The following is a 60,948-nucleotide window of genomic DNA, read 5'->3' on the forward strand; positions in this document are numbered from 1 at the left end:
TTGTTTGAGTGGGAAATGAGCTATTATCCCACTACCGAAGCACACTTATCAATGACGTAAAGTAGCAAAAGGAAAATCTCAATCTCAATTTCCATCATATCATATCATGAACTTTCTTTGACTTATTGTAACATTTAAGGTGAATATAGTTTTGGAGTGAGTTCATTGTAATATGAATTCACCTTGAGATGGTTCTTATTGATAGTCTTTATTTAGAGGAATTTGTGCTTGTCCGAAATATTTGTTATTATAAAAATCTGCTCATTTTTTTTTCTTTTTTGCACTCATACCTCTTTTTTTTTCTAAAATACCCTCACTTGGGCTTTGAAAGTCTAAAGTGACAACAAAGACATATGAGGTCAACAAAATACTTGCATTTTGGACTTTCAAGTGAGAGAACTTTAAACATTCAAAGTCTGAAGTCAATGTTTTCTTACGGACCTTGAAGGTCCAAAGGAAAACAATAAAAATTGACTTGTTTCAATGTTATTGAATTCTAACTCCTAAATGCACTTTTGGACATTCAAGGTCCAAAGTGCAAGTATTTTGTCGTCTTGCGATCTTGAATGTCCAAAATCAAGAACTATGTTGTCATTCCGGACCGTCAAAGTCCAAAGAAGGGGCATTGTGGGGGAAAACATTGAAAAATACGAAAAAGAACAAAAAGGAATGACCGTAAATTAAAAAAATTAGAGGGGATTTTTATAAGAACAGATATTACATGGGCATTAATTTCTTGTATTTACTTTTGTTATAATTAGCATCGAGGCAAACTTTGGATCCCAAGCAATTCATATAATTTTTTGAGTTTTTTTTTTTTTTTTTTGTGAAGGTTAATTTTTTGAGGTTTTATGCATCCATTTTAGTTGTGTAAATGTGAGACCACCCATAGATAGGCAAAATGGTATTTCCAAAAGGAAAAACAACATAAAAGGAAACAGGGATGATTGAGAAATCATAGTGAGTGAGTGATTCAAGATAAGTGGTCTCTTTATTGACAATTCCTTTAATTTACCCTCATTCACGTAGCATTACTCTCCATGGAAGACCATTCTATGAACCAGTTGGTTAACATACAGGGAAAATCCGTTTTTATCTTTTTGATTCTATCATGGACTAAGCGAACCTTGGTGCATCTAAGTGGTAGGATTAAAACCCGGCTTTTAGTGTGTGCGTGTGCATATGAGCGAGAGGCCTTTTTGAATTCGTTTGTAGCACTTATAGCTCATTTATTCGAAGTTACTTTTTGAAATCACAAGAGTGCAGTTGAGCTCTAAGTTATCAGTTAGGGTATCAATTATCAGTTAGGGTATAAAGGCCACATCACTGAAGTCAAGGGCTTGAGCATATCCCTACAACAAAAAGAAGGTATTAATGTTGTTATATTTTTTTTGAATTATTTAAAGGAAAGTGATGTTATTGTTTATTGGAGAAGCAACAGTCTGAGAGGAAGTTAAATTATATTGAAACAATATTCAAATTCATAATGCACAAAAGTTGAAAATAAGATAATCGACATCAATGATAAGTTTTCCGGCATCAATATCTGAATTTCTGGCTTAGATTAAAAAGAACAGTTATTAAACATGGCAGTAGGAACGATGTTCGAGCTTTAAAACCACAGCCAAAATGCAAACTAGCAAAAGGATGATCACCCAAAGGCTAAGAAGCTCAAGACTAACTCCAGAAAACCATCCCTCACAAGACATCTTTTCACTTTTGATGCAACATTTTTTCTCACACATGATGCCTCTCCCATCACTCTTTCTTGTTGTTATATCCATGCCTCTAAAACACACCCCTGCATTTCTCATTAACACCTTACTATCCAGCAAGATTGAACTGCTCACACCATGCACAGTGTTGTTCACATAGATGTTAATACAGCCCCTGCAATCGCCCAATCCGTGGTCACCGGGTGTATGGCTGATATCCATGGTTGCACCTCTAGTGTATGGCTTGGATCCATGGTTGTTTAATGTATGGGTTATCGATGATGGGGCCTTGCGGAGAGTGTCACACATGCGTTCGAGACTGAGGCTGAAGCCTGCAATTGCTTCTTTCAACTCTGTCTCTTCAGTTGATGGGATTGTCATCTCTCTCTCTCTCTCTCTCTCTCTCTCTCTCTCTGGTGTTTTGTGGTGGAATGAGTTCTATAGTTGTTTGTTGTGATTTGTAAAAGCTTATAGAGTTCTTTGATTATCATATTACAGTGAAATCTCTTTTTTTTCTCCTTGTTCTATGCTTCCAACTGTTTCCAAGGCATCATTTCCTTTATTTTTGGTTCTCTCTCCCTCTCCTTTCTGTGTTTTTTTATTCCTTTTGCCCTATCATTTTCTTGGGATGGCTTTGCCCCAAAGCTTACCCAAAGATACTCAGCTTTTGGTTATACTTCCTTTCTAGGCTTCTAATATGACAACTGCTTGCTGATAAAACCATGGCAGAAAATAACATGCATTCACTACTTTTAACATGTTGATGAAGCTGTGATTCTGGAATCTGACTTGTTTTCAGTTGAAATCCCAGTTTTAGGGGTTGAAAGATTTGCATTCAATACATTTTCAACAAAGGACGTACATTTTCGCATAGTTTTTCATGAAATATACTCTTCTACATCACTTCTTCAAAACCAATTACCATTGACATTTCTTTAAAAAAAAAAGAAGCAAATCGGATATTTGGTGGCCATGAAAATATCATTAAAAGGGATGAAGCCCCTTAACAAAATCACTAAAAGGCTTAAATTGTCTCTATTAACATTTGCAAGAATGATTTATGATTTATGATTTTTATTTTTTATTTTCATTTCACTTAAACATTCTAAAAAAAAAAAAACTAAATTTCACTATCCATTATTTGAAATGGAGAATAATGAAGGCCATTTCAGTAATTTGATGTCCCAAGAGTCCTCACTGAGCACAAGAAAATATCTACATTTCAAATAAGGAGTAAACCATTCAGTACTAGTAATGCAAAAAAATTAGGGGTATTTTGCAATTTGATACATGTAAAGCATTTAAGATTGTTCTGCATTACTAATACTATAATATGCTTTCTTTATGTGTAATGTGGAACAACTAGAGGGGCTTTCGACTAAGGATTGAGGCTTTTGAGGGATCAACTTAGAGTTCCACATTTTAAATACTGAAAAAAGAAAAAAATTATTTGCCCTTAAATGTTAATAGAGGTAATTCAACCTCTTTGATGAATTTTTAATAATAAAACCCTGATCTAAAGCATCCATTGAATCCACATTTTTCGGGTTGCATGTCCAATGGATTTGTAGCTGTTTTTAGGCAGCTTTCACCACCATTTTTGGGTGGTTCTTCTCACGGTTTTCGGGCAGGTTCTCTATGGGGTCAAGTGGCCTTGAGTTGCAGAGAAGAAGAGAATGGTTCCAAGTGGGACAGAAGAAGAGATGGGCTGATGGCTCTAGAGTTGAAGAGGCAATTGGGTGCCTTTGAAGTTGCAGAGAATGAATAAAGTAGTTTTGAATTGGAAAGAAGAGGAACATGAGTTAGGTGATGTCCTTATAGAGAGGGGTAAGGTAATGGCCTTAGAGAACTAGAAATGTTTTTGAGAGAGAGAGAGGTTAGTTGATGGTTTCCTAGAGAGATATTAGACCAAGAAATCTAGTTGAGAGAGTCCAGACCTGCAAAATTGCCTATACAGAAAAAGATATCAGACTTGGAAAACCAATTATAAAGAAAGAGCTTATGTCTGCAAAGTCGATCACAGAGAAAGACCTTGGACCTGCATAACGATCATTGAGAGAGATATAATTTTTCTTTTTTTCTTATAAAAGAAAATTGGCCGAGTTGGCTATATCAGCCTAATCAAAACTGGTGGGTTGGCCTACTCGACCCACCGGTTGGACATTTAAACATTGATGTGAACAAACATGCACCCCATCCAATTATAGCCAAAGCCTCACGTCATGGTTTGGGTAGCATTTCCAGCAATATCAACATGAAAAATTCAATATGCAATCCCCCATAATGCAAATTCTTTTTATAGGAAATATGTTTCTGTGGAAAAATTCCCTCTAACGTGATGAGCATGAGGTTTAAGTATCCAAATAATAAGTAAATATCAAACAATAGTACCTTTTTTGCCATATAAGTAATTATAATAGCACTTTTAAATCTCCGAGCCATGAAAGATAGACTAATGTAATCTTGCTGGAGAATAAATTTTTTTTTTCTCCTTCTTTTCACCCATTTTCTTTTCTTTTCTTCTTCTTTTGGCAAAGATCACTTACAAAGAGTCTTACTACAATAACTTTTGCTTCAAATAAAATAAAAATAACAAATCCAAAACCTTAAAAACCTTAATGTTATTAAACTAATTTTCTTTAAACAAAGAAAATAACAACAATTCGTATGCCAGGGAATATAAAGACAATATAATTAAATATGACAAGAAAAAAAAAAAAAAAGAGTGTCGGAGATTACTTCAACTGGGCTTATTACATATCACACCGAGTCATCACCATCTGATGGCACGGGATCAATGATCAACCTTCAATGGCACAGGATCAATAATCAACCTTCAATTTCAATCGGAAAAACAAGTTTAGGCCAAACCACACCAATAGAACATAAACCTCTTTGATCACAAACTCAAACCCTAAGTGAATTCCCTTGGCAACTTAGTTTGAGAGAGATTTATTATCTTTTTGCTATACCCTAAAACCCTTAGCCATAACCCATTTTTACAATGTGGGAGAGAGAGATCAAAGATGAGAGAGTGGGGCATGCCCCCTTTGGGCTTTCATAAGAGAGATAAAAATTTTCTTCGGAGAGAGAGAAATATAAGGTGTAGAGATTTTGGGTAGAGACCATCCCTTTTTATACCCTAAGATTAAAGTATCTTAGGGTTTTCCTTGGTTTGCCTTTTTTTGTGAAATTGAATATGAACCATTGATCTTATGTGACTTTTGGGGTGAGAGATTTGAGCCATAAGTTCTATAGATGAGCCATATGGAAAGTGTTAGAACCTCTATCCCCTTTCTTAAACCATTTTATCATCAATAGAAATTAAATAAAATAATTCCAAATATAATATTGTGCATACCAAAATAATGTACTAGCCTTTTCATGCTTTCTAAAAATTTATTCAAAGTTTCATCAAGCTAATATCTTTCCAAAACACACATGGCCCACAAGACAAAATCACTTATCACAAAAAATAGAAAGTTTCTAAATGGGTGGGGCGTGCCACCCATGAGAGGATCTCATGAGCCCCAACATCTAGGTCATGATGGGCCCATGTGCACAATGGGCCCTGCAATTTTAAATATTTTTAAAACTCGATAAAATAATTTTAGAATTTATTTGAATATTTAAATCAATAAAAAATTAATATCTTTGATTTTATAAATCCAAATTTGACAAATAAAATATCCAAAGATCTAGAAAAAATTTAAATAATAATTCTAAAAACCATATATCATAAAAGAAAGATAATTAAATACATAAAATGAGAAAATGATCCATATGATATATGAATCAATAAAGCACTAGGGCACTCTACTTTCATATATTGACTACGGACCACACTTGCTTTATCAAACCGACCCAGTGTTTCACATGTCCCGTAGTCCAAACAGAGGCTCATTAGTGGGTCACCAAAATATGGCCGATAAGTCAAAGTCAAGGGGTCGCAATCCCAATCTATGAATTTCAGGTTTTTCCCTGGGTCATCTAGACCTGATGCGACCACAGCTTCTATGACGCATAGGGGTATCTCTTGCACATGCATAAGCTTCATCTTGAAAAGTGGTTCTCTTTTCCGAAACGGTCTATCATTATACATGCCGTGTGATGGTACATAGATGAGGCTTTAGATCCATCTCTGAAGGCCACCATCACACACAAGGGTCACACAGTCCCTCAGTCACACACAAGGGTCTCCCAACTGTCTGGCACCGTCAAAGCACAGTTCGGTATACACTTCTACTGAGTTCATGTTTCACTATATCATTTTATTTTACAAACGTTTTTAATGACCACATTCACCCAACAAGTAGATCCATAGGATACAACATTTATGAAGTCTTCATAATCACAACCTAAAGGCAACTTTTCTGTATGGCCATTACCGTTATTCATAACCCTAAATGAGGATAGATAAATAACTCACAGTATGTTTGATCACCCAAATGAGACTAAAACAATATACCTAAACCAGTGACTTTTCCAGAAGTGAATGCGCATCACAATTACCAAATGGGAGGATTTGGCATGAAACTGGAAACTGGCTGAACGGGACTTTTTTTTTTTTTTTTTTAATTCATAACATGAGTGGAAGAGTAGGAAGCAAAGATTCTCTATGAAGTCCCCATAGAATAGGTTTATGCCCCAGGTCAAGGAGTTCCCTCCATCCCTATGTCAAGGGCTCCAAATCATTATGCTGAACATGTAGTCAATCTAAAACATTTTTTATAAAATACAATGACCAAAGTACCTTTTGAATTTACCATTTTATTTTATTGAAACTATGGTTTTTTTATTTTTCGTTAGTGAGAGTTCAATAGAGGATTGGACATGCAAAATTTGGTGTCAAAATAATTTATAGAAAAAAGATTAAAAATAAACAGTGTAGAGACATAACATTGTGATGGGTGCAATCTGAGACCTCTATTCAGAATGGACAGTGGGATAAGGGAAAGTATATAAGTTTTATGTTGTAGGGAAAGCATAGAAAGCTTGCCTTTTTTTTATTTCCTAGTGCATTTTGGTTCTCCTATCCATTAATTACATAACATCTCATATTTAACTATATTGGGCCTTCTACATGTGACCATTAGTTTTATGATATGGTACTACACAATTTCATGCGACTTTGCTCATTCCAATCTTGTTTAGCCAGTCTAATGGGTTAACATCGGCTGGTTCGACCTAAATTGATCAAACAATGTTTACGACTGATTGCAAACTAAACTCATATTTTACTTTGGATTAGACTTATGCCAAGGTAGTGGCCAATCGGTGGACTAGTCAGATTGGCCGATCTTGAACTTGTTTAAAACATAAGAGCAGTTTGTGTAAGGTGTTAACCTTAAGAAATTAAAGCAAGTAGCCTTTTAAATCTTGCTAAGATGCAAATTTGGTGTTAGAAATCCTTATGGCCTAAAACCTATTTTTAATTCCAAATATGAAATTTTGATGTAATTTTCCCTATTATTTATTTGGATGCACTTTGTTTAATCATGTTTGAAATATATTTTTCATATTTTATTAGATTTTGTTTGTATTAATTTTGACATTTTCCTATCTTTTTAAAAAAGTTAAAAAATACCTCTAAGCACAAATCGGTTTTTTAAAATCCAATTTTTCATTAATTTTCAACTTCAGTTAGATGTGTTTTGTTTAATCATGTTTGAAATATATTATTCATATTTTATTAGTTTTTATTTTTATTGTTATATTTTCCCATCTTTTTTTTGAAAAATGTCAAAAATACCCTTGGACAGAAATCGGTTCTTTACAATCCAGCTTTTCATTAATTTTTAACTTCATTTGGATGTGATTTGTTTTATCATTTTGGCAAAGATTGTAAAGTTTTTAATTTTTCAACTTTATTTAGATGTGCTTTGTTTAATCATGCTTGAAATATATAGTTCATAGATTATTTATTTTTAACTTCATTTGGATGTGCTTTGTTTCATCAGTTTGGCAAAGATTGTAAATATTTTAATTTTCAACTTTATTTGGATGTTCTTTGTTTAATCATGAAATATATTTTACATATTTTATTTATTTTTTGTATTTATTTTTATATTTTTCCATCTTTTTTAAAAAAAATTCAAAAATACCCCTAAGCAGAAATTAGTTCTTTAAAATCCATTTTTCATTAGTTTTCAACTTCATTTGGATATGCTTTGTTTAACAATACTTGAATATATTTTTTATATTTTATTAGATTTGTTTTTCAATTTTTACCACTCTTTTGACCGCCCGGGACTTACCAAGTTAGGCCAGTTGAATTGACTTGTTTACGGGTTTGAACCATTTCCGGTTGCATGTCTAGTTAGCCATTATGGTTTGATTTTTCCAACACGCCCTCAACGCAGATATGATATGCAGCATATTACTCAATGCACATATGATACGCTGCATATTTACGTTAACTAAGTATATTGGTTTTAATCTTCTCCTTATCTACAAATTGTGGAACACTGATTCAACCACACCCACCCCACGATGAGCACAGGCTTAAGGTCAGGGATGGATTATTTTTTGGGTATACCCCTCCTCTCCTCCCCTCCCGTTTTTGTACTCCCCTTTCCCTCCCCTTTTTGTACTCCCCTTCTCCGCCTCTCCAGTTCTCTAGTCATTTCCTTTGCCATATCGCTTCCCCTTCCCCTCTTCTCCAGTTCATTGCCATTCTACTTTCCCTTCTCAGCCCTTCCCTCTCCCTTCCCTCCCTTCACTTCCCATTTTCCCTTCTCTCCCTTCCCTTCACTTCTCACTTTCCCTTCCCCTTCTCCCTTCCCTTCACTTCCCACTTTCCCTTCCCCTTCACTTCTCACTTTCCCTTTCCCTTCCCCTTCTCCTTCTCCTTTCGCTTCTCCTTTCCCTCTTTAGGGCCCTCTCCTTCCCTTTCCACTTTCCCTTCCCCTTCTCCTTCCCCTCTTTAGGGCCCTCTTTCCCTTCCCCTTCCCCTTCCCCTCTTTAGGCCCCTTCACTTCTCACTTTCCCTTTCCCTTCCCCTGCTCCTTCTCCTTCTCCTTCCGCTTCTCCTTCCCCTCTTTAGGCCCCTTCACTTCTCACTTTCCCTTTCCCTTCCCCTGCTCCTTCTCCTTCTCCTTCCGCTTCTCCTTCCCCTCTTTAGGGCACGGCACTCTCCTTCCCTTTCCACTTTCCCTTCCCCTTCTCCTTCCCCTCTTTAGGGCCCTCTTTCCCTTTCCCTTCCCCTTCCCCTTCCCCTTCCCCTCTTTAGGGCACTCTCTTTCCCTCTTTAGAGTTCCACTCTGCTGAGTGTCTTAGGTTCCATTTCTGCCCACTGAATGTCTTAGGTTCCATTTCCACCTTAAATGGATCGTTTAAAGTCGCAACCTTATGAAAACCACACCCTTCGTTAATTCAACTTCATCAAAACAATGTCAACTTTAATTAATTAATTTACGTAACTTCATCAAACGGAACTAGGTTGAAACTTTATAGAAACCATACCCTTAGTTAATTCAACTTCATCATAAACGATGTGAACTTTAATTAATTAATTTACGTAGCTTCATCAAAAAGATGTGAACTAAGGTTACAACCTTATGGAAACCGTATTCTCAGTTAATTCAACTTCATCAAAACGATTTGAATTTTAATTAATTAATTTACATAACTTCATCAAAACGATGAACGATGTGAACTTTGCAACTTTATAGAAACTATACCCTTCATTAATTCAACTTCATCAAAACGATGTGAACTTTAATTAATTTATACAATTTTATCAAAAATACTCACTTCCTCTCCTCTCTTTCCCCTCTTTAGAGTCACTACTCACTTCTCCTTGCCCTTCCCCATTTCTCAAGAGGAAGTCTTTCCCTTAGGTGTGATTAGAGTTCCACTCCTATTTTCCCTTCCGCATTTCCCCTTGTCAAAATTGCATGTGGGTGGCCTATAACATGGCGCCTTCCCATTTCCCTATAAGGTGGCCTATAGCATCCTTTTTCCCATTTCTCAAGAGGAGGCCTTTCCCTCAGGTATAGGCGCCTTGCCATTTTACTGTATAGTGGCCTATAGTATCCCCTTCCCCATTTCTTAAGAGGAGGCCTTTCCCTTTGGCTTACTTAGAGTTCCACTTCCACTTTCCCTTCCCCATTTCCCCGTGTCAAAACTGCATGTGGGTGGCTTTCCTGTATGGTGGCCTATAACATGGCGCCTTATCCACTTCTTCGTGTCACCTGTGACATGGTACATGGTGCACGGAAAGGACCGCGCGTGGGGTGGCTTGTGACATGCGCGGGTGGCCTGTGACATGGCACATGGAAATGCGCGGGTGGCCTGAGACATGGCGCTCGCTCAGCGTGTCTGGAGGAAAACTGTATCAAGGAGAAGAAGGATGGAATGACATAATTGATGGTAAAACATTACTTTTCAGTCTTACTTTTCAGAGTGCCTGTGATTTTTCTATTTTTTTATTTTTTAAAATTAATTTTTAGGCTGAGCAAGTTACATCTCCAAAATTTAAGGTTCTAGAAATGCTCCTAGATAGCATTTTATCGAGGGTATGAATGTCCATCATGTTAACAACCAAAAAAATTTATTTGATATGCTTGTGTACTTTTTGGATAGAAAGGAAAAGCTCAATAATTTATCCCTTTTCCAGTATTGCCCTCTGAAAGTCACCAAATCTTTTTCGTCTTTTTCCAACATAGTTTGTACGGCAAAAGTTGAATAGAGGGCTCGACCTGTCGAACTCCACATCTCTCGCACGAGCCTAACAGTTGAAATTCACAAGTGCAAAACATCTGGCCTCGATCTGTAACTGTTGTACTGATCGTCAACAGCCGTACGATCGTGATCCACATACCCCTTTCCCACTACTGCCCTCTAAAAGTCAACAAAAACTTTTTCGTCTTTTTCCAATGGAGTTTGTACGGCAAAAGTTGAATAGAGGGCTCGACCTGTCGATCTCCACATCTCTCGCATGAGCCTAACAGTTGAAATTCACAAGTGCAAAACACCGGCCGTCGATTTGTTGTACTGACAGTCAACAGCCGTACAATCGTGATCCACATCTCATGCCATGGACATGACATATTGGCACCCTTAGCCCTTAGTGAACCGTAAACTGCTGTCAAGTCCACCCGACAACTGCTCTTGTGATTTCTTCATTCAATCGTAATGGGCATTGTCTCATGATCGTTTTGCAACAAACGACACTTGATTTCAAGCCCGAATGAAGCCAATCATCATCTCATGGCTGTCACATGTACCATCCACCAACTGTCCCTTGAGGGTAAGGACCGCGACAAGATCCCTCAAAAGTCTCTTCTCCCCCAAAGTCTCCACGGATGGACCTTTGACAATGCATCCAAACATCTGAGCAACCTGGCTCCAGCATTACATGGATATTTCCTCGACATCCACGCAATCTTGCAGCTGGGAAAGTCAAGTTAGGAAAGTATGGTTTGAATGCTGGGCCCTTCATTATGAGGATATTTCCTCGGCATCCATGTAGTTCGGTGGCTAGGAAAGTTACCCTTTTTAAGAATGAAATTTCAATTATTTTTGCAAAGCCACGTTAGCCTCTCCCCACGCTTGCGTGCGTATATATAGAGTCTTCCCACGCGTGCATGTGTATATTTAGAACCTTCCCAGGCGTGTGTGTATCTATATATCCTCTCGTGTGTGTATATATATATATCCTCTCAACGCGTGCGTGTGTATATATAGAGTATTGTTCGCAATATTACCCGATCTAACCAGTATATTAATCGCAACATTCCTCGATCTAACCGGTAACCATTTCAACTCGTGATTCGGCACTTCCCATGCGTGCGTGTGTATTAGAGCCTCCCCACGCCTCCCCACACATGCGTGTTTATATATAGAGCCTCCCCACGCTTGCGTGTGTATATATAGAGCCCCCCCAAACAAAATTCTAAAGAATAAAATAGACTAAACAGAGAATTAGAATATTAAATTAAAATAGGGAAGCCATGTTTCGAGCCCCTTGTGCCGAGGCCACGCAATCAGGCCCTATAAGGACTTAATTTTGTCCCTTAGAATTGTACAAAAGTAGTTCAATCTCACAAGACTATCTAATCCAAATGGAAAGAAGTTACACACCTTAAAATCACTTCTTAAGTTCTCAACACACTAGCATTATCATCCAAAACAGCATGAAAAATGTTTGAATTCAATCGGATAAAGAACAAGATAGTTATAGCCAAACTACACATGGTGGTCCCTCAGACCACCAAAACATTCTTGTATAGAAAGATTATGAACCCCATACGTAAAAACGTGATGAAAAAGTTTTGAAAATGGAGTGATACTCTGAGACTAAATTATTTGATGGGTTTGAAGCAAAGTAATTAATAGATATTATGCATGATCAGGGATTCTCATGCATATAGGCTATAACTCATGAAGGACCACACTATGAATAAGCATAATGAAAAAGATGATCAAATGAAGATTCTAACATCAATGAAACTTTTCTAAATTCAAAACTCTAATAACTATAGATGCCAAGGATATGATCTTATGAGAAAAAAAAATTCAATGGAGTTTACCTTGATAAATGCAAACTATGGACTTAAGCATAAGAAAAGATGACCACCATCAAGATCACCATTAATGGAACTCTAAAAGCCCTCTCTCTCTCTTCAATTTTCTCTCACAAAACCTTAGAAGAATGAGGGGAGCAACAATTTTCCAAAATGATTCAAGAGTTGAGATATTTATGGATTGAGATTTCATGATGCGCTTTTATAACATGGATGTAACATTGGATTCAATCAACACCCTTGATGCATTAATCCAAAGGCACATGAGAGGCTAATGTACCTAGCCACCCATCCCTATCCATCCACTAGGATGAAGGGATGGGATTTCACACCATTATCACTAACCCTAACCCTATGTCATGTCACTTTACCATTTTGTCCTTGGCCCATGTTTTTGTTCCAATTGTATCCAATATGGCCTTACAAATATACCTTTAGTTTTTTTTTTAATAATGTATTGAGTAGATAACTACAAAGGCTAAAGGGCAAAGAAGTAATTGGCAAAGCTCACACATGTGTAGATATTCTACTTTATCAAAGCCAATCACTTTGTAGATCTAAAATTTCAAATCAATCAATTTAAAGATAATGTTCCCTTCACACGTGTGTGAAGATATTTTTCAACTCAAATTTGAAAATGCATTTTCTCCTTAATATAAAATAAATAAATTATTTAAACTTTACACATGTCATGCATGACCCAAGTGTAAATTAATTAAGACATGTGATAAACAGGTGGCATTATATAACAAAATATAACAAGATACCATAATACAACCTCTTATAAAAATAAACAACCAAATGCCAATCTATCTCGTACCTAGGGATCAGTGCCCAGCTGGGCAGTTATCCTAGAGTGAGGTATGGGGTTCCATGTGGCAACCTTATGGCCACTCGGGCACCACATGGCACTACCAGATCAGGACTAAAGTAGAATTTGAGCCAAACAATATGAAAACCCTTATTTTTTAGCAAATAAAATTCAAAAAAATTCTCTAAAATTTACAATAAATATTTAAAGTATTTTTGAGCAATTATTAGATATTTATCATCATTATAAAATTGAACAAAATGTATAGTGAGATCTCAAGCTAATAACTATAAGTATCGAATTACTCCATTGAGCTAGTCCCGAATGATATTCCGTCGAGTCTCAGATCAACCCAATAGACCTATGTTCCACAGTCTAAAGTAGGAAACATAATTGGCCATATCAATGCCGCTAAGCCAGAACTTCCGATCATTCGGCTCTCAATGAATTATAGGTGTACCACCCCTATGGGACATGATCCAACTCAATTACAGGGGTCCTCTCAAAGCACATGTGCACTAGCTCTTCTAAATTTGGATAATGCATTTGGAAGAGTGGCTTTCCATACGAAATAAAAATGCACATGCCATGTAATGGTCTCGTGTCAGTATAAGGACTTATGTCTCGTAAGTCTTAATAATTCCATACAGGACGAATACTTAATAAGTACTCGATTTTATTTTTCTCATTTGGACTCTCCAAACCCTGGCCAATTGCAGCTAAACATGAGGCCAACCTATAAAATCCTGACTAAGAGGTGACCCTCACACCTCCTTGAGAATTTTTTTTTTCAACACGTGAACTTCTGATGCCTCATGCGTACTCGGGGTAAAAGACTTTGGGCTCTATTTCACAAGACGTCAAGATTTTAATCTCTCAATCGCTCCCACTGAATGAGAGACTACTGGAATTTAGGCCTTGGTAGGCCATATTTCCACTATTCTCCCACTTGGTCTTTTGAGGCCTGAATTCGTATATCTCTCTATCTCATTATCGTTCACAATAAATCAAAGCATGCATACTTATCCATGGATTTATCAGTCATAAGTAATAGACAAAGTAATAACAACTATGTCAACCTCCTTAAACACATCCCATGCACATGCCTCATAAAATCATTTGCCCCCAAGCTTTCGGTTAATGGATCTGCATGCATAGCCTCAGATGGAATGTAACCAACTTCTAGTTCACCAGCTGTTATCTCTTCTCGTACTCTATGATATTGAGTTAATGTGCCTTGACTTATTGTGGAACCTTGGTTCAACTGCCACTGTTATTGCAGCTTGATTGTCACACATGATTCTAATAGTTCCATGTTTTAGAGGGTTGAAGTTAAGATGATTCAAGAACTTCTTAATCCAAATGGCTTCTAACGTTGCGAAACTTAAAGCCATATACTCGGCTTCTATGGTAGATAGGGTTCCAGTGTCTTACTTCTTAGTGCACCAAAAAATGGCACCACCCTCATAAAAAAATAGATAACCCGAAGCGGATCTTGAGTCATCCGGGTCTCCTTGATAGTCGAAGTCTGTGTATCCCAAAACTTTAAGCTCACTTATATTGCCATAGGTTAATCCATTATCAAATGTTCCTTTTAAATATCCCTTGATTCTTTTCACGGCTTTCCAATGTTCTAATCCAAGATCACTTTGGAATCGACTAATCAAGCTTTGAGCAAAAGCTAGATTGGGTCTAGTTCCCATGGTTAAATACATTAGTGATCCTACGGCACTCCGATACGGGATCCATTCTATCTCATTTCTCTCAAGATCATTGTTTGGTTTCATATTGATATTTAATTTTCCTCTCCTTTCCACAGGTGTATCTGTAGGCTTGGATTCACTCATACCAAATGACTCAAGAACTTTTTCGCAATATGCAGATTGAGATAATTGAATAGTGCAGGCTGCTCTATCTCTTATAATATGAATCCCTAACACATATGAAGCATCTCCCATATCTTTCATGTCAAAATTACTTGATTGCATTGCCTATGTGTCCTTTATATGATCTAGGGTGCTATTAGCTATTAGAATGTCATTCACATATAAAATCATGAAAGTAATGCCAGTCCCATTGGTCTTATATTATACACAATGGTCATCCTCATTTGGTTTGAATCCATATATAATAAGGGTTTGGTGGAACTTAAGGAACCATCTTCTTGAAGCTTAGTGATCTATTAAGTTTATATACGAACTTTTCCTTTCCTTTCAAAATAAAATCCTCGGGTTGGGTCATGTATATATCCTCTTCTAGGTCACCATTTAAGAAGGCGGTTTTCACATCTATTTGATGCAATTCTAGGTCAAGGTAGGCTGCTATGGATATGATCATCCTAATTGAAGATATTTTTGCAACAGGTGAGTAGGTGTCAAAATAATCTACCCCTTCCTTTTGAGTAAAACCTTTTAATACAAGTCTTCCCTTGTATTTTTCAATACGCCCTACGGAGTTAAGTTTCTTTTTTAATATCCACTTACATCCAATGGATCTAAGGTTAGGTGGTAATTGGACTAACTCCCATACACGGTTCTTTAAGATTGAATGTATCTCATCTTACATGGCTTCCTTTCATAACTTATTATCCGGACAAGACATAGTATGTAGGTAAGAATAAGGTTCATCATCGGGTTCTTTACTAATCTTTTCATAGTCCTCCCCAAGGTAAGTGAAAAAGGTAGGTAGTCTCTTTATTCTCTCACTTCCCTTAAGTAGGATGGTTTCAATTTCTTTGTTAGGCTGAAACTCATGGAAGTCTACTATCTTTTGGGTTGATTATCTCTCAAGGAATTCATCTTCAAGGAAATCGGCATCAAGGCTTTCAATCACATTATGATTCAAGAGGTTATAAAACGTAAAATCCTTCCCACGACTTGGGTTTTGAAAACACATTTTATGGTTTTAGGATCAAGTTTTGATCTATTTTGGGATGGTATGAGAACATGGGCTAAACATCCCCAAACCTTGAGGTGCTTTATTGAGGGAGGTCGACCTATGAAGAGTTGGTAAGGAGTTGATTGAATTGCTTTAGTGAGAGTCCGATTAAGGACATGTGGTGGTTAGAATCATCTCCCCCCAAAACTCTAATTCAAGATTAGTGGTACTCATCAAACTTCGCGTTATCTCAACTAGGGTCTTATTCCTTCTCTCGGTAACCTCATTTTGTTCAGGTGAGTAAGGCATGGTGGAAGGCTTGGGAGGTGTATTCCCCTCCTTTATCAGATCTAACATTTTTTATTGTTCGACTTAGTTGGTTTTCAACTTCCACTTTATATTGTTGGAATTTGGATATGGCCTCACTTTTGTTTCTCATGAGATAGGTGTGACCAAAACGGGAATGATCATCAATGAATGTTATGAAGTACCTCATGTGCCCCAAGGTAGGCACACTGATAAGTCCACACACATCTGAGTGGATTAGTTCTAAAATACTAGAGACCCTTTCGACTTTTTGGCGAGACTTCTTTACCATCTTTCTTTTAAGGCAAACCCTGCATCTATTATGAGAATTGATATTCATTTTATTAAGCAATCCTTCTTTTATCATAATATGCATTCTCGATAGATTAATGTGACCTAACCTTAAATGCCATAAAGTAAAATTTTGTAAATCATCACCCATGTAAATAAACTCCTTTTTCATTTTGATTTCATAAAGCCTTTGAACCAAGTGGGCTACAAAAACAAGGTCTCCATTAATAGAGTCATCATGTACATAGACACTTTCCTCCTTGAACAAGAGCACATACCCGACTTTACTCATCTTGAAAACCGATATGAGATTATTCTTCATCTCGGGTGTATAGAGGGTATCCTTAAGCATGAGAGTCTCACCATTAGTGAGCTCTAACACATAGTCCCATTTTTCTAAGGCCCTTTCCATTTGATTTCCACCGATATAAAGATTATAAGTACCGGTTTGATATCATAAAACCTTCTAAAGCCTTTCATAGAATTTATCACATGGATGGAAGCCCTCGAGTCAAGAACCCACACATTCGCCTTCTCATTAACAATCCAAGTCTCATAGACCACGTAAACTCTCTCTTTCCTTGGTCCTCCACCGATATTAGCTTGAGGCTTATCGGTATTGAGCTTAAGAGCAAAATGAGGGTTTTGTGGAGGAGGAGGATACCTATAAAACTTTTGGGTATGCCCGTATTTCTTGTATCTAAAGCATTGCACCTTCGAATAATATTGGCTTGAGGGCCAAACCGACCTCCCACCTACGATCATGGGTGTGGGTGGTGGTTTAGGCCTAAAAGGCCTGAGATTAGTATGGTTTGGTGAGTAGGCATGGGTTTTAGGAGGGTAAGGACTAAATCGATAAGGGGAGTAGGATTTTCCTTTTTGCTTCCCCTTCCATTTCCATTTTCCTTTTCCCTTTCTTTTCTTGTTCTTAGCATTATCACTCCCACTCACTCCCACATTGCATGTATTCACCATAGAAGAGTTAAGAAGAGAAGAAGAGATACGAGTAATGAGTAAGGGAGTAGAAGAAGAAGATGGTTTGTGAGATTTTACCATATGGACCATGGAAGATGGTGCATCCATTGCTATCCTTCTTTGCTCTTCCCCTTTCATGAAAAATACAATCTCCTCCACTGTTCTAGGCGCATCCTTGGCCATAAAATTAGTCACGAAGGTCTCCCATGAGGGAGAGATCAAAAGCACAAACATCTTCTTTTGTGTCACCTCATCATATGAGTGACCGACTCTCTCACTCTCTCTTATACAACTCTTGAAATCTCTTAGATGCTCACCCACTTTGGTTTGATCATCTATTTTGCAACACATGAGTTTCCTCATTCCAATGATCCTTTGAGCTTTATTCTCGTATTTTTTTTTTCATGCTCTCCTTAATATCTTTGACACAATCACTCATGGTTGCAAAAGTAATATTCATGGCATTTTGGTTTTTGTTATGTCATGTCTCGTATGCATCCTTAACAACTTGAGGAGCACTGATTGCAGGTGGATTAGGTGGTCTAGAAGTCAATAATGGCAATAGACCATCTTTAAGAAATACATAACCAATTTTCCTTCTCGATTCAGAGAAGTTGGTTCCATTGAACCTCTCCTCCTTAAGCAATTCGGTGAGTACTGAACGGGCTGTCATGAGTTCCTATTTGACACTCTATAATTCCTCTAAAGACCATAAAAGAGGTTGTAAATGAGCCTAGCTTGGATACCAATTGAAAGTGGATACAAAGACTAGAGCAAATTTTCAAGCCAAAAAACAAAGTAAAATGGACACCTTCAACAATCCATTTGCTAAAAACCAAGCTAAGTGAATCAGATACAATCCTTTTACATAACAATTACAACCATTTCTAGCCTTGTATAACCACTATAAATAAACTCAAATACCAACACCTTATGGGGCAATTACATATAAAGCAAGACTAGCTTATGAATTACACTTTCATAGCACAAATTACATAAATTGTCTCAAAGCTTAAATACATCAGGCAACTAATCTAAACAAAATTCTAAAAAATAAAATCAACTAAACATGGAATTAGAATGCCAAATAAAAATAGAGAAGCCATGTTTGGAACCCCTTGTGCCGGGGCCATGCAATCGGATCCTATAAGAACTTAATTTGTCCCTTCGGATTGTACAAAAGTGGTTCAATCTCACATGAGTGTCTAATCCAAATGGGAAGAAGTTACACACCTTAAAATCAATTATTAAGATCTCAACACACTGGCATTGTCATCCAAAATAGAATGGAAAAAGTTTGAATCGAATCGGATAACGAATATGAGAGTTATCGCCAAACTACACACGGTGATCCCTCGGACCACAAAAACAATCTTGTATGGAAAGATTATGAACCCCCATAAGTAAAACGTGATGAAAATGTTATAAAAATAGAGTAACACTCTGAGACTAAATTATTTGATGTGTTTGAAACAAAGTAATTAATAGATACTATGCATAATCATGGATTCTCATGCATATAAGTTATAACTCATGAAGGACCACACTATGAATAAGCATGATGAAAAAGATGATCAAATGGGGATTCTAAGATCAATGAAACTTTTTTAAATTCAAAACTCCAGCAACTATAGATGCCAAGGATGTGGTCTTATGATAAAAAAAAATTCAATGGAGTTTACCTTGATAAATGCACACTATGGACTTAAGCATAAGAAAGGAGGACCACCATCAAGATCATCATTAATGGAACTCTAAAAGCTCTCTTTCTTCAATTTTCTCTCACTAAACCTTAGAAGAAAGAGGGGAGCAACAATTTTCCAAAATGGTTCAAGAGTTGAGATAGTTAGGGTTTGAGATCTCATTATGGGCGTTTATAATATGGGTGTAACCTTTGGATTCAATCAAACACCCTTGATGCACTAATCCAAAGGCACATGAGAGGCTAATGTACCTAGCCACCCATTCCTTTCCAACCATTAGGATGAAGGGATAGGATTTTACACCATTATCACTCACCCTAACCTTAAGTTATGCCACTTTACCATTTTGTCTTTGGCCCATGTTTTTGTTTCAATTGTATCCAATTTGGCTTTAAAAAAATACCCTTAGTTTTTTTTTTAATAATGTATTAGAGTAGATAACCACAAAGGCTAAAGGGTAAAGAAGTAATTGGCAAAACTCTCACACGTGTAGATATTCTACTTTATCAAAGCCAATCACTTTGTAGATCTAAAATTTCAATTCAATCAATTTAAAAATAATGTCCCCTTCACACATGTGTGTAAAGTTCTTTTTCATCTCAAATTTGAAAATGTATTTTCTTATTAATATCAAATAAATTAATTAAGTAAACTTTACACATGTCATGCATGACCCATGTGTGAGTTAATTAAGGCATGTGATAAAAAGATACCTTAATTTATAACATTATATAACAATATATAACAAGATACCATAATACAACCCCTTATAAAACAAGCAACCAAATACAAATCTAGTTCTCCACTTAGGGATCAGTGCCCAACAGGGCAGTTATCCTAGAGTCAAGTGTGGGGTGCCATGTGGCAGCCCTATGGCCACTCAGACGCGACATGGCATTACCAGGTCAAGACTAAAGTGGAATTTTAGCCAAACAATATAAACCCTTATTTTTTTAGCAAATAAAATTCAGAAAAATTCTTTAAAATTTACAATAAATATTTAAAGTATTTTTGAGCAATGATTACATTTTCTCATCATTATAAAATCGAACAAAAGGTATAGTGAGATCTCAGGCTAATAACTATAGGTATCAGAGTATTCCATTGGGCTAGTCTTGAATGATGTTCCGTTGATTCTCATATCGACCAAATAAAACTATATTCCATAGTTTAAATCAAGGACACATAATTCGCCATGTCAAAGCTGCTGAGCCAGAAGTTTCGATCATTCGGCTCTCAATGGATTATAGGTGTACCCCTGTGGGACATGATTCAACTCAATTACAAGGGTCCTCTCAAAGCACATGTGCACTAGCTCTCCCAAACTCAGATAATGCATCTGGAAGAGTGGCTTCCCGTACGAAATGAACTTGCACATGCCATGCAATGGTCTCATGTCAGGATATAGACTTATGTCCCATAAGTTATAACCATTCCATGCGAGGCGAATACTCAATAAGTACTCGAGTTCTATTTTTCTCATTTGGATTCTCCAAGCCCTAACCGATTGCAGCTAAACATGAAGCTTACCTATAAAATCCTGACTAGAAGGTGACCCTCACACCTCCTTGAGAAATTGCTTTCTCAACACGTCAACTCTCGATGCCTCATGATTACTCGGGATCAAAGAATCTGGGCTTCATTTCACAAGACGTCAAGATTTCAATCTCTCAATCGCTTCCACTTAATGAGAGAATACTGGAATTTAGGCCTTGATAGATCATATTTCCAACACTTTCCCTTCCCCCTTCCCCTACTCCACAGTCCCCACTCCTTCCCATTCCCCTTCCCCTTCCCCTTACCACTCAACTGATGTTGATTGAGTGAGTTAGTTGATTCAGTTAGAGAGATAAATAACTTGGAGAATCTCACTCCCCAATCCCCATCCCCATCCCCATCCCCATCCCCATCCCCATCCCCTTCCTCACTCCCCACTCCCCACTCCCCACTCCCCATCGGTTGGAGAGAAAAACACCTCAGACCACTCCCCACCCCCATCAGTCACTCCCCACTCCCAATCAGTTGGAGAGAAAAATAACTCAAACCACTCCCCACTCCCCATCAGTTGGAGAGAAAAACAACTCAAACCACTCCCCACTCCCCATCAGTTGGAGAGAAAAACAACTCAAACCACTCCCCACTCCCCATCAGTTGGAGAGAAAAACAACTCAAACCTCTCCCCACTCCCCATCCCCTATTCTCTCCATTCCCCATCCCCCATTAGTTGGACCCTCTCCCTTCTCCCTTCTAAGCACTCCCCACTCCCCATCGGTTGAGAGAAAACAACTCAGACCAGTCCCCACCCCTATTCCCTATTAGTTGGAGAGAAAAACAACTCAGAGAAACACCTAAAATTAAGTTGATTTAGTTCGAGAGAGAAACGTTGATTAGGCTAGAAACCACCCCTATTCCCTATTAGTTGGAGAGAAAAACAACTCAGATAAACACCTAAAATTAAGTTGATTCAGTCACCTAAAATTAAGTTGATTCAATTCGAGATAGAAACATTGATTCAGTTAGTTGATTCGGCTGGAAAGAGAAACAACTTCCAAAATCTGACTACCCATTCAGCTGGAAAGAGCTTCCCCTTTCCCCACTCCTCATCGCCTTTCCCTTCCCCCTCCCCCTTCCCTTTCCTTCTCCTTCATAATACAAGACATCAATTATCTTCCCCTTAGACATCAATCCTCAACAGTAAGTAATTTAAAAATAAGTAAATGGCAATCTGCGGTTCTAAAAAGAAGAGCAGAAAAGCTAAAAGCTTATAACCAAAATACAAATCAAAGGATTGAAACTTTAAATAAAATAAAACAACATGGGATTCTAGAGATAAACTCTGGGACAACAAAATTAATGCCATTGGATAATTAGTTGAAAAAATACAAATCAACGGATTGAAACTTTAAATAAAATAAAACAACAATGGGATTCTAGAGATAAACTCTGGGATAACAAAATTAATGCCATTGGATAATTAGTTGAAAAAATTGAAAGAACAAATAAGCCAACCCAAAGACCATGACATGAAAGATGAAGGTTTTGAAGGCGCCATATTTTCAACTCTTGAACAAGTTTTGAATAGGCAAATTGAAACCATGAGAAGCTTAAATGAAGCAATTAATGATTTGACCAAAATACCAAAAACTGAACATTTAATCAAAGTGTTTTTCGATATAAACAAAAAATTAGATATTTTGAAATTTTTGCCCAATGCTCAAAGCATAATTGATCATAACTTGAGAGTATTAGACAACAAGGTAGAAAAATTGTCTAAGTCTATACCACCCTCTCAAATCATAACTTAGTCAAGCTGTGTAAGGCCAAACTCTGGCTTTAGAGTAGATAAAGAACCTTTAAAAATGATAAAACTTTTCATAAACAAAACCATTTAACATCCAGATGTTATAAATAGTTCGAAAATCGAATTTGAACAATTTGAAGACGAACTGGCCAACGTTAATACTTCAAAAATTTAATTTAAAGAAATTTATAACAAGAATTCTTGAAATCTATATACTGCTCACAGATTCAGAGATACTGAAAAAATATTAAGTATCATTGGAAATGAAGCAGAAGAAAATCTTTTCAGTAAAAAAAAAATTAAAAAAATTCATTTTGGAAGAAAATAAATATAGATATATTCATATAGGAGCAATCCGAGTAACTATTAGACACTTGGGAAGACAACCTAGGTGGTGAAGTTCTAGGAATTGTCCTAGATAAAAGACACTTAAGACTTCAAACAACGTTTATTAGGAGATATAGACTTCTCTTTAGACTTTAATGTTGTCTACTTCAATATATACCCAAATTACTACATCCGAATTCGAGATGTTTTGAGATCTGTAGCCCTAACTCGGTGGATTGTAGTTGCTGGAGTGAGGAGTGGAGTAGTTGTAGTTGCGGATGCATAGCCCTAACTCGTTGGGCCCTCCCCAGTAGTTGCTGGAGAACTCTAACTCGATGAGGCCCTCCCGGGATGTAGTTGCTGGAGTGAGGAGTGGGGTAGTTGCAGTTGCTGGAGTGAAGAGTGGGGTAATTGTAGTTGCTGGGTAAGGAGTAGGGGGAAGTTCTTCCCCTCCCCCTAAGGCTCCGTGGCCTCCCACTTCCCAATCAAGGGGAGTGGAACACCCGTCCGTCGCCTCCCAATTCCCTTTTCCCTCCTTGAGTTCTCATTTCCTCTTCCAGTTAGAGAAGCCTTCCTCTTCTCTTCCTTGTTCCCACCTTCCTCTCCTTGTATTCCCACTTAGAGGGGTTCTCCTCTTTCCCTCTTTGGTTCCCACCTTCCCCTCCTTAGGTTCCCACTTCCCCTTCCTCTCTTGGGTTTCCACTTCCCCTACACCTTGGAGGCCCCTTCTCCCCCAATTGCCTTGGTCGGTTACTTCAGAGGTTATGAACGACAGGTAAATAACAACAGGTCGTTATGAACGACAGGTAAATTAATTGTCCTCCAAAGGTCACGAACAAGTGGAAATTAATTGAGAAAAAGAAAAAGAAGGAAAAAGAGGGATCAAGGGAAGGAATGAAAGATTGACACTCCTCTCTTACGTACCAAAGAGGGGATCAAGGGAAGAAAGATTGGCACTTCCTGTCTTAGTTAGCTTAAGAGGGATCAAGGAAGTGAAGAAAGATTCATATCTTAGTTTGGTTATTCAGGTGCTGAAAGTTAGGCTATTGAGGGGCATCTCCTTCACACTTCCTTCCTTTTGGAGGAGGAGCGGATCGATACAAGTGAACAAGAAAGATTCAGATCTTAGTTAGGTTATTCAGGTGCTGAAAGTTAGGCTATTCAGGGGCATCTCATTCACACTTCCTTCCTTTTGGAGGAGGAGTGAATCGATATAAGTGAACGTAATTAAAACTTTCCAGAAAATATAGAATTGATGAGTCTAAACTGAATTCCAAAATTTCTATCCGAGATCCTCTTGAAGTGTACAATGTACACCAATGGGAGCACATTCAGTTATCTTTTTAAATATATTAATATTTTTTAGGATGTAGAGAAACAATGGGTAAGGATATCCTAAAATAAACAATATTTCAATTCCCAATCGCCCTCGAGATCTCAAATTTGGGTGGCACAAGTTGAGTTGTACCAAAATCTCAACTCACAAAAGTCCAAGTTTAGAGCAAATTTCGCAGAATTTGGAGGAAATTTGGGACGTATTTTTAGGGAAAAGCTCTAGCAAACACTAGTTGTGTATGGTATACAAGGCACTGATTGATGGTCGATGATTAACGATTAAATGTACTCGGGTGAATCCATCGTTATAGGGAAGCGATGGTGGATAATTGGTGAACTATTTATACAATTACATAAATTTATTTTTAAAGATTCCCTTTTTTAAGTTTATTTTTGGGTCATTTGGGACATGGTATTTACAAAACTTGGTTATGCAAAAAATAATGGTTACATAGATTCTAGTATTTGTCCAACATAGTTTTAATAACAACACTGTTTTTTATAGCTTCTGAAGTAGTGAGAAAAGATACGGGGACTTATGTTTTCACTAAGAGTATGACTTTTAATACAACAGAATGGTGGACTAGAATTCGTATAGCCAACCTTAATTAGTTAAAAACAGGTTTGACTATGACAATAATAAATTAACCGATTTTAATATTAATGATCATTACTAATTGACATTATTTGGTGCTTTTTGTGTACAGTTGGGATGCTCCTATTCATGTGGATGCAGCTAGTGGTGGGTTTATTGCACCTTTTCTCTATCCGGATTTGGAATGGGACTTTAGAATTCCCTTGGTTAAGAGCAGTGTTTTAAAAATCGGCGAGTCGAACCGGACTCGCCCGGTTCGACTCGAAAACCGCACAACCCGTGCCGATTCCATCATAAAACCGGGAACCGCCCGGTTCCAAAGAGAACTGCCGGTTCCCATCCGGTTCGCGCAGGTACACTCGTTCGTCCGTGTGTGCGCACGGACATACGTGTCCAATTTTTTTGGACATCGCCCCCGCTTCTAGAAGAGAATCGGCGATTCCGGTCGATTCACTGTATAGAATCGGATGGTGACATCATGTCTCGGCATGTATGACGTTTCCAAGTGTATTTGGGATATTTGTCTTAAAAATAAAGGTAATATCGACATTGTCGTACGGCAGTACCATATTCATATACAACCAAGTGTTATCCCATGTACCGTTCGCTTGCACGCTGTTGAAGAGCTCATCCTCACATGTTTTATAAACTTGGAAGTCGCTTGATATTTCTGATGTGGGACAATTCCCACTTGCCTTCAACAGCGTGCAAGCCATTGTCACACAAGCCATTACCTAATAAAACGGGCGTATAATGTTTCCAAGCCATTAACTATTGCAAGCCATTGTCCATATGTGTAGCGTTTTAATTTATCGTGTCAAATTAATAGCACTAATAAACGGCTATATAAAATTTAAAAATAAATTAATAGCACGCATTAATTTAGTGTGTCAAATATAAATTTTTTTGATGTTTATTAGTAAAATAATTTTTTCGATGGGTTTTATTAAAATATATTTTTTTTTTTTTGTAGCTATTGTGCATATTGCCGATAGGATTTTTTTTTGAATTTTGGCATCTTTATTTTTCATTTTTTTGGGTAAAGTTATTTTGAATCTTTTAATATAATTACATTAGAATTTATTGGTTGTTTTATTTTTAATTTTAGTCATATGATATGGAAGCCTCTTCTAATAATTTTTAAATCACTTTTCAATTAGATAATATTCTAAAATATTTTTAATTTGTTATTATTTATCTAATAAAATAATTATAAAATATAAACTAATAATTATAATTTCAGTATATAATATTATAATTAGTTAGGTTGTAATAATTTTTTATTATAGTTAGTTAGGCTGTAATAATTTGAGTTTTTTTAACGGATTAGGGTTTTTCGCCAAAACGAGATTTTAATGGCCATTCTTTCATTGATTAGTCTATACTTTATAATAGTCCATGTATAATTATATATTTTATCCCTGATAATTCTATGATTTTTTTTTATGTGATGCAAATTTAATATTTAATTTAAGTTTATACAGGGAAAGAACATCTCAATATATACAAATTGATGAGAAAAATGAAAGTTAATAATGTAGTACCCTTATTTCTTATTGGATTCCTAAAAAACAACATTTATAATGAATTTTAATCATTTTTTCGAATTTTTTTGAAGCTTTAATCCGACCGATTCAGCAGATTCCCGATCCGGATCGCCGATTCGCCGATCCGGATCTGTTTTTGAGATGCCCGATTAGGGTCACCGATCCGCTTTTTAAACCATCGGTTAAGAGTATTAATGTTAGCGGACACAATTATGGTTTGGTGTATGCTGTTATTGGGAGGGTTATTTGGAGAAATAAGGAGGATTTACCTGAAGAACTCATTTTCCATATTAACTATTTGGGAGCTGATCAACTCACTTTTACTCTTAATTTCTTTAAGGAAAAAGTTTATATAAGGATACAACCTTATAATGTAGAACTATGGATGCACATCAAAAATCCATCAGAAAAAGGTAGTTTTAATGTTGAAAAACTCTTTGATTGATCATCTCAACATTGAGATGAATGACCATGAAAAATAAAAAGATTTGAAGTCTCATAAATAGTGCATTTTACAACATATTATCTACACCGTCCATTTTCAAGATTTTCATATGTTTATAGATCTACTTGATTTTAACCATTTTTAAAATTTAAAATTTTATAATTAGATATAAAAATAGATTTTGAGATAATCCGAAGAAAATTTTACATCAAAATTATATTCCATGATAAAATTTAAAGATGCACCTTACCTCTACAGCTACATATGCATATGTATGCCAACTGCAACTTTTCTTTAAAGGTAACCAACTAACCCCAATTGTCTTTGTCAACAAACTCAATATCTTTCTTTTATGATTGATAATTTTAATTTTGATAATATCTTGGTAAATTTTATTTATCGCGATATTTTAAGGTTTTTTTTTTATTATTAGAATAAAATTTCCATTGATAATTCCATAATACCATGTTTGTAATTTAAAAGCACGAAGATCAATTTAATATTTAGGGAGAAATGTTTCATTACCAAATAATAATAGTATATGTAATGCAAGTTAAAGACTTGGACAAGCTTTCTATGTTTCCCCTACCAAATAGAAGTTTTATCCTCTCCCTTATCCAACCATCCATTCTGAATGAAGGGTTAAGATTGTCCCAATCACAATGTCACATCTCTACTCTATTTTATTTTTATTTTTATTTTATAAATTATTTTGACACCAAATTTTGGAGTTCATTCCTCTATTAAACTCGTACTAGCAAAAAATATAAAAAAAAATAATTCAATAAAATAAAATGACCAAAATACCACTGAAAGTTTCAAAAGGTATTTTGGTCATTATATTTTATCAAAAAATTATTTTTTATATTTTTTATAGGTGTGCCCCTATGAGAAGATGACACATACTAAATTTCATATTCATACAATTTGTATAAAAAACTAAAAATAAGATATTTTGAGACGTTTAAGATCAAACGGTGAGTGACTCTCTTGATCAAAATCGGATGGCCAGATGGTAAGGGAAGGATAGAACTTCTATGATGTAGAAGAAGTGTAGAAACCTTTCCCTAAAGATTTTAAGTTAGATAGTAGTTTTTGATATTTTAATTTAGACTCGGCGGACTGAACAAAATATGTGCGTCTCGTCATCGATAAGACATCTACCTTAACGATGGACATTAAAAAAAAAAAAAAAAAAAAAAAAAAAAAAAAAAAAGAAAAAGAAAAAGAAAAAGAAAGAAAGAAAAGAAAAGAAGTGCTTCCACCACTGTGACAAAATAGATGGTGGAAAATAAATATTCAATAGTGCAATTTTTATTTTGCAGACGAAAAAATTTCAAAATCACAATCACAACTATAGTTGAAATTAAAAATTTCGTAACTTTTTAGATCACCAAACACATTGTTTTCAAATAAGACAATTGCGGATTGCCTGTATGACTACTTCACTGACCTCATATCTGTCTGCTGTGACTTTATGACACGTCAAAATCTCTCTCTCTCTCTTTCAATTTACTTAATCGCTTTTGGATATAAAGCTCCCTCTCTCTCTACCCCATCCCCCGCCCTGAATGGTGACAAATTGTACTTTGCCTTTGTTACTTTTTCGTTTCACCTCATAGATTTTCTTGGCTCTACCCTACAAAGATTATTTGCTCTCTCTTTTTCTCTCTACTCTAGAAAACAGACATATGGTCGCTATTTTGGACATTTTGAACACGTTCTACTTTAATGGGTTATGCACCAACATACGCCTAACCCTTAAAGCGATCGAGAGTGCCTTGTTGTGGGAGAGTGGTGCCTTCTTATTTACCGACGAGCACACAAGCCCAAATTGCTTTTTTGAGTGGGCTGGCTGCATTGGTTGTTACATTCGCCATTGCTATAAATCACTACACATCATAACATCGAACTCACCCGTCTACTTTTAATGCTTTCCAATTACATATCGTATGTAATCACCCGCCCATCAGAACGAGAGTATGTGGCGATGGCAATGGGCAGGCGGATTCTCTACGTCGTTCGATGGATGAGTAATGGGTCACGTCCATGCCATGTTTCTCTCACTAAAAATCTTATAGATGTGAAAATGTTTGTTGTGTATCTTTTGTATGGTGGGTCTGATTTTTCAAAGTATAAACCATAGGTTTCCTTATTCAAAATAAAGAAATGATCAATAGGTTATGCTTTGATTTTGATATGTGTTGCGTAGGTGGAGATATGGAAACTTCACACCAAGTAATAGAAATCGCATGATTCTTTATGTTGGATTTTCAACCGTAGCCAAAAAGCAAATGATGATCTCATTGAAAAATTCACTGTCGGATTTATGGTATGTAAAGGACCTTCTACTCATTTTTTTTGTTTCCTTGTGGCTTGTGCATTTTAGTTCTCATATCCATTAATCATATACCATCTCATATTTAACTATATTGGGCCTTCTACATGTGACCACTAGTTCCGGGATACGGTGCAACACAATTTTCATTCGACCTTTACTCATTCCAATCTTGTTCATCCGGTCTAATGTGTTAACATCGGCTAGTTCGATTTAAATTGGTCAAACAATGTTTATGACTAATTGCAAACTAAACTCATATTTTATTTTGGATTAGACTAAAGCCAAGGTAATGGCCAATGGTCGGACTAGTCAGATTGGCCGATCTTGTACTTGTCTAAAACATAGGAGCGGTTTGTGTAAGATGTCAACCTTAAGAAATTAATATAGGTTGCCACTTAAATCTTGGTGTTAGAAACCCTTATCGCCTAAAAACTATTTTTACATCTAATTATGAAATTTAGATGTAATTTTCCCACTTTTTTATTTGGATGTGCTTTGTTTAATCATACTTGAAATATATTTTTCCTATTTTCTTAGATTTTGTTTGTAATTATTTTTACATTTTCCATCTTTTTAAAATATTTCAAAAATACCCCTGGACACAAATTAGCTCTTTAAAATCCTATTTTTTTTATTAATATGCTTTGTTTAATCATGCATTAAATATATTTTTCACATTTTATTAGTTTTTTGTATTTATTTTTATAATTTTCCCATCTATTTTGAAAATTTTCAAAAATGCCCCTAGACACAAATTTGTTCTTTAAAATCTGGCCTTTCATTATTTTTAACTTCATTGGGATGTGCTTTGTTTCATCATTTTGGAAAATATTGTAAACTTTTTAATTTTCAACTTTATTTGGATGTATTTTGTTTAAGGGTGCGGTTTCTATAAGGTTGCAACCTTAAACAATCCAGTTAAGGCGAACCTTAAAATTTTATCATAACATATAATTTGTTGTAAATAAATCTTAGTATTATCTTAAAATCTATTTTCATACCTAATTAGAAAATTTTAAATTCCAAAGATGGTTAAAATCAAGTAGATCTATAAATATATGAAAATATTGAAAATGGACGATCTAGATAATGTGTCGCAAGATGCACTATTTCCACGATTCAAAAACTTTTTTATTTTCATATCATAGATGTCGTGACGATTGATTAGAGGGCTTTTTCAACATTAAAACAATATGCATCTGTGATTCTACATTTTAAGGTTGCAACCTTATATAACTTTTCCTTTTGCTTAATCATGCTTGTAATATATTTTATTTTATTTTATTTTTGTACTTATTTTTATATTTTTCCATCTTTTTGAAAATTTTTAAAAATAACTCTGAGCACAAATTAGTTCTTTAAAATGCACTTTTTCATTAATTTTCAATTTCATTTGGATATGCTTCGTTTAACCATCCTTAAAGTATATATTTCATATTTTATTAGATTTTTTTGTATTTTTAACACTTTTTTGAACGCCCAGGACTTGCCCATTTGAATTGACGGTTTTTTCGGTTTAGCCGGTTGAACCACTTCTGGCTCCATATCTAGTTAACCATTCCGATTTGATTTTTCCTACACTGGTCTCAACACACCTTTTTAGAACTAATGCTTTATGTAGAAACTTCAGAACTAATGCTTTACTCTTGAACTTGCATTGTGCTTGTTCACAATGCAAGAATCCAAGTACATTGAATTGATCATCCACTTTCTGAATGCATGTGATTGTTTGATTGAAATTATGCATTTCTCTTTTATTTTTGAAGTTTGATTTAATCAAAGTATCTAGTTTGCTTGCTTCTTTTCCTTTACTGGCTATAAGAGCTATCATCATTCTCTAATATCATCTTTGTAACTTCAGCAAAAATGATGACCCATAACAGTACGGCCCCTTACTATGCATTGATAATCTTCTGGGCTTATAACCTGTTGGCCGCTGTGATAACAACTGTCGTGGTCATGGTCACCACTCCAAGAAGAAGTGTGACAATGTCCAACATCTCATATGTCACATATTTACATTAAGTAAGTATATTAGTTTTAATCTTCTCCACATCTACCAACTGTGAACGATTGATTGAACTACCGTGGTCATTGTCACCCACTCCAAGAAGAAGTGTGACAATACCCAACATCTCATATGCCACATATTTACATCAAGCAAGTATATTAGTTTTAATCTTCAACAATCTACCAACTGTTAACAATTGATTGAACGACACCCACATTCACGACGAGCATGCAGGCCCAAGGCTGGGATGGATTGTTTTTTGGGCATATAATGGGCTGGTTGTGTTGGTTGCTACGTTCGTGATTGCTATAAATCACTATTAAGTTAGAAGATGTCACCGTTCTGCTTTGAATGTTTTCCAAATACATGTAGTATGCAATCACCTGCCTAAGTGAACTACAAGCTCATGGCGATGGGCAGGCGGATCTAGAATGGATGACAATTGGAATAAGGAAAGGAAATAAGAGGATTGTGTATCTAAAATTCTAAGAATCTTGCATAAGTTGCCTAGGTAGAACTCAAAGTAGACTTACCCCGGGTTCTACAATAATTGGGGGAGTCACTACGATACTTGCCTGAATACTATAATCAGATCATAGAAGGGGTTCCTAAGGTTAGTGATGCTTTCCCTTTTTCATTTTTCCCTCATCGAACCCTTAAACCCCCAAAAATTTGATCCAAAATCTAAACCTAAGATTGATTTTCAATATATCTAATTACCGGGAGCCTTAGAATCAAGAGGGAACCACTAGATTTCATAGATTTTGTAGATCAAAGAACTAGACATGTTGGGGCTTAAATTTGAGTTTTTCCGATTCCTTCAAAACTGATGGTCGATATTTGATAAAAATCGAATCCTAGGCCTAATTCTGTTTTCTTGATCCAACTATAGGTTATTGTTTACACAAAAAGAATTAAGATCTCATAGTTTTGAATTATGGATTGACTGTTTATTTAAACGGAAAATATATAATGAGACTATTTACCTTTGGTACAAAGTGGTCACAATTAATCTTGACCATTGGATATGAAATTGGGTGGTTGCATTTATTTTATTGACCAAGCTCAAAGTTCAAAAGAGATTTTTTCGAACTTTATGTTGAAAAACTTGAGGGAAGAGATGGGCCCACTCTTAGGATTAGGGGTAGAGTCCTGAGACTAGCGATCGCAAAGATCAAGCTTTTATCAGAACTGTGAAAACTTTGTAAATTTCTGTGTCTCTCTCCATGGCCATGAAACCCTTCTTAAAAAGGGATGGAGGAGGTTATTCTCCAACGTTCGGCTTCCTCCTGAAATCTTAGAAAAAATGTGGCCCCGTAATCTTGGAAAGTAGGTGGTTACTTTCTAACTGTTAGATAACGACACTTTCTCTCTCTAAGAAGCCTCTCTTTTTTAGTGATAAGCATTAAATTATAAGAGACAGAAATATTGCACTTTTAAAGGCCCCATGGCCACACACACGTACCAACATCTCCCACTTGGCCATGAGGGCCAGATATATTGAAATATCATAAAATCTTTACTACTTAATGAATTTAACATTTATGTGCATATTTTTGTCATGAAGCTTTCACGCAAGTGCGGTTATACATCTCATAACAGAAAATATCTAAAGTCATGTATGGTTTTTCAGGCTAATGCGGTTTTTCCTCTCATGACCAAGACATCAAAAAATATTCCATTTGGGAGTTCCTGACTTAAATATTTCTAAGTCACATCAAAGCTACATGCTTTGATAATATTTCTGCACTCAATCCCTTAAAGGGTCTGCAATCATATCTGAAGATGGTAAATAACTTACAGTTATTTCATTCTTTCTAATAATATCATAAATATAATGATAATCAATTTCAATGTGCTTACTCTTGAAATTATAAGCTCTATTTCTAATTGATGAAATAGCAGCCTGATTATCACAAAAATTTTAACTGGTATGTCAGCTATATCCAGCTTCAAATCGTTTATGAAGCTTTTAATCCAGACGGCATAAGTTATAACAATGCTACAAGCAATAAACTCGTCTTCCATAGTGTACCGAGCTCTACTAGACCAAGAAACACGCCCACCTCCAAAGAGGAATACAATTCCTAAGGTTGATTTTCTATCATCTAGGTCTCCTGCAAAATCTGCATCAGAGTACCCAATAACCTCTAAGTTGTTAGTTTGGAATCACAACTTGTAATTTTTAGTTTTCTGAATATATCTGAGTATTTTTTTTACAGCTTGCCAATGAGCCATCCCAGGATTACTCTGAAATCTACTTAAAAAACCATATGCATGACTCAAATCAGGTCTTGTACATAACATGACATAATCTAAGCATCCTACAGCTTGAGCATAAAGAATTCTTTCCATTTCAGCTTTGTCACTATCATTTAATAGACACATTTTTTTTTATAATTTCAAGCCTTTACAAATAGGTATATCTATGAGCTTGCAATTTTCCATCCTAAATCTCTTTAAAACACTTTCTAAATAATTTTCTTGAGATAAACATAGAAGTCTTGAACTTCTATCTCTTGTTATTTTAATGCCCAATACATATGAGGCTTCTCCCATATCTTTCATTTCACAATGAGAATTTATCCATGATTTGGTATGGTTAATCATGCCAATATCATTACCGGCTATCAAAATATCATCCATATATAGTGACAATATAACAAAATTGCTCTCACTATTCCAGACATATACACAATGGTCTAACTTATTAGCTATATAGCCAATTTCAGTGCTTGCATTATGCAAAATAAAGTATCATGTTTTAGACCATATAAAGATTTCTTAAGTTTAAATACTTTGTCTTCTTGGCCTTTAATTATATATCCTTCTGTTTGTTTCACGTATATATCTTCTTTTAATTTTCCATTTAAGAAAGTTGTTTTGACATTCATCTGAAATAATTCTAGATCATAATATGCAACTAATGCAAGGATGATCCTAATAGATGAAAATTTTGCTACTGGAGAATAAGTTTTTACATAATCTATGCCCTCCCTTTGGGTAAATCCTTTAGCTACCAACCTAGCTTTATATTTATCAATGGATCCATTTGCATTAAGCTTTTTCTTTAAGACCCATTTGCAACCTATGGCTTTTCTATCTTTATAGAGGTCAACCAACTCCCAAATTTGATTTTTTTTAATAGAATCAAGTTATCATCCATGGCTTGAGTCCACTCCGCTGAGTCATGTGAGCTAATAGCTTCACTGTAGCTACGAGGTTCATCTATTGTATCATCACATATTGAAGTGTAATTATCTTCATTCATAAATACATAAAATTCTTCTAAAGTCGTAGGTAGGGCTCTAGTTCTTTTGGGCATATTTGGTATACTTGATTCAATTGAATCATTCTAACCAAATATAGAGGGAGTCTGAGAAACAGGGTCTTCTAGACCCTTATCTTTATCAATCTCATGTAAGTCAATAAGCTTATTTAAAATATTTTCATTGTCTATATTTTCTAAGAAATGAGCACCACGACTCTCTACTAATGATCTAGTACATGGTTATAGAATCTATACCCTTTCGAATTTTTTAAATAGCTTATAAAAGAGCATTTTATAGTTTTACTTTGTAATTTATCCCTATTTTGTGGTGGTATAAGCACATGTGCCCAAGAACCTCAAACTTTCAAGATAATAACGTCATATTTCCGACCTGTCCATAATTTATATGGAGTCAAGTCTATAGATTTAGTTAGAACACAATTAATGATATATATTGTATTGTTGAGAGCTTCACCCCAAAAATGAGGTGATAAATTTGAATGGCTCATCATGGACCTAACCATGTCTATTAGAGTCCTATTTCTCCTTTCATCTAGTTGTTTGGTGAATTATATCATGCTCCTTACAAAATTCAGAAAGTAAGGCGGAGCAATATTCACCTCCCCTATCTGTTCGAAGAATTTAAAATGTCTACCTAACTGATTTTCTGCATCAATTTTATATTCTTTAAATGTTTCTAGTGCTTCTGATTTCTTACTAATTAGGTATACATATCCATAACGTGAATAATCGTCTATAAATGTTATGAAATATTCCATATATCTATATATTTTCACATTTAATGGGCCACATATATCAGAGTGAACAATACTATTCACTAGACATTTTCCCTTTAGGGAAAGCTTCGTAGTTAATTTACCAAAAATACATGGCTCGCATGTTTTGAATACAATTTTTCCTAAATTGGGGAGTAAGTATCTTTTAACCATTTGATTCATTTTGTCTTTATTTATATGTCCTAATCTTAAGTGTCATAAATATGGATTATCCATACGCATAAAAGCATCAAAAGAAGCATCAATGTAATCAGAAAATGATGAACTTTCATTAATATTCAGTCGGTACAAATTGTCAACTTTAGTACCGTACACCAAAGCTCTAGAATGCTTCTCAATGGTAACCCGACCAAACCTGAACCTTATTTCATAACCCTTGTCGCCTAACCTTGAGACATAAATCAAATTGTGCCTCATATTGGGCGCATACAATGTATCAGTCAATAAGAGATTTGTTCCTCTTGGTAAATACAGCTTGAAAGTACCAACACCTAGTACATCGCAATAGGTGCCATTTCCCATATAAATCTGCTGGTTATTAGCTGCAATCTCTTTCAATTATGTGAATCCATCCTTGGTCCTCGAGACATGTCAAGTGGAGGCTGAGTCGACCCACCAACTTCTCAGGTCATGATCGGCAACTATTGATTCTATGACTACGTAAATCAAATCATTTCTCTTATTTTGATTATTTCGAACAAGGTTGTTATTTTGGTTCCTATTTTTATTTTTCTGCTTAGGACAATTAAACTTGATGTACCCAATTTTTTTATAATAAAAACAGGTCTTCTCAACCTTATTCTTTTGATTTTTAAAATTTCTCCACATTCCCTTGTACCTATTATTTTTCTAATAATTTAAAGGTTTCTTGAGGATCTGAGAAGATAAACTTTGGGTAAAGTGGAGCTTATTTGACTTCTTCCTCATTCTTCTCTCAGCTTCAATATTAAAATGCATGGGAAGATTTAACATGGTTATCCTTTGTGCAGAATTGTTCAATGCAATTACAACAAACTCCCAAGATGGAAGGAGACTGTTAAGGACAATGGACGCTTGCATGCGATCGGGGACTAGATTCCCAGCTGCAGCAAGGACTTTTGTGAGCACTGTCATTTTATTGACGTGCTCGGTTACTGAGTCAGTTTCTTTCATTCTACAAGAATTGTATTTTTATAACAACAATTGTACATGGGTCTCAGAAGTGGTCTCATACTTTTCAAATATGACACCTATCATACTTTGAGCTGTAGTGTAATCCTCAAAGGCTCTAATTAAATCATCTTCCATAAAGCTCAACATAGTAGTCATAGCTACTGTGTCATCTTCTAATCACTTTTCAAGTCACCTTGTGACTTGACCATTGGCATTAGGCTCTAAAACTGGTAGTTCTTTTTCTAAAACATAATCTACCCTATCTTGAAAAAGAATATATCCAATTTTTCTTTTCCACATAGAAAAATTGATCCCATTGAGTTTTTCAAGTTTGGATAATTCTGACATGACTAGCTTAGATGTCATTTTAAATGGTTAGATAATACGTAAAAGTTCAAAAACAAATTTAATTGTGTTTAAGAAAAGGTTGCCTGCTAACTAAAACAATAAGTTTGCCGACTCTCAGTGAGCTGCAACTTCAAAGAAAATTTTTCTTGAACAGTTTATGTTCGCACTGCTGTAATGCAACAAAAAATTAATAAAGTAAGGCAACAACTATTTTTATGTCAAATCTTGCATAAGAATAATTTTCATTAAATATGTGAATATGTCTTAGCACAATATAGAGAGTCTACAAAGATATTTGATATTTCAATAAAAAAAATATGGCACCGCATAATCACAAAAAAAAAAAAAAAAAGATTCACAAAATCAAGATCATGAAATTTTCTAACTTAAAGAGATCAAAGCATAGGATAATTATGCAATGCAGTGACAATTATTATACAAATAAAATATGTCGAAAATCCTTAAATTATAGGTCACAAAAAAAAAAATACATGCAATTGATATGTAAGCCTTAACTCCAACAGAATTGGAGTGTGCATAATAAGATTCAATAAAAAAAAATATATGCACTAATTTTCAGCAACAAAAAAAATGGAAGAAAGAAGATGCCAATTTTCAGGCGTCCATGGTCAGTAAAAAAATATATAACAATACGCAAATTTAGATGCTCAGCTACGTTGCATAAGAGTAGAAGAAAATTTTTGGACAGTCTTTACAAATTACTATTATTATTATTATTATTATTATTATTATTATTATTGTTATTATTGTTATTATTGTTATTATTGTTATTATTGTTATTATTGTTATTATTGTTATTATTATTATTATTATTATTAATTTTATTAGAAAATAGAGAGAAGAATTATTTGCCTTATTCTCTATTACTTGACCATGGGCTCAAGTATGTACTGTATCAACATATTGATCTTATTGAGAGAGAAAATAACTACACAACTTGTTCATATTCTAGAGAGAAAGCCTAATATTGAGCCGTAGAGCGAGAACCTAATATTGAGGCATATGCTAAGTCAAGATAACTCCTCTGCAACAACCTTAAACTTATTTTCTCTCTTCCTATTAATTTGATGATTCTTTTATTACTTTGATGATTCTTCTAGCATCTCTATCTCTTTAACTTTTCTCTACAAAAGGTTAAACGGAGCATTTATCCGAGTACGCTGTGATCACGTAAGCCAAACTCAATCTAGAGAGAGAAAATATGGCAAAAGAATTTACGGAGAGAAAATATTCCAGAACCAACAATACCAGTAAAAACAAACACTGAATCGCAGATGAGGAGCAGTAAATTAAGAGAGAGAAATTCATAAAAATAAATAAATAAATTCAGACTATTAAATTTAAGGTTGGAAAAAATTTACAGCAAGATATATGTGAACAACAAAGCACAATATCAAAGTTACTGTAAATTAAACTCAAGAAAACATATATATATATATATATATATATATATATATATATATATATATATATATATATATATATATATAATACAAAAAAAAATTGGGACCTATAGGTTATGAGCCCACCACGCTTCCACAACCTGCTCTGATACCACTGTTGAAAAATTTGAGAGAAGCGATGGACCCACTCCTAGGAATAGGGGCAGTGTCTCGAGACTATCGATCGCAAAAATCAGGCTTTTATCAGAACTGATAACTTTGTAAATTTTTGTGTTCCTCTCCATACCCATGAAACCCTTCTTAAAAAGGGATGAAAGAGTTCGTTCAGCTTCTTCCTGAAATCTCTGATAAAACGTGGCCCTGTAATCCTGGGAAGTGGGTGGTTACTTTCTAGCCGTTACATAACGGTACTTTCTCTCTCTAAAAAGCTTTCTTTTTTAGTGATAAGCATTAAATTATAAGAGAGATAAATATTGCACGTCTAAAGGCCTCCTGGCCACACACACGTACCAACACTTTGTGGCACACCCAACCTATCAAATTTCACATCGGATGGTTGCAAATAAATTGTGACATCCCTGTATCAAAGGTAAATGATCCCATTATGTACAATCCTTTATTTAAAATTTTTACAGTTTTAATTTAGAATTGACTATTTATTTAAAATTTTCAAAAGCGTTGATTCCCTTTGATCTAAAGTTAGAACCTAAAATGGGTTTAGAGCTTTAGTTGGGGTTGTATTAGGAAAGGTTTGACAAGGATTTGAAGCATCAATTCATGCTAAACACAAAGATCAAGAAATCGGCTATGAAATTTTTTATATCTATTTAAAAACAAAACATAAATTGGTTTAATCTTAGTATTATCACTTAGTTTAATCTTATATATATATAATGCTGAGATTAGCTCACTAACTCATATGAATATATGAGTTCATATGAGCCCAATAGCCCAAAATGGATCTGGGGCGATCTGACGGTCACAACCTCATTTCGTATTTTAATTTTAATGTTTTTTCTACAAAATCTAATAACTTGATATTTTAGGCGTGTTTTTTCAAAAAAATAGGATAATCTAATAAAAATATCAAAAAAATAATTTACAATAAATAAATTGACCAAAATACTCTTAAAATATTTCAAGGTTATTTTGGTCAATTTCATTATTTCAAATTATGTTTTAAATATTTTTATTAGGTGCACCTTGGTGAGAAAAAATGACTCCTAAAATTTCAAGTTATTTGGATATGTAAAAAAAAAATTAAAATTTAAACACGAAATGAAGTCGTGACCGTCAAATAGACCCAGATTCAATATGAGATTAGCCTACAAGCTCATATGAGCCCAACGGCTCAGATTGAATATGGGCCGATCTGATGATCATAGATATCCGGTAGTGCTTGAATTTTATTTTTTTTCTACAAATCGAAATCACTTGAAATTTTAGGTGTGTATTCTTCACATCAAAGTGCACCTAATAAAAATATAAAAATATTTATCTGTAAAAAATAAAATGACCAAAATACCCCTCAAATGTTTCAGGGGTATTTTGGTCAATTTATTTCATGTAAAATATTTTTTTGATACTTTTTTAAGATTCATCTATTTTTTATAAATTCACACCTAAAATTTCAAATGATTTAGAGTTATAGAAAAACAATTAAAATTCAAACACTATTAGACATCTGTAATCGTCAAATCGGCCCAGATTCAATCTGGGATGTTGGGTTCATATGTTTATATGAGCTAGTAGGCTAATCTCATCTTTTCTCTCTCTCTCTCTCTCTCTCTCTCTCTCTCTCTCTCTCTCTCTCTCTCTCTCTCTATATATATATATATATATATATATATATATATATATATATATATATATATATATGTAGGATTTGTATACAATGAGACCATTTACCTTTGATATAAGGAGCTCACAATTAATATATATATATATATATATATATATATGTAGGATTTGTATACAATGAGACCATTTACCTTTGATATAAGGAGCTCACAATTATTTACAACCAATGATTCAAAAAATGGATTAGTGCCCCGGATCGGGCTACTTAAAAGCCAATATGGATCGGTGAATTGGTGATCCGAATTGGTAATTGGCTGAATCGGTCAAATTAAGATTTAAAAAAAATACAAAAAAAATTGTTAAAATTCATTATAAATATTGTTTTTACATAATCCAATAAGAAATGATAGTACTACATTATTAACTTTCATTTTTTCATCAATTTGTGAATATTGAGATGGTTTTTCTCTATATGAACTTATGTTAACCATTAAATTTGTATTACATAAAGGAAAAATTATAGAATCATCATGGATAAAATATATAATCATACATAGACTACAATAAAGAATGGATTAAATAGATGAAAAAATGGCCATTAAAATTTCGAATTGTTGTATTATCTTTTATTTTATGTTTTCTTTTAATTTTTTTGATGACATTATTTTCTTCCTTTTATTTTTTTGGAAGATAAATTATTTTTTTGACAAGAAATGCTTGTTATGTTATGTTTTATTTTACTGTTTTCTTTTTCTTTTTTTGGTGACATTATTTCTTCCTTTTATTTTTTTTGGAAGATAAAAATAAAATGCTTTTTTATTTTTTTATGACATTATTTTTTTCCTCTTTAGTTTTTTTTTTTATGACATTATTCTCTTCCTGTATATTATTTTTTATGACATTATTTAAGACAAAAGTAAAACACATTATTTTTTATGACATTATTTAAGACAAAAGAAAAAAGATTTAAGACAAAAGAAAAATGTTAAAACAGCAGCCCAAAGCTCGAACCTAAGAACCGCCATGTTACTTTAATTATAATAAATCACTATATTGACTTAAGATATCAACGTTGGCCATTGAGAATTGTCCCACATCGAAGAGAGGTGGGACAAACAATGCTTATATAAAGAAATGCAACAGCTCCCCACACGAAGAATTGCTTGAGGCGGGAATCACACTCAAAACATCAGCCACCGGTTTATGGCATCATACGGGTGGTTCGGGTTATAGATTCCCCGATCCGTGACCCCATACGGGTGGTTCGGGCTATCGATTCTGCGATCCGTGACCTCATACGGGGCGGTTCTCACAGGTTTGTGACATCATACTCAATCTGTGACCCCATACGGGGCGGTTCTTGCCGGTTTATGACGTCATACGGGCGGTCCCTGTTATCGATTCTCGTGTCAACTCGAGCGAGTCAGCCACCAGTTTATGACATCATACGAGCGGTTTGGGTTATCGATTCCCCGATCCGTGACCCCATATGGGGCGGTTTCTTGCTTATTTATGACGTCATACGGCCGGTTCCGGTTATCAATTCCCGTATTGACTCAAGCGAGTCTTTTTAAACCACTACTTATAACCATCCAACCATTGCTTATAACCAACCAAGTCTGTTGCGACTCGCCGATTTAACCATCCAAGTCTGTTGCAACTCATCGATTTAACCATTCAAGTCTGTTGCGACTCGCCGATTTTTAAATCACTGCTTACAACCATCCAATTTGAAATATGATAGCTTGGGTGTATCACAAAGTTCGAGAATATTTCTTTTGAACTTTGAGCTTGGTCAATGAAGTAAATGCAACCACCCAATTTCATATCCAGTTCAAACTATATCGATTCTCGTTCAAACTGGATATAAATGCAACCACCCAATTTCACCCACTTTGGGTCTCCAGCATTTGCACAAGGGGTTAGGCTGTTAAAAAGTGCGGTCCGACACTCAATTTTCTTAAAATAAGGGGTCCGACAATTCAAAGTTCTGCCTGACATAAATGCAGGGGTCCAATAATTTGATGTTCCAATCCGGTAATTGCTATTCGGGTCTGACAGTCCATGTCAAATCTGGCCAAAATAATTTCTTGTGTAAAGGGCATTTCGTCTAAAAAGAATAAACTTTTTGACTTGGGGTTACTTCTTAGAAAAGTATATTTGGAGGAAAAAGTGTGAAAAAGGGTTTGTAATTTTACTTTCTTTTTTTTTTTTAAGTAATTTTAAAAACAAAAAGAGTATATAAATGCTACAAAATACTCATGAATGCTTGTGAATGGATAGAGAGAGAAAGAGCAGAAAAATGGCAGCAATAGGCAGAGAGAGAAAGAGCATAAAAAATGGCAGCCTCCACCTTTTGATCACCCAATCATCCAAGAAATGAATTCTAGTTAGGCTATGAAGTTATATTTTTTCGGATTTTGGAGGCGTAATCTTCAGAAAGAGAGATAATAAAAAATGCTGAAAATGCTCGCCAATACTTATGAGTTATGAACGTGTAGTGTGAGAAAGAACATAAAAAATCTCAATGAATGCTTCTTGGAATATCTTTGTTTTTAATCTCAGTAATGTCACCTACTAGGCATTGGGAAAAAAAATTTCGAGCGATAAATGCAAGACGAACTGGTAGTTGAAACCAGGCTTCACCAGGGCTCCTCCTCGGACCATGTCGGAGAGATGGGCGTTTCATCTCATAGAGGCCATTCACACTAGCCTTCTGAAATCATAAATTCTGCAAATTTACCCATTTGTTATATTCCAGCTCAGGGCCATGTCGGAGAGATGGGCGTTTCATCTCAGAAAGGCCATTCACACCAGCCTTCTGAAATCATAAATTCTGCAAATTTACCCATTTGTTATGTTCCAGCTCAGGGCCATGTCCTTTTGATGGGTATTTTAAAATTAAATCAGACGACATGCTAAAGTGTTACTTTATAAGGGGTAGCAATGGACCCGGACCCGGACCCGTTGGGTATACCCGACACAGGTCTGGGTATGAGTCTAGCATTTAGACTTGGCAGGCCGGGTTGGGTTCAGGTCCAGTTGAACCCGATCCGTACTTGTAAACCATTGGAGATAAATTACTTTACTTTATGCCCTATTCGTTTGGGTGTCTTAATAATTGTATACAATAAGAACTCGTAGTCATGTCTAGCTATTAAACGACAAGTTAGGCAACTTGAAATCTAATAGTCGGTGAGTGTTACTTTGTTGTCAATAATATGGGTATATGATAGTAAAAAAACAGGTAAGAAAAAAAAAAAAAACAAAAAAAGAAAGCTCATAGTCAAGGTGGCAATGGACTTGACCAAGACCTGAACCCGATGAATATGGGTATGGATCCAATTTTTTAACCAACGAGTCGGGTTCAGGTCCAAAACCTGAACCCGAATATTATTAGGGTCTGTGTCTGGGTCCAGCCGGACCTGACCCATACCTAACCTGTTGCCACCCCTATAATTTATGAATATCTCATACCTAATCTGTTGCCACCCCTATAATTTATGAATCTCTCATACCTAACCTGTTGCCACCCCTATAATTTATGAATCTCTCATACCTAACCTGTTGCCACCCCTATAATTTATGAATCTGTCATGTATGGTTTGATAGATTCCTCTTATTTTTATTTATGTATATAGAAAAAAGGCATGGCAGTTTCTAACACCACTGTATTGAGATAACGAAACAAGGAATGGATCATGGAAAAACCAACAAAAACAAAGACAAAACTATTGAGAAAATAAATCAAAGAAAATTAATTATAATTCAGTACCAAAAAACAAAAAAAGGAAACAAGCATGGCTTAAAGAGAGTAAGTTTATGTGAATTAGAATGAGAAAGCGAGGAAGTTCCTATCGAGAGGAGGTTATGAGGATTGCGATGAGAGAGAGGAAAGTTCCTCTCTCTCTCTCTCTCTCTCAGATCTTGATTCTCGAGTAAAGTTGCCTCAAAATTGTTTGATGCATCCATTTTACAGGCTTGGTTTCCTATGTTTTGACTTCTCATTATGGCAAGAAGCTTTGTTTTCTTACTTGGTCAAGTTCATGCATTAAATAACAAAAACACACAGGAAAACAAGAAAATAGAAAAGGGTTGTATAGAGCCTAGGCTCTAAAGTCTAAACAATCAAATTAGTACCCTCAAATAGCATCGAGAAATATGGTTTCAATACTCGAAATCATTGTGATACTCTTGAAATATATTTTCATATTTATATATAAAATGTAAAGTTTCAAAAATACTGTAGATTGACAGATCTATGAAAACTTGAAAATCTTAAAAAATTGACAGTCCAAAAATGCGTTAAAAAATGCACTATCGCAAAAATTTGAAATCTATTTTTTTCTCATGTCCAAGTATCTTAATGTTGAGATGATCAATTTGAGGATATTTAGGCATCAAAACAACTCTTCTAGTAAAATTTTTTATGTAGGCTTCAATTTGATTGTTTAGAGCCTCAGCTCTATATAAACTTTTCCCAATAGAAAAAGAGAGACTGCATTCCTCCCTGTCATCCTCCCCACGTGGGGGAATGTACAAAGCGGTATTAGCTTCAGTTTTCAACTTGCATTTTGCCTGCCTTTGAATGGCCTAAAATATCAAGAACTTAAATGAAAAATCAGAAAATAGGAATATAAAGACACATACAAAGATTGACAATAAAACGCCATTCTTCTTATTCCATAGATGTCTTGAAAATGAGAATGAAGTTCCTACTAAATTGTAGACTTTGGAACGGAAATTCTTTTTTGCGTTATACTGCAATGAATTTAAGAACAAGTTCATCACATCTTCAACAAGTAATAAAGAAAAATAGAAGAGTACAAGAAGCGCTTAAAAAGAAAAGAAATTAAGAGAAGAATTAGAAAGAAAGATACCTTACTGCTTACTGTGATTCAACTCTCAAATCACGAACTTTCTCTCTCAACCGCTTATTGGGATCAATTTGAACTCATGAACTCTTTCTATCTCTTTAAGAACTTGTCCCTCTCTCGAAGAATAGTATACTCTCAACTCATGAACTCTCTCTCTCTCTTCAAGAACTCCTCCCTCTCTCTCCCTAAGAATAGCTGTCAGATGACTCCCTTTGCTGGAGATTTTATACAATGAGAATGAAATGAAGAAATAAGCATCTCATCAGCCCTTTGTATCATCTTTTTATTATCAACATTTCAATTAGGCAAATTTATGTACATACCGTTTTTTCTTCCCTTTGTTATGGTCTACTCCACATTTTTTCCAAAATTACATGGAGAGCAGCCTTGCCCGACCTTCTTTTTTTTTTTTTTTTTTTTTTGTCTTATAGCTTTCTACAACATCAAATAGGTGGGAAAATTCGTTTTTTTTTATTTTTGATTTCAAGGTATGGCTAAAATAAAAAAACATCTTATCTCTTAGTCTGTTTGATATTGATGATGTTAGACACTCCTAAAACCCACTCATGTTTGACATCAATAATATCATGAAAAATTTACGTACAGACCATATTGGGGGTGGGGTCAATTACAAAATGGGATCACGTTTGTCTTAAATTACGGTTGACACCTTCCCCCCTCGCGGTGTTTTTTTTTTCTCGAAGTTACCCTCTGTCCAGTAATGCTGGACAGGTGGGGTTTATGTCGTGCAAAGCAAAAACAGCTGTTCGACATTTGAAATACCGGACAGCTATCTACTATCCCTAAAACCATGAAGCCATCTCTCTCTCTCCAAAAATCATCGCCCCATGATTTTCTCTTGCAACGACTATCCATGCTTCTCCTGGATGCCTCCTCTCTCTGTGAGCTCGCTGATTTTTTACGCCAAAGGCATGTCGGAATGCCACCATTACTAGGTGGAAGACCGTCAATGCCCGATGAAAAACCAGTAGCGATCGAAGAAGTCAGCGACATCAAGGCCACAAAAAAAGGAGAGATTCTTGTCGACAAATAGAACAAGTTTCCTACTAGGCAAGGGTTATAGGGGATGTAATAATGGCCAAAAAGGGGACTAGAAGAGGCCTTTTACAAGGGCAAGCCTTGCGATCTTGACTGCCTGTTCGGCATCGGAGGGTCGAAAGCCCCACGATTTGGACCGGAACTTGCCTTGGGTGACCTGGTAGGAGATGCTCGTGATGGGTAGGTTGAGGGCCATGCGTAGCTGATGGGCCTTGCCGCATCACCCGTCAAGGAAGCAAGGGCCGACTGGGAGGTCCTCACGCAGGATGCCCTTGAGGTCAGGAGGGAAGGTGAAGCTGAACTCACCCTTAATGTGAATGAATACATCATCCGAAAGGCCCCTATGGACGGTGACTCCCGAGTTGCGGAGGTGAGAGAGGGCTTTGTACCCAAGTGAAGAGAAGGACAGGAAGCCGCTGCCACCACTGCAGGATGTTGGATGAGTGTGGTCATTAAAGATCTCATGAATGCTTGTAAAATAAAATGATATAGTGGAACATGAACTCAGTGATAGTGTGGTTCCTTGTGGACCATACTAAGCAAACGATAGTGTTGATATCGGACTGAGTTTGACGAGCTATGCCAGTCGGTTGGGAAAAACCTATGTTACCTGAGCATAGAAAACTATCTGATAAGGGTTCTAATAGGTCATCCCTTGATGAAGTCGGAGTACACCCGGATGAGTTAACCGAGGGACTGTGTGACCTTTGTGTGTAATGGTGGCCTTCAGAGACGGGGGCTAAAGCCTCATCCGCGAGTTATCACAGGGCATGCATAATGATATCCATTTCGGGAAAGCAAACCACATTTTATGGTGAAGCTTATGCATGTGCGAGAGATATCCATATGCATTATAGGAGTTGTGGTCACATCAGGTCTAGGTGCCTTGGTATGTCTCTATGGGAGAATCTGAAATCCACAAACTGGAATTATGATCCCTAAGCTCATTTGTCAGATTTTGGTGACCCACTAATAAGCTCCTACATAGACTGTGGGTCATGGGAAACACTGGGTCGGTTTCATAAAGCAAGTACGGATCGTAATCCACAGTTGAAGGTCGAGTACCCCAACATTTATTTATCTAATTCCTAAATCATATGGATCATCTTTCCATCTAATGAATTTAATTATATTTGTTTTAATGATATATAATGTTAAAATTATTATTTAAACTTTTCTTGATCTCTAGATATGTTATTTATCAAATTTTGATTTATAAAAACAGAGATAATGATTTTAGATTGATTTAAATATTTAAATTTGATTTTATGGATTTTTAAATAATCATATAATTTATTTTACTAATTTTTAATATTTCATGGGAGGCCCAATATGGCCCACCATTGCCTGTGGGTGGCGCCCATGAAGTACCACCTATGGTAGCACAACCCACCCTAACGAAACTTTCTGTTCAAGCTTTAGCTTGAAGAGAAAGTTTTGAAGTGTTTTGAAAAGATTTTGCAAGGAAGCTTTATAGGAATGTATCTCGTCTTGTCCATCGTATATTGTTTTCTTTGTTCCTTAAGGATGGAGATTTCCATTACATGGTCAGGGGCACTGTTGAATCTAGTCCAACATTGCTTTAGAGTATTCATAAGTCTGCTTCCATTTCATCCTTAGATAATGAAGAAAATAAGCCTGGAGACTTAACAAGTGATGGGAATCTTCTTCAATGCATTTTCCAGTTTCTTCCAAAAATTTATTGGTTTGTTTGTCACGGAAAAGAAATGGCAAAAGCTTCTTGTTAGAGGTGAAAGAGAAATTACTGGCAGTTTGGAATAAGAGATCCAGGTTCAGAGATCAAACGATACATCGATGGATTACCAATATTTATGATAGGACTCATGGGGACTGAATCGATAACACTTTACCTGTGGGAATCTGGCCCTCTTGTGGGATGCGTTCCTAGCTGGAGCCGTATGTCGTATGTTAAGAGTTCATTTTGATTGGCCTTTGTTCCTATTAAAAGCAGGTCTCTGTCCATGCACAATGAAAGAGCACTATGGTTCTTGTGAATTTTATTGAGGCTTGAATAGCCTGCAAAGATGGTGGTGGTGGCGTTAAAGTTTCATGGTACAGTTTTCCAAGTCTGTAAGAACTCTTAGTCTTCATTTTAGAGTTGCATTTGGGTGTCTAGTTAGAGGTGGCAACCAGTCGGATCAGGTCCAGGTTGATCCCGACCTGGATCCAGGTTATGTCCAAGTGACCCAAGTCGGGACCTGACCCAGATCACATCTAGAAATTCAAAAAAAAAAAACTCCATATATTATTTTTAGTGTATACATTTATATATTTTATGCCTGTTTGGGTCGACTCCAAACCCGCTCCAATAGGATCTGTTTTGGACCCAAATCCAGACTCAACACAGGTCGCGTCCAAGTCATTTGGGTCCGAGCGAACGGGTCTAAAACATGGACCCAGACCCAGAGGACGGTTGACCCACCGACCCGAGGGCCGACCCAACGCCATTGCCATCTAGTGCTTGTTTGAGTGGGAAATGATCTATTATCTCACTACCGAAGCACACTTATCAATGACAAAAAGTAGTAAAAGGAAAATCTCATTCTCAATTTCCATCATATCATGAGCTTTCTTTAACTTATTGCCACATTTGAGGTGAAGATATTTTTGGATTTCTATGACAGGAATTCATTGTAATATGAATTCGCCTTGAGATGGTTCTTATTAATAATCGTTTTTTAGAGAAATTTGCGCATATCCTAAATATTTGTTATTATAAAAGTCTTCTCAATTTTGTGTGTTTTACATTCAATACCTTTTTTTTTCTTTTTTTTTTTTCAATTATTTTAAAATGCCCCCCACTTCACCTTGAAGGTCCGAAGTGAAAACAAGGACATCTGAGGTCGACGAAATACTAGCATTTTGGACCTTCAAGTGAGAGCACTTCAGACCTTTAAGGTCCGAAATAAGTGTTTTATTACAGACCTTGAAGGTCCAAAAGTAAAATTTGACTTGTTTCAATGTTAATAAATTCTCACTCCTAAATGCACTTTGGACCTGCAAGGTCTGAAGTGCAAGTATTTTGTTGTATTGGGACCTCGAATGTCCAAAATCAAGAATTTTGTTGTCATTTTGGACCTTCAAAGTCGGAAGAGGTGGCATTGTGGAGAAAAAATTGAAAATTACTAAAAAGGGTATGAGCGTATGTAAAAAAAATTGAAGGGATTTTTATAAGAATAGATATTTAGGAGATGTGCACGTTAATTTCTTTTATTTACTTTTATTTACTTTTATTATAATTAGCATCATTCTTTCCTTAGTGGTTCAACAGGAGGCAAACCTTGGGTTCCGGGCTATTCATATAATTTGTTGAGTTTTTTTTCTTTGAAGGTTAATTTATTGAGGTTTTATGCAACCATTTTAGTTGTGTAAATGTGAGACCACCCATAGATAGGCAAGATGGTGTTTCCAAAAGGAAAAACGAACATAGGGACGAATGAGAAATCAAAGGGAGCCAATGATTCAAGATAAATGGTCTCTTTGTAGACAATCCTTTTAATTTGAACCTCATTTACGAAGCATTACTTTCCATTGAAAGACCATTCTATAAACCAGTTGGGTAACGTTTCTGATGCAGGTAGAATTTGTTTTTATCGGTTTGAATCTATCATGGACTAAAGTGAACCTTGGTGCATCTAAGTGGTAGAATGAAAACCCGGATTTTTGCGTGTGCGTGTGCATACGAGTGAGACAACTTAAACAGGAAAAGTGAATTCGTTTGTAGCGGTTATAGCTCATTAATTCAAAGGTACTTTTTGAAACCACAAGAGTGCATTTGAGCTCTAAGTTATCAGTTAAGAGTATGAAGGCCACATCACTGAAATCAAGGGCTTGAGCTTATCCACTGCAACAAAAATAAGGTATAAATGTAATTATATTTTTTATGAATTATTTAAAGGAAAATGATGTTATTGTAAATTGGAGAAGCAACAGTCTGAGAGGAAGTTAAAATATATTGAAATTTATGTTCACCAACCTCATGCAACCAACCGCAAGCAATGCCAACCAAAGAAATCAAGACAGATAAATATGGCTTGAAATATAAATCTATAAAGAGTTTGCATAGTAAGCCAACTAGATAAAGGCCAATATCCTCCTCATTTCATACAGAACAAAAGTTAAAAAATAAAATAAAAAGATAATATGACGTCAATGATAAGTTTTCCGGCATCACTATCCGAATTTCAGCATAGATTAAAAAGAAAAAGCTATCAAACACTGCAGTTGAGCTTCGAAACCACAGCCAAAATGCAGACTAAAAAAATGATCATCACCCAAAGGCTAAGAAGCTCAAGATTCACTCCAGAGAACCATCCCTCACAAGACATCTTTCACTCTTGGTACAACATTTTTTCTCACTCATGCTCTTGCCTCCCTCATCGCTCTTTCTTGTTGTCATATCCATCCCTCTAAAAACACCCTCCTGCATCTCTCATAACCACCTTACCATCCAACAAGATTAAACTGCTTACACCATGCAGAGTGTTGTTAACATGGATGTTAATACAGCCCCTACAACCGCCCAGTCCATGGTCACCAAGTGTATGGCTGAGATCCATGGTTGCACCTCTAATGTATGGCTGGGATCCATGGTCGTTTGATGAATGGATTGTAGATGATGGGGCCTTGTGGAGAACCTCACACAAGCGTTCAAGACTGCGGCTGAAACCTGCAATTGCTTCTTTCAACTCTGTCTCTTCAGTTGATGGGATTGTCATCTCTCTCTCTCTGCGTGATTTGTAGAAGCTCGAAGAGTTCTTTGATTATCATATTACTGTGAAATCTCTTTTTTTCTCCTTGTTCTATGCTTCCAACTGTTTCCAAGGCATCCTTTCCTTTATTTTTGGTTCTCTCTCTCCCCCCTTTCTATATTTTTTTAATCCTTTTGTCCTCTCATTTTCTTCGATGGCTTTGCCCCAAAGATACTTGGCTTTTGGTTATACCTTCCTTTCTAGGCCTCTAATAGGCCAATTGATTGCTGATAAAATCATGGCAGAAAATAACAAGCATCACTACTTTTAACATGCTGATGAAGCTGTAAATCTGGAATCTGAATTGTTTTCATGTTGAAATTCCAGTTTTAGGGTCGAAAAATTTGTATTCAGTACATTTTCAACAAAGGTCGTACATTTTCGCATAGTTTTTCATGAAATATGTTCTTCTACATCACTTCTGTGATATAGGGAACCAAATACCATTAACATTTCCAAAAAAAAAGAAAAAAGTAAATGGTATATTTGGTGGCCGTGAAAATATCATTAAAATAGATGAAACCCCTTACAAAATCAAAGGGCTTAAATTGTATTTAATAACATTTGCGAGCATGATTTTTTATTTTTTATTTTTATTTTCATTTTACTTAAATATATTCTCAAAAAAACAACTTCAATTGCACTTGTCCAATAGTTGAAATGGAGAATACAGAAGGCCATTTCAGTAATTTGATGTCCCAAGAGGGCTCACTCAGCTGAAGAAAATATCTCTAGTTCCACATTTCAAATAAGGAGCACACCATTCCGGTACCAGTAATGCAAAAAAGCAAGGGGCATTTTTTAAATTGATACATGCAATATTATTCCGCACTGCTAATACCATAATATGTTTTTTTTATGTGTTATGTAGAACAACTAGAGGTGCATTTGATTGAGGCCTCTTGTGAGATCAAATTATAGACATGCCCATGGTTGTTCCGCATTTTAAATTCTGAAGTAAGGCAACTTATGTATTTTCTACTTTCTTTTTTTTTTTTTAAGAGGTTTTTTATCTAATAAAAATGAAAAAGAAAATATATTTGCCCTTAAATGTTATAGAGGTAATTTAACCTCTTTGATGATTTTTTAATAATAAAACCCTGATCTAAAGCATCGTTTGAATCTGGGGTTTTATGTCCGGTGGATTTGTAGCTGTTTTAGGCAGCTTTCACCACCAATTTTGGATGGTTCTTCTCGCGGTTTTCAGGCATGTTCTCTATGCGGTCAGGTGGCCTCGAGTTGCAGAGAAGAAGAGAACGGTTCTGAGTGGGACAGAAGAAGAAATGTGCTGATGGCTCTAGAGTTGAAGAGGCAATTGGGTGCCTTTGAAGTTGCAGAGAATGAAGAAAGTAGTTTTGAATTGGAAAGAAGAGGAACATGAGTTAGGTGAAGTCCCTATAAAGAGGGGTAAGGTGATGGCTTTAGAGAGAGAACCAGAAAATGTATTTGAGAAAGAGAGAGAGGTTAGTTGATGGTTTCATAGAGAGAAATATTAGACCAAGAAATCTAGTTGAGAGAGAGTCCAGACCTGCAAAATTGACTATATACAGAGAACGAGATTAGACTTGGAAAACCAATTATAATGAAAGAGCTTACATCTGCGAAATCGATCACAGAGAAAGGCCTCGGACCTGCATAACGATCAGAGAGGGAGAATATTTTTTGTTTTTTACATGCACCCCATCCAATTATAGCCAAAGCCTCACGTCATGCTTTGGATAGCATTTCCAGCAATATCAACATTAAAAATTCAATACGCATTCCCTCCATAACGCAAATTCTTTTTATAGGAAACATGATTCAGTGGAATAATTTCCTCTAAACCTGATGAACATAAGGTTTAAGTATCCAAATAGTAAGTAAATATCAAACAATAGCACCTTTTCTTCGATACAAGTAATTGTAATAGCACCTTTAAATCTCACAGTAGCTCCGTGGGATCCAACATTTGTGGGGTCTTCATAATCACAACCTAAAGGCAACTTTTCTGAATGGCGATTACCGTTATTCATAACAGTAAAGGAGGATAGATAAATAACCCACAATATGTTTGATCACCCAAATGAGACTCAAAAAATATACCTAAACCACAGACTTTTGCAGAAGTGAATGTGCATCACAATTACCAAATGGGAGCATTAGGCATGAAATTGGCTGAAGGTGACTTTTTTTGTTTTAATTCATGACACGAGTGGAAGAGTGGGAAGCAAAGATTCTCTATGAAGTCCCCATAGAATATTATGCCCCAGGTCAAGGAGTGCCCTCCATCCCTATGTCAAGGGCTCCAAATCATTACGCTGAACATGTAGTCAATCTAGAACTTCTACATTGACTTACAGATGGAATCAAATATAGTTTTTTTTTTTTTTTCTGAAAGTGTTAACTATGATGGAATTGGATATCCTTTTTCAACTGCATAAGCAATTTTATGATTGCAAACCTGAATGCCAGCAGCTGGTACATAGAAACCTGATAAACTATATTAAATGCATAAGTGAACCTTTTTTTGGGTGAATAAATGCATAAGCAAACTTATGTAAGCAGCCTCAAACCCAGTAAATGTTGCATAGGAACTCTGTCATACTTTGCAACTATCATTCTGCAACTGATAAAGGTTCTAATGCAGGATCTTAGAACCATGACGATGCCCACCTCGTTTGTCTCATAGAGGAACAATGTTATATGTTCAACGGAATCTGTAAAGGATGCTGATGTGCAAATGGAAGTAAGTGATCCAGGCATACCAATAATCTGACATATATGACAATGAATACATACCAATGAGTGAGAAATACAAGAATATGAGAGAAAAAAGATAGAACTTGCATACAAACAAATACTAAAGAAGTAAAAGAAGCAAGACCTAAGAGCAAAAAGTTAAGAAAGAGAACCAATTCAAAGGAATCTGAACGCCCTCTCCAGACACAAAATCCGCCTTGCAATTACCTTCTCTATGCACCCTTGCAATTACCATCTCTACACACGTCACTTGAAAATTTCCTCTGTGATGATGGTTAATCACCACGATGATCCGTCTCTCTACAAGCTCATCTAATGATGTTAAGTGAATGCCTTCCACAATCAAGGCCCTAGAAAGAAACAGAAGAAACATTAAATCCTTGTCGGAAGATTAGATGAGCCCCTGTCTTCACCTCCTCAGAATCCCCATAAACAATAAACCACTTAAACGTGTTGTTAATCTTAACAGAAAATGGTGTTATTCGTAGGTAAAGGATCCTCATAAATGCTAATTTTTGTTTGTATTCTGATGGGCATCATGCCATATTCTTCAATGCCAATGAGCCCCTACCAATAAGGTTTATGCAGAATGTGATTGAATGTCATCAATTATCAATGTTGCAGGTGTGGCACCTATGCTATTTGCACAACTTGGACGTGTCGGTTACTTTAAAAGGACCTTCGTTGAGAAGGAATTGGAATACCAGCTTATGCATGAGAAGCATTTATAGAACTCGAGAAAATAGTTGCCTCAGCAGATTGAATTCCTACATAAGCTCTGTTTGCTTAGGTTGTCTTGTCCAGTTCCCTAGGCTGTCACACTTAAGGCTGGAGCATAGGCTTGGGCTGTTAGACCTGTGTAGCCTAAAGTGGTTTACTGATGTTAATTTGATTTGCTTAACCTTGATGGAGCCTGGAATTATTAGTATTTTGGGAGGGTTCGGCTAGCTTTTTATTTTCGGTAAACCTAGAGCTAGTTAACTTTCCCTTTGCTCTCTAAAATACATAAACCCCTGCCATGTTAAGAATTAAATAATATAGTATCCCCATATACATGTGTATATATATATATATACTGGAAAGCATGGACCATGGGATCACCATTACTAGGGGGGTTACTAGTGGTTGCAACACCCCCAATTAAAGTCTTAGCTGGAGAGGGAATGGGCCCTGGTTGGACCACAGGCTCTCAGGCCAGCTTCGAGTCACATGTTAAGGCCCATGGGCTGGACCAGGACAGGGTATGGAAGGCCAGGCGAGGCTGCGACCAGCACAAGCCCAGCCCAGCCCAAGCCCAGCACAAAATTTTCAAATTATTAGATATCACAAAATCTAAGTAATTTTTCCATTTTTTATATAGGACCCAGTTTTATTTTGTGGATCCGGACCGGGGGCTTGGGCCTCAATTTTCATGAATACAGGTCGGACCTGTGCTGGGCCCGAAATTAAATTTCAGGCCAGGTACAGCCCGGGCCTACCTTACACTGTTTTGGGCTGGTAAGGACAGGGCTGTCCAGGCCTGAAACCAGCCTGTTAATAGCCCTATTGTTAGAGGTCTAATGAGGGGCTACGTACCGAAACGATGACTCTCGAACTAACTCTTCAAAAGTTGCCCCAGTATGAAGACTTATTTGCCGCCTTTGGTGCATGATCGCCAATTCTTGGAGAATTCACCATGCTGAATACTCTGGCTGTTTAGGTTGTACAGGTTGTGCAAACTCGATGATAATTACCCCAATTTGCCATCCAACCAACATTTAAGGTGTAACGGGTTGTGAAAACCTGATGATCATTGATCCCATATTGGTTATAGAGGAATATGCAAGTTAGGGTGCCTGACTATGGTCCAATGCTTGCTTTTGGAAGGCTGGATATTTGATTTCAAAACCCCAATGGAGAATAGAAGAATCCCACATGGATTAATGAAGAGAAGCAGATGATGCTTTTAAATGTGGTCTTACTGATGCCATTGATTCTGAATTGGACTCAGTAGGCATCAGCTGGGCATGGTTGAAAGGCATCACAATTAAACCACACAAAAAGGCTTGATTGATTTTCCGTACATCTCTATGGTTCAAGGTTATAACTTCAGGATACCCCAACGAAGAAAAGTATGAAATGATTAGTTCTTCTGCATGCTCACAAGAGCCTTAACCAAACCAACCAATATCAGCAGCCTAAGGACTCTATGCACTTAGTGAGGTGCCATTAGAGTAGGGGAATATGTAGAGAGGCGCTCATCTTAACTATAAAGGCTAGTTGCCCCTCCCATCCTTAACGTCAGACAAGGGTGTTCTCAAAAATGATTGAAAAGCCTTGAATGGGATGTGTGCAGAAAAGACTCACATGTGGAAACCAACATGTGGTCCACTGTATTTTCAGCAGGCAGCAGGCAGCAAATCACAGCGAATCAAGGCAAAACAAGGTTCTCATATCTCAAACTCAGGAAATAGGCTTGAATTATGATAAAGAGCACATGGACAAAAGCATGCCATAAGGGGCACAAACATGGCATGAGTAAGACACAATGTCCTATATGTGGTACAAACCATGCCACTGCAAAAGGTTCATGCCAAAGAACTGTTTTATATATTTCTGATGTTCGGGACCAGAACAACAGCAGGACATGAAGTTTAAAAGCTATTTTTGATCATTACTATGTGACTTCTATCTTAGCTATCTCCATGGAAGGCGTCAAACTGTATATATGCAAATTCAAAAAACACGATGTCTCCTTTTTCAATTGCCACATGCAAACTGAGTTGAAAGCTCACCCTTTAGAGAAGGTGGTTTATAAGAATAGGGTCTAGTCAAAGTCCAATTAAAAACAGAAAAACAGAGTAATATTGCAAACTCTCCTCTATGAAGCACCAGCTCCAGTAGCTAGACTTTGCCAAAGTTTGTATAAAAAAGACATTAATACAATAACTTCGTAAAAAAGAGAAATAACTAACAAAGCTTACATAGAAGAAGTAATGAATAAAATAAATAAGTTTTAAAGCATAGAAATCAAAAGAGAATAAAACTCAAAAGAAACAAATCTAAACCTTGAACAGGAAATAGAAAAATGGAATAAAGAAACAAAATTGCAAACCAAAACAGAAAATAAGAAAATAAAAGATGACAAGAGAAATAAAAGTATCAAGCCAGGCCCATGAGCCCAACACCTGAGTTGGCGCCTTGGATTATACTAATGGATTAGATATTGGTCTCCTCTAAATTAAAAAGAGCTTGGATTGATGCTTGAATCCTCAAGGATCTATCTAAAGCTTAAAACATTGAGTATATTGAAGGCTTGAAGGAAGGATTTCTTGAGCTATAAGAGCTTCCTCTAACAATTTTACAGGCTCTAAGAAGATTTGGAGATATCTTAATTTTCTAGGAGTGCTTTTAATTTGCTCCTTAAAGCTTTTCTGGGGATCCCACGAAGCTCTAGGTGCATGGACTCAAATATTACCCCTTTCTAATAAGAATCTAATAGGTTACCATGCAGATGACTGATTTGGAATTAGAACAATATTTTTTGAACAGGACCATCATCATCATTAGAGCCTTCTCCCAGCTATTTGGGGTCGGCTACACAAATCTCGATCCGTTATTCTGCTCTATCAAGGGTCATACCCTCAGTGAGGCCAGAAGTCCCCACGTTTTTCTCACTACTTCCAACCATGTCATTTTGGGTTTAGGCCTTACCTTTTTTTAGCCTTATGCTTGAACCAACTTGTGCTTCATAACAGATGTTGTACTAGGTCTATGCTGCATATGGCCAGCCCACCTATGTTTACTTTCTCTCTTCTTATTACATTTTGGAGAGCCATACCTAAGTTCTTTCGAATGTACTTAATTCGAATTCTATCCCTTCTTGTCTTATCACTCATCCATATCAACATCCTCATCTCAGCTACATTCATCCTATGGGTATGTTGCTTCTTGACCACCCAACATTCCAACTCATAAAGCAAAGCTGATCTCAAAGTTGTTCTATAGAACTTTCCCTTAAGCTTCATTGGTGTATGTGGTGATCACATAAAAATCCAGTTGCACATCTCCACCACGTCCGCCAGCTCTAATTCTATGTGTGACATCTTCCTCAATCTCTTCATTTTCTTGGATTATTGACCCAAGATATCGATAATCCATGACCAATTAGTCATTAAATTGTTTATGCCCATTACTTTCTAACCGTAGATTGGATTTAAGTGGATCTTGATCCAATGGAAAGCTTATGCAATTCTAAGAATTTGATTTATTATATAAATCACTTTTAATAAGGAAAATTGGTGGTGGAGCGATGACGTTCAAAAGGCTATTAACGAAAACGATCATGTTCCAGAGCTTGGCAATAGAATATAAATTATCAAATCTGAAAAGAATATAAAAATAACAAGAAGAACGCTAGGTAAATAGTAAGGTTAGGCTTAAGGTATATGATGATCTATTCAACAAATTGGGCACAAGAGAAGACGAAAAAAAAATGTCTTCAAACGAGCGAAAATGAGAGACAAGAAATATAAGGGGATTTAGATCATGTTAAATGCATTGAGAGTGAGAAACAAAGGATCTTTGTGACGGATGGCGAAGTCAATAAAAGATGGAGAATTTATTTAAAAAATGGTTAAAAGATGACCACTCTGGGAGCACAATGTTAAGAGGAACCTTTAACATAAATGAGGTTAGAAGTCACACACATTCGTAAGATTAGGATATTTGAAGTGAAAAAAGCTTTGAAAAAAATGAAGATAGGAAAAACTTTAGGACCGAATGGTATTTCAATAGAGTTTGGAGTTGCATAGGAGAGATTGGCATATTTTAGTTGTTCAACAAGATTTTAAGAACAAAGAAAATGCCAGACGAGTGGAGAAAAAGTATTGCGGTACTAGTTACAAGAACAAATGATACATACAGAATAGTACAAACTATGAAGGGATCAAACTTATGAGCTACACTATGAACAGTGGGGCAGAGTAATTGAGCAAAGCTTACAACATGAAATGATCGTATTAGAAAAGCAGTGTTTTATGCCAAGGAGGTCAACAATTAAGAAGTTTAGGGAGAAGAAAAAAGACCTCCACATGGTCTTTATTGATTTCGCGAACGCAACGATAGGTATCTAGAGAGTTATTTTGGTGGTTGTTGAAAAAGAAAGAAGCCTCTAGAAGACATATTGACATGGTGAGGGATATGTACAAGGGAACGCTAACTAGTGTGAAGACAACAGTGGAGAAACAAGTGAGTTTTCAATGACAGTGGACATATATCAGGGGTCAATGTTGAGCTCATATTTTTTAGCTTTGTTATGACGAGTTAACTAGGCATCTAAAGGATGATGTACCGTGATATATGTTATACGTGGATGACATAACTTCAATTTATGAGACTAGAGACGGTGTCCAAAGTTAGAATTGGAGGAATGCTCTGGAATCTGAAGATTTTAGCCGAACAAAGACAAAATACATAGAATGCAAGTTTAATAATAATATGAGTAGAAACAAGAAATTAATTAAGATTGATGGTCAAGAAGTACCTAAAAAAGATTATTTACAATATCTTGGTTCGATAATCCATGACAATAGAGAGATTAAAGAAGATGTCACATATAGAATTAGAGCTGAACAAAAAAAAATGGAGATGTGCTTCTGAAGTCTTACGTAATTGTAGCATACCAATAAAACTGAAGGGGAAGTTTCATATGACAGCTGCAAGACCAACCATGCTAGGTCTAAGTCCTATCCTAAATAGGTCAAACACAAAGGGATGGATCTCCACACCTTCTAGGAGATCTTAAGACATCAAAGTATAATCCACTATGTGCATGTAAGGCCTTTTGTCATGTCCAGGGCAGAATGTGCTTCAGCAGGGACTAAAATGGGATTTGCTGGTTGTGAGTCGTTGGTCCATAATTTTCAAACCTATATCAAAATGAGGTGATTCTTGTGGCCTTTGAGTGCTCAAGGGATTTCTTAACAATTGGTATAAAAATAAAAAATAAAAATAAAATAAAATAAAATAAAAAGCCTAATTTTTATTGGTTTTGAGTGGGTTACGATATTTGGAGAAAAGCAGATCTATGGACAAACAAGGAATCATGACTCAGACTGACAGGAGAATGAGATAGAGAAGCATAAGAAATAATGTGGAAGAAGAGGTCTCAAGGAAATAGAGGGGAAAAGGCTGTCCAAAGAGCTACAGCTTGGCTACTCTCTGACCCCTAAAATGTATGAGAAATAGAATGCGACAATTCCAAATACAAGCCTGGCTGTCTCACCTGCAAAAGATGTATCGGGATAAAGCTGCCATTTACAGTAACTGCATTACACAACTGACAGATGACCTATACGACACAGGACCACACCCATGCACCAATAGACACATCTTGTCACTCGTAGAATAAGCATGCATGACAGGGGAACAGGTTCACTAAAAGGGAGAACGACAGCTAAACTTGTAGTCCAAGCACCACAAAAATTTCCATGCTACCATTCAGCTGAAGGGAAAGTAAAGAACCTTCGTTGTGGAAGAATCAAAACAACATGGTGGTTGTGGCAGGACTTATGGAATGGAAGGCACAGCAAGAGCTAAGGGAAAGTCCAACAACTAATGGAAGTAGCAGGTATGTGGTACAACACATAAATATGACAAAAAATGCCCTATTTGGGAACGCATTATGGTTAAAAACTCATGTGCATAACAAAAGGAAGTAGCATCCAATGTTGTCAGACTGGCTTTGGAGGCTTTTCATTTCAGCCAAAAAGCTACAACCAATTAGGGAGAAGTCTTCGAGTGCATTACAAGATTAAGAAAAAATTGTATTATATAAAAATAATATGAGAAAATGTATAAAAATCCAATTTTATTATAAATTAATTTTTAAAATTTAAATATGTTTTTAAAATTTTTGATTTCTACAATTATCCTTTTGTTAATTTAGAGAACTAAAAGATTTTTCTCCCATCCAGCTTCATTTTTTCTCAAAAAATATTCTTCTGCTCTCATGTACTAACGGGAAAGTACTTTCACCATACACATGCATGTAAAACATTCAATACTACAATTTACACAAGATTGCAAGTGATATTTAAGAGTATATCTTAGTGAAAAATGTATTGCACAAGCTATGTTTTTATGGCTATAGAAAAGTAAACAATATACACATGGCACGTTAAAATAGATAGAAGCAATATTTTGAACTATATTTAAAAACAAAAAAAAGGATATTCAGACATCTTACTTTTTATCAGTGAATCCAACGGAAGTTTCAAAATTCCAGTTGTTATTTTGATCCACTTCAGTGGAGCTCCTCAATTCAAAGACTTTGGGCAATATGCCCAAAGCGAAGCAAATTTAACATGTTTTTGAATTAGGGAAATACAGTGTCACAAACTCATGGCTGGTTCATTCCTTGGCCAGCTCATAAATAAAAACAGGTCACAACCAAATATTTATGGTGCCATTTAGCACAAAAAAAAGGGGGCATTTCTTTAACACCAAGGAATATTGGGTCATTCGATTTGAAAAGACATGATTTCTGAAATGCAACAAAATGGCTCTTAAGGAAGAAAACTGCCTCTCCAAGAGAGAGTGCAGTTCGATACAATTACTT

The 60,948-nt window shown here is 35.9% G+C and overlaps 2 long non-coding RNA genes across 2 annotated transcripts; both read right to left on the minus strand.

Moving 5' to 3' along the window:
• Positions 1-42,349: 42,349 nt before the first annotated feature.
• On the minus strand, positions 42,350-44,999 carry LOC148781252 (uncharacterized). Its single transcript, XR_016058931.1, has 2 exons — positions 44,782-44,999; positions 42,350-42,737 (listed from the first exon to the last, which is right to left on the minus strand). It is a non-coding gene; the product is annotated as an uncharacterized LOC148781252 (long non-coding RNA).
• A 4,959-nt stretch (positions 45,000-49,958) lies between these two features.
• Positions 49,959-57,661, minus strand: LOC148781253 (uncharacterized). The gene is made up of 2 exons (XR_016058933.1): positions 54,924-57,661; positions 49,959-53,698 (listed from the first exon to the last, which is right to left on the minus strand). It is a non-coding gene; the product is annotated as an uncharacterized LOC148781253 (long non-coding RNA).
• Between the last annotated feature and the right edge of the window lie 3,287 nt (positions 57,662-60,948).

This window comes from Amborella trichopoda, chromosome 7 (assembly GCF_054954075.1).
Source record: "Amborella trichopoda isolate Santa Cruz 75 chromosome 7, AtrichopodaSantaCruz75HAP2 v2.0, whole genome shotgun sequence".
Lineage (NCBI taxonomy): Eukaryota > Viridiplantae > Streptophyta > Magnoliopsida > Amborellales > Amborellaceae > Amborella > Amborella trichopoda.